The following is a 72089-nucleotide window of genomic DNA, read 5'->3' on the forward strand; positions in this document are numbered from 1 at the left end:
TGAATATTACATGACTTTTTAAAACTCATATTGAATACCACTAAACTTTTATGGAGTGTATAAAAGTCTAGATTGAATATCTCTAGACTTTTAAAGTCCACAAAAGTCATTATAAATTCCAATAAGTTGATAATTATCTATACAAAATATAAAAATGTGAACCAAGGTCAAAGTTTTTCAATTGTATATTTTTAACTTTGTCTTTGGTTTGTACATACTTTATAAATTTTGTGAGGATGTTTTTATAAAATAAATTATTATAATAAGGTCAACATTGACAAAGTGTGTGCATATTAGATAAGGATCGAGTTTTCAAAAAGAATGAAATACCAAAATATTTTGATTTTTATTTTCTTGTAGATAAAGTGAACATATTTTTTTCATAAATTTTTTTTCCACGAGAATCTTAATTAAATACTCATCCAGTTTCCTAAAATACGGAAACACCAAAATAGTTTTGTTTTTATGTGTTTGTAGATGGAATGAACAGATTTTTTCAACAAAAAAATCTTATGTATTTTAATTTGTTTAAGGACCTATTGAGCTATATATTATATCACATGTTCATAAATATATAAAAATATCAGATTTGTAAATGTTATTAAAAAAATATATTAATTAAATTACACATCGGTGTTGAATCAATTCAAGTGGAGTCAAGTTTTAATCCAAAATATAAACAACACACCAACACACACATATCATATATATAAAATTTTAAATTAAATAAAGTTAACTATTTTTCCTCATCATAAAAGCTACAATTAAACTATAACAATTATTTTATTATATGATACTACAATTAACGAATGAATATTTTTACAAGAGTTCGAGATGGATAAACCGGTTATGGCTCTCTGTAACTTAAAAATACATGTTTTGAAGGTAAATTTTTAAAATTTTTGTAAATAAATCTCTACAAAAAATAGGTATTAACATTACTCACTACTTCTTCTTATGACTAATAATAGAAAATGTTCAGCTCAAAATAACAGCGACGTTCACAAACCCGTCTTGCATATAAAAAAGAAACAACAAATATATGGTATGCATATCTTCATTTGTTTTTAACAAAACTATAAGATTGATATTATTTTTTTTAATTATTTAAGTCTATAATCAATCGACTACGGGCTAGGTAATAACTACGAAAACAAAGTCTAGAAGAATTATGGATGACACGTCTCACATCAAATTAAAGATCTTGAAAAAAAAATATCTTGATGAGAATTCTCAATCAGATAAATAATCTACGAAAGGTACACTATTATTAATTATTTCAATTTTTTAAATCATTTTACGAGCAAAAATTTGAAAATTTTATCATTGGAGCAAATATTTTATAAATATATTTATAGAACATGATATAGAAAATTACAAAATCCAGATTTAATTTGATTTAACGTATATTACTTATTAACAAATTACAAATATATAATGAATTATATTGCTTCAAGGCATACATATATACGATAAAAAAAAAAGTCAATCCATGACTAGAATTGTCAAAATGGGCTGGGCCCGTCGGGTTGGCCTGCCCCGCCATACAAAATTGGTGGGTTGGGTTGACAATTTTCCAACCCGCCTAAAAGATGGGCCGGCCCACCCCGCCCCGCATAATGGTGGGTTGTGGTAGGTTGCGGGTTGGCCCGCAAAAATCCGCCAATTTACATGTGAGCTCGCTGGGTTGGCCTGCCCCGCCACCTAAAATAGGCGGTTGGGTTGATGTTTTCCCAATCCGCCTAAAAGGTGGGCCAGCCAACCCCGCCCCGCCCCGCCCCGCCCCGTCTAATGGTGGGGTTGAGACGGGTTGTGGGCCGCCCAGCCCCGCTGGCCCGTTTTGACACCTCTATCCATGACACGAAGCATGTAGTAATTGCTCAAGATCAATCATCAAAATAATGCAACCCAAGCTGTAATAATTGGATGAGATTCGATATTAATATTGTGTCAAGGTAAAACTACATTTAAACATTATATTTATAAATTTACAGGAGTTATTGAAATGTCTTATCTTAAACTGTTAATGTAAATATAGAAAAAAAGATGATCACAAATGATGACACTGAAACTGCAACAGTTACATTGTTCGAAGAATTGTAAATGTTTTTATTGCTTGCAGTGTTGAATATTATATCGATGCGATCATAAGAATTGTTATTAAAGATGACGAGAATATTGATTCTTTCATAGAGAATAAAAAACAGATGATAAATGAAAAAATTGTGAAAGAGAGAAAAGTACAAAATATGAAAGAACAAAATATTTGACGCGGTAATTTAAATTAAATTTTAGATAGCATTATCTATATTACAATTTTTTTTTCATAAATTAATAGTCGCAAAATAAGTAATCAACACATAAGATAGAAAATTATAAAATCAATATTTACTTTAATTTTATTAATGTATCTTACTTATTAAAAAAATACATAATAAATCATATATGTTTCAAGACATATATACATGAGACAAAAAATAAGAGAAATTACGAAACATATCATAATTTGCTCAAGATTAATCAACAAAACAATAGAAAACCCGAGCTATAATAATTGTATAAGTTTCAATATCAATATATATTGTGTCAATTGTAAAACTATATTAAACACTATATTTATAAGTTTACATGAGTTATTGATAGCGTCTTATTCTAAACTGTTAATGTATATATATATATATATATATATATAATAATGATGATCGTAAATGATAAAAACATTGAAAATGCAAGAGTTACATTATTCGAAAATGTTGCTAATATTTTTATTATTTTCAATGTTGAAAATTATATTGATTTCATCACTAAGACATGTAATAATTTTTTCTTTGAAAGAGTATATATTATTATCAGTTATTAATCAAATCTATTTTATCTTAAGAACGACAATATTAATTCAATAAAGGGATCGGATGAAGATGGTTGAATAAATATTGTTCGCATTCATTTTATAATATATGTTGTACATATTATATTGCATTGCATTTTACTATTAACTAAAATACCATAAAAATCATTAATTAACTGCATTTTAATCTTTTCTCATCTCAACTCATTTATTTAACGATACTAGTATCTCTCCCGTGCGTTACGCGGGATGTTATTTTATATTACTAATTAAAATATAATGAGCTAAATGAATTATAGAGCGCACAATTATAGAATAGACAAATTCAGTAAACAACAAATGTTCTTTATTAAAAAACTTGTAAGTGCATTTCAAAAAAAAAAAAAAAAACTTGTAAGTGAACGAAAAATGACATACAATATAAGCTATCTATAAAAGACAAAAAACGTATAAAAAGTTATGTTTCATTGGTGACATTCACACTTTTCAAATCATGAAAACTATTAAATTCAAAAAAATTTACGAAAATAAAAAATATAATCGTATACTTACAAATAAAAATCAATAATAAAAAATTACATACCTCGACATCTTGAAATATACACTCAAACGTGTGAGCTCTCTTGTTTTCATATTAAGGTAGCTCATAATAACGAATTAATTATCACACGTATTTTGTATTTAAGTACTATTTATATCTGATTGTGTGTGTTTATCATTTATAATAAAATTTATTTTTATATAACAATAAAAATTAACTGATTGAAACTAAATGAATTTGAAATTGTGATTTTTAAAAAAGAAGCAAATATGTATAATAGGTAATTAACAAAAATTGTGATTGACATAATTAAATAGCTTCAACGGAAATTTATACATTATCACACATTATTATTATTATTATTATATATAACATTTATCTCTCTTTTGTTTTTGTTTTTTTTGTTTTTTAACACAAATAGTTTGAAAATAAATTCGAATTTGTTGTGTAAATCGATCAATTGTTATTATATATAAGTTTATTACTCTTTCTTTACTTTTGTAACACAAATAATTTTAGAAATTCGAACTGATGAATTTTTTAAACAAATCAAATCCGAGATTGTAATTTTTATGTGTCTATATATATCATTTATTACATTTTTTTTTGGATATATAAGATAAACTTTACAAAATCTTTACTGAAACGTATTTTCAGGAAAAAAATGATTAATTATTAAGTGCACTTTATTGATAAAATTAAATAAAATATCTTGTCGTAAAAACTAATATTAGATAAATATATTTATTATCAAATTCGAATTTGTGATTTGATTAAATTAAAATTAATGATATTGGTACATTGCTACATACATAAATACACACACATATATATAAGTATATATATAATGATGATTTTCAAATATATATTGACATTAAAAACTAATTATAATTAAACAAAGTGCTGACAAAGAAACAAATTTTGAACTAAAACTTGATATATTATTATATATGTAATATTAATTATATATATTTTATTAATATAAATTTAATCAAATAACCGATTGAGACAAAATTAACTACGGAATTGTAGTTTTTTCAAACGAAGCAAATCGATCACTGACATAAATTAACATTGACATAAATATTTTGAAAATAAATTCGAATTTGCGATTATTTTTTCAAATGAAGCAAATTGGTATATTGCAATATTATTATTATTTTTTAATTTATAAAATTTTCGAAGAAAAATAGCGTAAATTGATCTATTGTCATTATATATAGGGTCATTACTTTTTCTTTACTTCATTAACACAAATATATATTTTTAGGAAAGTTGAATTGTTCTTTTTGTAAACAAATCAAATCCGTAGATTGTAATGTTGTTATATATATATATATATATATATAGGAATGCTCAGCTGCCCAACCATGTTTTCTCACTTGATTCGCGACCACTAAAACTCGGTAGTGGGTTTTAGTGGTTTTTTTTTTTTTTTTTGCATCACTAAAACCCACTACCGGGTTTTAGTAGTCGCGGACCAAGTGGAAAAATATGATTGGACAGCTGAAAATTTCTCTATATATATATATGTATAGTTTTGATCTCACGCATCCTAAGGTGCGATCCACGTGCACTCGTGCCCAAAACAACTCCGATTACCTTGAAATTTTCACGGTAGGGTCATCTCAAAAATACGAATCCAACGATATAATTTATGTATCATTTATTATATCTTTTGGATATATAAGGTAAATTTAACCAAATTTTTACTGGAGCACATTTTCAGGAATTTGATCAATTATTTCATGCACTTTCCTAATAAAATAAAATAAAATGTATTGTGTCATAAAAATAGGGAAAACTGTAATTTTGGTCATGTATATTTGTCACTTTGCGATTTCAATCTTTTATGTTTTCATATTTCAGTTTTAGTCCTGTATGTTCTAATTTTTGGCAATTTTAGTCATTTTTTTTCGAAAATGCTTACGTGACACTATACATGTCAACTCCACATCAGCACTGCATTGATGCCACATCAGCGCCACATCGAAAAAAGACTAAAATTACCAAAAAAAAAACAAAGATAACGGACTAAAACAGAAATCAAAAAACATAGAGGACTGAAATCGCAAAGTGCTAAATATACATGATCAAAAAAGTAATTTTCCCTAAAAAATAATATTAGATAAATATATTTATTATCAAATTCAAATTTATGATATGAATAAATTTAAAACTGATGATAATGGTACATTGCTAAATATAAATATAAATATAAATATATATATATATATATATATATTATGTACGAAGAGTTTTATATAATATTTTCATATTTATATGGACTTTAAAAATTAATTCTAATTAAAAAAAGTGATGACAAAGAATCAAAATTTGAACTAAAAATTGATATGTTATTATATATATGTGAAATTAGATATTATCTATTTTTATAAGGATATATTTAATCAAATTATGAAAATCTTATTCAATAAGGTTTCAAAATTTGAAAAAAATTTAGTGTACAAATTACATGTATTATGTATATATAGTAAGTTAAAAAGTACATATGTTTAGTATACATTTAATCAAATTATGTAAATAGAAATTATTACACTTGTTAACCTAAGTTAACTCCACTTTTATATATAACATAGATTTATGGACAATAAAAGGTATTCCCGCGTCTATGTCACGTGAGTTTTATTAATATTATAAAAAGTTACAAACACAAAAAATTCTCTACCAAACATCGGTTTCTGTGTGTCAAAGAAACAACAAAAGACGTGGCTTCTTTTGATCCATCCCATATTATTCTGGAGCAACTCTCGACTTTTTTTGGAACTTGAGAGATCTCGTCCATGGCAGCGCCGTCACTTGCAACTGTGCTGAGAAATCTGTTCGTGGTCCTGGGATGTGGCATCACTGCGACTGTTGTTTACACAATTGCCACGGATGGCCTCCCTTTTCGCAAACAACTCCTCACACCGTCAGCAACTTCACTTCACTTTACTAATCTTCATCTTTTTTTTTTTTTTTTAAATGATTGCTGTTTGTTTACAGGTGGATGGCAGCGACCCTTGTTGATTTCTATATCAATATCCTAGTAATAGGGGTATAAGAAATTCCATTAATTCTGTTGCTGAATAGACTGTTTATGTTCAAATTTCATAACTTGGTTTTGCCTATATATGCCTCCCAATAAATTTTATTGGAAAAGGCTCCAAACTTCCTTTTTCAGAGCACCAGCTAGAAACTTGTGATGCCTCACATTTATGTTCCATATATATAACACTATCAGGCATGGATTATCTACAAGGAGTCAAATTGGATTCGTGCAATTATTTGGATAGTTTTTCTTGTATGTCTTGGAAGGTATGTTTGCTCTATATATATATCTGCCTGCCCACATAAGGTTTTCTTATTCCTGAGTTATTTTCCTTCCCGGCCCATCCATATATAATTCCTGTAGCTGTGTTTTCTCGCCAAATGACGTAGAGAGCTTGCATACCAGTGAATGGTAAAAATATCTGTTTTTGCCTTTGCAGCATTACTACATGTGGATACATTGTTTTGCAGTTCTTCAAGCTAACTCCACAAGAATCAATGCAAGATCCTATTTACTTTGTTTTGCTAAAAAAGTTAGTAACAAATATATATAAATCCTCTGTATTCTATTGTATCTTCTTTTCTTATTAATAATTCATGTTCACTGATTGTCCAATCAACTCATAGGGATGGAACAGAATCAAAGGGCAAACTTTCTGTTGTCGGAGCCAGGGTTCTTTTTACTGTTTTGGGTTGTCTTATGCTGGGAACATTGATTTACACTATTGCAATCGACGGATCTCCATTTCGCCAACAACTTTTTACTCCGTGAGATTTTATTGTCCGCACAAAATTAAATTTTCTTAATAAATTATATATCATTCATGCTTTTATTTCTTTTTTCCCCAATCCCTCTATCCCCTTTACCAATACTCGATTGATTTGTTTAAAAACTCAACATGTTCACAGGTGGTTTTCAGCAACACTGGTTGATTTCTATGTCACTGTTTTCGCTCTATTGGTATATCTCAATGCAAATTCTTCAATATTGCAGTTGTATTTTCTAACATCAGGTGCAACTACACGGAAGTCCTATTATATGTATCGTAGTTCTCAAATAGAAATTGTTTTTGTATTGTGACCTTGGTTTTGAATGTCGCGGCTACATTTTCTCAGATACCCGTGGCTACACATAGTATGTAACCGAGTATTATGCATCACCTGTTTTTGCCTTTCTTAAGAATTACCATTTGTATGATTGTGGCTCTTAGGAAGTCTCAATTCTTTGCTAATATTTCCGGTATTTAATAGTTTCACAAGGAAACAACACGAACATATATATGGTCGTTAGTCCAATCCCCGAGTTGAGATTGCAATTGAAATGCTAACTTTACTAAATAATATGATGTGCTTACGTTTCTTCTACATATTATTTGGTGTAAGTTGATAAATATATTTTTCCCGGAAAACATAGTGTTATGGTTGAGTTGAGCAATATCCATGTGTATGGTTTAATACCGTTATATTTATACATATGGATTATTTGTGCTCCTAGGTTTGGGTGGCATACAAAGAATCAAATTGGGGAAGTGCAGCAGTTTGGATCATTTTGTTTATTTGCCTTGGCAGGTGATTTGTGTTTGGATGCTGTTTAATTATATTGATCTACATAAATCTACCCTTTTATTCTACCTGACAGACTTGGACACGTTACATGATCTTGTATATATATGTTTTTTTTGGGTTCAGTGTGATGACGTGCGGGTACCTTGTGCTACAACTATTCCTCCTCTCCCCGCAAGATCCCGTATTTCTTATTGTTTTCAGTAGCAGCAACAGGTTAAGTGTTTGATGATATTCATCGCCGTGTGATTTATTCAACAGTGTAAGTAAACCTTAAGAAGCGAAATTTCTTTGGGTTGGTTGTGATAGGGCAGAAAATTGCTATGAAGGAAGTTTGCAAGCACAGTAGGTGAAACTGCAGAATATTATGGTATGCGATGACCGCACAAGAGCTGAATGGAGTCATAAATATGAAGATGCATGTTGAACATATAGTGAAAGTAATAAAAAAATGTATAAAATTATAATCGATTGGCAGCTTGAGAGTCTCTGTTTATTTTGCATTATTTCAATAATCTGTTCCTCTTTCTTGATATGTGAACTCTCGCCTCTGTTATCTGATTTTACGTTCCTGTTAATTTTTTTTTTCTTTTTTTTGAAGACATTCCTGTTAATTCTTGATACTCGCTGTTGGCTGCTATTAGTACGGATGCTTACATATATACTAAATTTTATTGTATAAAAATCTAAATATTATATTCAACTATGAAAATGTATTTTTTAGTCATTATTTTAAATTTTAGTTAAGAAATTATTTGATAATTAAAAATAATGTCATTACATTCTTGTTTCATTGGTACCAATTATTTGAATATAATAGATCTACCATTTCATTTTTATTTTTATTTTGTTTTAAAGTTGAATTCATTCCTATTTTATTCCATTCTAGTATACAAGTCATGACCTAAGTGTTTATATTTAAGAATACATATAGACCCCATGATGTATGATGTTTACCTTTAGATGCGTCTTAGGATAATATTAATAAAAAGACTTTATAGTAAATTAGGGGCACTCAAAATTATTTAGACCACTCTAATCAGGAAATATTCAATCCATGTAAAGCATGAATATGTATGACACGAAACTAGGTCATACAAAGTAGACCTTGGATTCTGTTGTCGTGCTGTTATCCAAATTGCAACGGGTAATTCGATCCCAGAGATGAGGTCAGTTTCATACAAAGTAGACCTTGCTTATTGTTGCAGTGTTGTAATCCAAATTGCAACATGTAATTCGATATGTGGGCCTCCCATGAAAATTCATTGTGGGTCAAATCTTGGCCTTTATCTCACTGCATGGTCGAAGCACCCAATTGCAACGAACAACGATGTCAAGGTGATGTGATACTGAAAATTATTGATATGATGTCATCATTGCTAACTTATCCAATCAATCCAATGTTACATCAACATTTCGATTAAAATTGAAAAAAAAATGTGAAATTTAGTGCACTAAAAATGTGGATTGATCAACAACTTACAAAAAATGAAAAATGTTCAAATTACAAAAGTAAACATATTATTTATTTTTATTTTTTTAAAAAAATTCAGTGCATGATAATATTGATTTATTTGTTCACCAACTTTACTTTATATATATACACACACAGTATTCGTCATTCGATGAGTTTTTTTTTTTTTTTTTGAGGTAAAGATAATTCATTAGATATCATGAGAAGATACATCCATAATCCAAGATGGAAATATACATTCAATCCACGAAATAGGATAGGGATGGGAAAGAGCAAATTGTGCAATGTTATGATTCACCATATTAGCATACCTTTACCAGAATGGTTCGAACTCCACCAAAATTTTGCACTACTCTGTTCCAGTTCATGACATAAAGAGCTCGGTATGACGGCATCTTGAAACAAGATATAGCGTAATTTGGGATGACTTATAACACCGATTTAATAAGTGTTTCTTTGCCTCCTGCTGAGAAAAAACGAGAGGCCTAGCCATTGATCTTTTTAAGAATCTGTTCCCTCAAGCTAGAGAATTGTATGCGTTTGCTTCGGATGTAAGTAAGGAAAAAAATTATGCGTTATTCCGATGCATGCATTATTTTGAGAATTATATGTGTCGAATTTTTAAATATGCATTGTTCCAAGAATAGGTATATGTTTATTTTAAAATTTATGCTTCAATGCTAGCTTCTCGAGCACTTTCGAATTTTATCCTAAAATTGGAAGTTGATTTTTATGTTTATTTTTGAACGAGGAAACTGATTTAAAACATTTGTTCGATTAAAATTTCGTAAGGAGTCTGTTTTAAATTTATAAATTTTAAAGATTAATTTTAAGAAATTTACAATGGATTATATGTTTTGTTTGAATCGTTTAATTTTGATTCTTGAAAATTTTAATTTATTGGAAATTATTTCAAATTTGAAAATTTATTTCTATGTCATTCGTGGTGCACAGATTTTAGAATGAAATTTTAATATTTTTATATGTATTATTTTTGAGATTAACGTGCAAACATGGTTCCAGTTCTTCCTTGGCTAAATTGCTAATAATTGTCTGCATTAGCTAAGCATATTCTCTCTGAGTTAGAGTATTTCGTTGATTAAATGAAAATTATATTAAAGTATTAAAATACTTTTTAATTAGTTCCAAATTTGTTTTCCTATTATAATATATGATAATTGTCTATGATTTTTCAATTATGTAGACTTTATTATACTAAAGTGAGATTGGGATTTCCACCCAAAGAATTTAATGTGCCAATTGATACTTGGTAGAGATGTCCTATGGGTTGCATGCAGTTCATGTAATGATTGTCCCCAAAATATAGTGCCAGGGGTATAATTCTCACTTTATTTGTCTTTCAATTGTTTTATTTTGACAATTCACTGATGTAATAGGATTTTTAATTAATCTGATTTCATATTGTTCGATCATGTTAGCTCGTCAACTGTTTCTTCCATTTACTGCTCAGATAATATGTATGCTTTTTATTGCATACCTCATCTGCCAAATGCTCTACGGAGTATAATCAGTGTGGTTACATTTGGTTTTTATGTAAATGATCTAATAGAATCTTTGATATCCAATTCTTCAGATCCTTGGCCATGTGATTTTCGGGCTGTTGAATGCTGGAAACATTATCCATTTAGTTTTCAGTTCAATGCTAATTCCAACTAATGGCTCATCATGCTATAGAATACTGTTTTTGTGTACTTGAGATGTTGCCTGCTTTCCTGATAATCTTTAATTCCCTCCCTTTAATTTATGATGAACTTTATAAACATTGTACCTTTTACATTTCCAATTTGGATGATCAATCAAGAACCAATATTACAATCTATCTCAATATGATGAAGTAAGAAATGAATTGAGTGAATTTATCTACTCCTATGTAGGTGCCTAACTGGTCATGTACGTTGTGATAATTTTTTGGGTTGTACTTGTAGATACTCGTGGATTATATTTTTGGGTCATATTTTGAATTTTTGAGTAATTGACACATGTTTATGAATAAGTTTGGATGAATGATTTATAACTTGTAGACCATATTTTGGATAAATTTTTTAGTTGTAGATCATATTTTGGATGAATGATTTTATGAATCTAATGTATTTTCAATTAGTTTGGATGAATGATTTTATAACTTGTAGACCATATTTTGGATAAATTTTTTAGTTGTAGATCATATTTTGGATGAGTGATTTTATAAATCTAATGTATTTTCAATTGTAGATATTAATGTAGCATTGTTCAATGCTGTATATTTGTTTAGTTTTGGTGAAGTGAAAAATATTTTTTTACTTCACTACTTAATGGGAAAAAAATGGAGTTAATTAATGTATTTCAAATACTTCAAAAATTAATATTAAATTAGTGTAGTGGTACCATCAACAATTACTTGGTTAAATTAAAATTGTGATGTAGTAAAACATCATCTATTAATTAAATTGTGATGTAAGTAAAACATCATCTATTAATTCTACACTACAAATAAATGATGTAGTAATAGTGTCATGCTCCGGCCCCAGACCCGCGTCTGCACAGAGGACCCCTATAGCAACTATTTCGTATTCATCATCGCTTTACGAAAATGATTAATTCAAGTTGTTATAGAAGTAATTAATTCAAGTTGTTATAGAAGTCCCATTGTAGCTCATTATAAACTCATTTTAAATATTTTATTTTTTACATGTGCGATATGGGTATCACAATCACCCCTCCTCCAGAAGTTCAAGACCGAGAATCAAGAGGTGGCTCCTATAGGCTCAAGAGGTGGCTCCTGTCATGTAGCATTTTGACCCGAAGGTTCAAGAAGCGATTCCCACGCACGTAGCACTTTAATTTGTTCCGCATAGCACATATTTATAATTTTTGGGGTTTATGTTGGTGGCAGTCTCTAATACCATTCTATCATGCCCCAATGTCCCCAGGCCCACATATGAACGACTGCACAATGTGTCCCTATAACACATATATATATATGTTGTATTCGTCCTCACTTTATGAAAATGATTATCCCAAGTTGCTGTAAAAGTCCATTGTAGCGCATTATAAACTCATTTTAAATCTTTTACTCCCTCCGTCCCAATTATATTATCCACATTTCCTTTTTGTTTGTTCCAAATATATAGTCATATACCATATTTAGTAATATTTTTTTTTACATTTCTTTACTAATATACCCCTATTAACTACACCTTAAAAATTGTGCAATCATTTTTTAATACAATGAATAGGGATAAAATAGAAAGTTTCTATAAAATTTGCTTTCCCAATACATTTTTCTTAATCTGTGTGAAAATCCAAAGAAGACAATATATATGGGATGGAGGGAGTATTTTTTTCATGTGGAATAGGGGTATCTCAAATACAACAAAAATACTATGCTATGTACTTCGACAATCAATGTAACTTGTGAAATCATAGACACACAATCATTTACTTCGTTGTATGACAAAACAAATGAATTAATTTTACTTCGGTTTGGTCCAATTTCAAACCAGTTTTGCCTCCTTAGATCGGCCAAAGAATTCGTTTTTTAATTATTAAATACGACTTCAGTTTTAATGCGAAGCAAGACAATATTCTTTTACTCCACGTGCATGCATGTGTCTACTTCAATAGTTATTTAATTATTATGTCATTTAATATCCAAAGTCTATCAAGGAAATTCTTATAGTGGTGTCACACTTTTCGCGGAGAGTTTCACGGGCTTGAGCCTCTTATGGACTTTTATAGAATTCAGGGTCTGCTTAAATTAAATATAAATAATAATACTTAAATAAGCTTGAGCCGCAAAAATATTTGAAGTGGACCTTTATGATTGGGCCCAGGCCCAGTAGAATTTTTAGATGTAACTCATCAATACTATACGAACGTTCACTGAAATTGTGGCATAATTTATATTCATTTTAAATTTCCCGTTCACTACTGCTAATATACTAGGTCTGCTACTATACTAGGTCATGCACATACCAGTGATGCATGTAGCTAGAGATATATGTAAACGAACCAAACTGATCGCGAGCTATTTGGAGCTTGGTTCGGTAAAAGCTCGTTTAAGATCATTCATTAATATTATGGAGCAGAGTCCAAGCTCAATTTTGAGAACAAAAATTTTGTCAAAACGAGCTAGAGCTTGATGATTTCCGGCTCGTGAGCTCGTAAACATGATTGTTTATGAAATCAGAGTTTGTTCAGGAGCTCATTTTCGACTTGTTTATCTGGTTAGAGTTTGGTTCGTCTACATATTCATGAATATGCTCGTCAATATGACTCGTGAGCTCGAGTTCAGCTCATTTGTTGAGTTGACAAATAAAAATATTAATACCATTGCATTTGAAAGGATTTGAACACAAGACTTTGTTGGAATGAAAGATGAATTCTTGGTCAGAATTGCAAGTTTGAATTTAACTTGTAGATTATTGTACTAAAAATCTCTTTAAAACTAGAGCCGTCAAAGCGGGTCGGGCCCGTTGGGCTAGCCCGCTCCGCCATGAAAACTTGATGGGTTGGGTTGGGGTTTTACCGGCCTGTTTGGAGGCGGACCTAAACAGGACACGGGTTGAGGCGGGGAGGGGCGGGCCGACCCACCGGTTTTTTAAAAAAATATATTTTTTATTTTTTTTGAATTATGGCATAAAAATACTTTTTTAAAAAAAAACATAAAAATTCTTATTTTTAAATAATGTGATTTTAAAATTTTAAAACTAGTATTTGTAATATTTTTAATATATTACATTATTAATTTTTTATGGTTAAATATATATTTATATTATTCATATTATTTGGAAATGCGGTTTTTTATCCAAAATATCATAGTTAACATCAAAATTTTATATGATTTGTTTGATTGTGACATTTATTATTTATTATTATTTAACATTGTTTATATATTTTATTCAATCTCAAATTTTAATTTATTTTTTTGAATTTTTTATATATATTTTTATTTTTTTTTAAAATTTGGCAGGTTGACACGCCTAGCCCGCAACCCGCGGCGGGTTGGGGTTTTCATGGCCCGTTTGAAGGCAGGCCTACACGGACCAACCAAACATGCCACGGGTCATGGCGAAGCGGGGCGGGGCAGGCCGACCCGTCTGACAGCTCTCTATTTAAAACCACTAAATATAATAACTTAGCAAAAATACACTAATTTATTCTTTTTTCCCCCAAAATTTACTCCACTTACCCATATTTATGTTGAGTAAGAGAGGGTCTGAATCTGCTTAAATATTTATGGGAAAGATTTTAACAATGTACAGGTGGAATTTGATTTTTTATTGGCAGTGCAAGCAGTCATTACCGATAAAGACCATCTTGGCTATGTTGGGATTTGTGTTGAGGAATTATCTCCTTTGTTGAAAGGACCAGTGATATCAAAGATTGTTTATGTCCGTAGAGAGGCCAATTCTTTATCGCATAGTATTGCACATTTTGCTCTTACTTCCCAGTCACCTTTTGTTTGGGTGAATGATAAATTTCTTTCTTGATTTGTTAGGCTTGTAACGAATGATTATTCTCAATAAATTTGCAGGCTTTTCCGTCAAAAAAAATTCTACAAATTATTATCTAAAATATTATTTAAAAACTAGCATAATCAATAAATAAAAGTCAACAAAAACGTGCCAACTTATTCATTTAAAATGATTGAACACATTAAAATAGTACGAATTTCCGCTACTAAAGACGATTACAAATTTGAATAAACTTGTATATATTGAAATATTCTTTCAAAAACTAGCATAATAAAATAATAAAATATTCTCCAAATTTATGTTGACATTGCCACATTAGCATATCAAGAAAAAGTGAATAATTATATACATAGAATAATAATATAACTAATTTATAGGTTTAGAATAATAAATTAAACCAGTAATTAATCAAATAAATTGTAAAACCAAATCTTAATTAACAAAGCAAAAAAAAAAAAAGATTATGATATGGTTTAATTAAAGTAATATTGATCTAAATCACTCCTGAAGTACTAGATAACAATGTCATTGAATAACTGAAATGCATATCACGATTTACAACATATATAGAATGTTAGGATATCAAATATATGAGTTTTAGTATTTGACAAAAAAATATTTCAGACATCAACTTTCAACTTGATATATAAACAATTAGAAGCAGATTAAGAAGTAGAAGCAGAAGTAGAAGAGAGAGCAGATCTGAAGAAGTAAGAAGAATAACAGAAGCAGAAGAGCAGATCAACAGATGCTCTAGACTCCATAAACCAGTTAAAACTATTAACCAAAGGTCTCTAGTACACTGATTAGTACTCTCAGATCTACGCAGCCAAAGTGTACTTTCTTACAGTGAACTAAAATACAAGAAAACAACTAGTTACCAACAAATGTATTTGAATCAAAGATGAACATTATCTTGTACTTATAAATAGAGATCATAGCCAACAGAAGAACTGTCCGGCTCCCAAGAACTCACAATCACTAGCTTACAACTTATCAAAGAACTACTGAACACTTTCAGTTGTTCATATCCTTACAAGAAGAGTTCAAATGCTTACATAGAAGATCTTACAGAAGCCGAAGAACACCAGCACACGCATCAAGTCTATCAGATCTTTTAGGATCATATCGTGCTAAGTTTGAGTTGTACAAATATTTTATTTTTAATAGTTGAGGTACTGCAAACCTCTGTAACCTGATTTCAGCAAAGGGCTGAAACAGAGTAACTACGAGTCTCAGCAGTAGGCAGTGGGGTAAGTCTTGACTGAGGTGGGTCGTTGTATCAAAGTCTTCCAGTGATACCTTCTGGAAACAGAAGAAAGAGTTGACGTAGGAGCAGTTGTGTCTCCGAACATCCAAAAACAAATTGTTGTGTTGATTATGTAGCGTCCAGAATTTTGTTAGGTGATTTCTCATGCATAACTAGGAATAATAATTAAATTAAAATTTAGAAAATGGGTTAAATGACTTTATGTGGATTACTTGAACTTATTTGCATGATTTAAATATTATTTATATCATTTAACCCGCATTTATGTTATTTATGAGATTTTTAGAAATAAAGTTTTTTGATCGCGTAGTCGGGACCGTGAACGGACGAGATATATGGATTTTATTGTAAATATTTTTGAGATAATTTTAAGAGCCTTAAAATATTATTTTAAGGTATTATTTTCATAAAATAATAGTTTATATATATATAGATATATATGAAATCAATTTCATAAAAATAAGTTATTTAAAAGACTTTTAAGGAGTTTTAAAAATTATATAAATATAAATAACGAAAATTTATGAAAATATATTTAACTTTTAAGAGTTATATATTTTTCTGTATTAAATATGATATGTTATCTTCCTAAAATTCTAACTCAATATATTTTTTAAAAAACAAATAATATTCTAGCCTATTATCTTCAATCTTTCTTCACGTAGCCGCCATCTCCTTCTCCTTCATCACGTTATTCAGCAGAAAACACACTTTCACACACAAGTTTTTGAAGATTTAATCCAGGGATTTGAAGCCGTTCGTCCCGTTGATCGTCCTACGCGTCGTGATCTTGTTTTTCGTCGAAAAATAAATTAAGGCACGTTTGAATTCTCTCCTTGGCCACCATCTAAGTCCTATATTCTGATATGAGCATGAATTATATGATTTAGCATGTTATATTCGTTTTTAAGTGGAGCTATGCGTGTATGTGTATGCAGTTTTTCTTTTAAAGCCATGAACATTGACGTTTCTGTTTTTTTTCTTCTTCTCATGTGATCGGCCATGACTGCTGCTACTGGTTAGGGGTTGTACCAGGGTCCCTATAGGTCTAGAGTTCATGTTGGTTCGGTCACTAGAGGCTAAGAGGATAAAGGCCGAAACCTTCTACTTTTGTTTGCTTCACAAGTCGGTAGTTTTCGGGATTTCCGAAAGTGGTTCGCTAGGCCTGTGTAGGGATCGGTTTTAGTCGAGGCTTGGCTCGTTGGAACCGCCCAGACGTGGGCTACATCTGGGCGGTGTAGCTCCGACTGGTGGGTGGCCGGAGCTAGCCGGCAGCAGGCCATAAAGGGCTGCTGCTGCACTGCCGAGACAAGCATAAAATTTGTGCAGGTCATGCTTGGTTTCGGGAAATTGGGTTTCTTTCTTTCTTTTTTTAAATTTCGGGTTATGGGTTTTTAGGTGGGTCGGGCTTGGGTCTTGGGTCCGGGTCGGGTGTAAAATAATTTTGGGTCAAGTCAGTTGGGTCCGGGTCCGGGTTGTGTTAGTCGGGTTCGGGTGTTTTAATTTTTAATTTAATTAATATTTTAAGTGAGATTATGGGCCTATTTTGGGTTAATTAATTATTTGGCTTCATGGGTTTAATAAATTGGGCTTAAATAATTATTTAAGTTAGTCCAATAATTTTTATGGGCCTAGAGCCCGTAGAATTTATTGGGCCAGCTTTTAGGATATTGGGCCAGTCTAGGTGATAAATGGTCTTGGGCTTGGTAATTGGACCAAATATGTCTTATTGGGCTTAAATAAATTATTTGGATTTAAATTTAAGTTAATGAGCTTAAGTTGAGTTATTGGGCCAATTTAGAAGTTTATGGGCCTAAGTCTTAGAAGTCAGCAGCCTGAACCAATCCATGAAAATTATGCATGGCCCGTAAATATATATTTAATTATTGCATGAATATTTTAAGTATGAAAAAGTATTGTTTTTACATTTATTATTAAATAATTAAATATATATTTACGGGCAATATTTTATGAAAATAAGATCATGAAAAATTTTATGTATGTGCATGATGCTATATGTATATGTGTGATGCTGGGCAATGAAAAATATTTTAAGGGAGTTGAAGTGGGTGTGTGACAACCTACGGGATTGGAGATGGGATGCCTATGCCCGGAGACCTTTCTATATGACACGGGACTGTGGGTCGGGATGGTGTGGCCCGATTGCCTTTCCATACGATTATGATTATTTTGCCTACGGATCCGGGGTCAGCCTGGTGAAGGGGCCAAGAGGTGGGGATCAATCAACATGACACGTCACACAACATGGATATAACCTTCGGAATTTTTAAATGACGATATGCCCTTATTATGATGCATGATGATTACGTACGAGTATGTATGTTATGTTATGTGATGATTATGATACATGTATTAATAAGACATGCATGGATATATATGTATTATTTATTATGTATCTTGCATGTATTATATGGTGCATCACTTTTATTCATGTTGTTATTATGAGATATAGCGTGCTGAGCCTCTAGGCTCACTAGACTTAAATGGTGCAGGTGAGCAGGTAGACACTGATGTAAAGCATTTTGCCCCGACTGAAGGTGAGGACGTATTAGATCCCGACAGTTGGCTAGCCCGTGACCATCACTCTAGTCATGTTTTCAGTGAATTGAATATTATTATGTTTTCCTCACATGTTTTATGATTTAATTATGGGTTTATGGATTTTAGGTGAGAATTTTTATTGAGAGGTTGATGATGATTTTATTGCATGGGTTATATTTATTTTATTTGCATGAAAATTCTTTTTATGGTTTTTTTTAGTTGGAATATTTTTATGGAAAATTGTTTATGTTTATAATTATTTTAGAAAGTAATTATTTAATATATATATTTACGCGTTTCAAATATATATATATATATATATATTATATTAAGTATTAGTTATTTATTTATTCATTTATGGATGCATAGTTTTTAAATATATTTTATATTAAATATTTATTTATTTATTTGTAAAAAAAAAAATTTAGTAGTGGTAGGATCCAGTTGTTTTATTTGGTATCAGAGCGCGGTCCTTAGAGGGTACTAGCCTACTGCGTGGAGCTCAGAAGTCGCACTACCAGTCTGTAAGTTTTAATGTTTTAATTATGTTTATTTATGGGACTTAGGATTTTTGATATATTGGTTTAAAGTATGAAAAATTTTAAGTATACTTAGTTATGCATTGCGATCACGTGAGAGATTTATGAAAAATGCAGTATGGATCCCCGAAGGAATCCTCAGGAAACCAACCTCAATAATGGCGATGAGACGAACCAGAATCCACCTCCGCCACCTCCACTTACTCCATTCGAGCAGGCCAGTGTGAACATGTGGGCCGGGATTACGAGACTGCTCGAGAACCAGGCTGCTCAGCCGAGGAAGTCTCATGAGGAGGATGTAGCGGAGAGATTCAAGAAGCAGGAGCCCAAGGAGTTCAGGGGAACTACCGATCCACTTATTGCTGAGGAGTGGGTCCGATCTTTAGAGACAATCTTTGCCTATATAGGAGTCACTGATGCTGACAGGGTTCGATGTGCTATCTACATGCTTAAGGAGGATGCAACTCTTTGGTGGGAAGGAGCTGTAATCGGAGTGAACTTGACGACCCTGACTTGGGCGAATTTCAGGACTATGTTCTTCGAGAAGTACTACACTGCGGAGGAATGAGGCAAATTGATCAGGGAGTTTATGAGTCTCAGTCAGGGAGACAAGTCTGTTGCGGAATATGTGAAGCAGTTCGAGAGAGGATGTCATTTCGCGCCCCTGATTGCGAATGACGAGCAGGAGAGGCTGAGGCACTTTACCGATGGGCTTAGACCGGATATCAAGCACGACGTTTTCATGGCTGATGTGGCAAATTATAGTGCAGCAGTGAAAAGAGCTTTGAGGTCCGAGCAAGGGACGAAGGAGATGCAAGCAGCTTATCAGCAGAAGAGGCAGTTTCAGCAGCCTTTACATGGACAGTCTTTGCAGCCGGCGAAGAAGCAGTTTACTGGGCCGGTTAAGGGCCCAAATCCTCCCAGACCACAGCAAAGGCAGCAGGGCCCACAGAGGCCGCAGCAAAAAGGGGCTGCCGCCCCAAATCCTGGAGGTATTCCCTTATGCAAGACTTGTCAGAAGCCTCATTCGGGGCAGTGCATGGCTGGTTCAGGTGTCTGTTACAAGTGTAAGCTATCGGGGCACGTTGAGATGAACTGCCCTAATGCGAGGAACATCCCGGGGCGTGTATATGTCATGCAGGCAGAGGAGGCTGACCCAGACACATATTTGATCATGGGTAATCCTAACTTTTGTATTTAAGATTCGATAGTTCGCATGATTATTTGGATAGCGTGGAAATTTCGTATTTATGTGATATTTTGAGTGAATTGCTCTTGCATGTGTAGTATAAAGGAAATGACTAGGAATTTGGGTAATAGTATAATTAAGGGAATTGTTATGAATTATGGGTTCAATTAAATTATTCTTAATTTGTATGTGCGTTGGGACATTTTCTGAGTGGAGGGAAGATCCTCGTTAGAGGTAATGCTACGTATGCGTTGCTAGACTCAGGAGCTACGCATTCGTTTATCTCTCAAGAATTTTTTAGGCGGGTAGGCATCATACCTGAGGATGCTGTTACAGGCTATGATGTTACCTTGCCATCTGGCGAGATTCTTACTACCTCTACTGTACTTAATGGTGTTGAGTTGGAGCTTCAGGGGAATCTGATTAGAGCCGATCTAGTGGTTTTATCGATGTCAGGATTTGATCTCATTCTTGGCATGGATTGGTTATCAGTTAATGGATCTTCGATAGATTTTCGGAGGCGATCAGTTTCAGTGGATCCGCCAGGTGGAGATTCTTTCATATTCCTTGCAGCTCAAAGCAGTGGTGCTTCGCATGTCATATTTTATGTGCGTGCAAAGAATTTATTGCGCAAGGGTTGCCAGGGCTTCCTTGCAAGTTTAGTAGTTGCAGCGGATGGAGCCGTCTTCTATATCTATTGCAGATGTTGAGATCGTTCGTGAGTTTCCGGATGTCTTTCCGGACGATGTAGTAGGAGTCCCACCAGTCAGAGAGGTGAAGTTCAACATTGAGCTGATGTTGGGTATTGTGCCTATCTCTAAGGCGCCGTATCGTCTTGCTCCCACTGAGATGAAAGAGTTGCGGGATCAGATACAAGAGCTTTTGGAGAAGGGCTTTATCCGCCCTAGTGTGTCACCTTGGGGTGCGCCGGTCTTATTTGTGAAGAAGAAGGACGGCAGCATGAGGTTATGTATTGACTATCGAGAGCTGAATAGAGTCACCGTGAAGAATAAGTATCCACTGCCGAGGATAGAGGATTTATTTGATCAGTTGCAGGGAGCTTCAGTGTTTTCTAAGATCGATTTGCGATCTGGTTATCATTAGCTTCGAGTCAGAGAAGAGGATGTGTCCAAGACTGCTTTTCGGACACGTTATGGGCATTACGAGTTTATGGTGATGCCATTTGGCCTGACTAATGCTCCAGCGGTTTTCATGGATCTCATGAACCGTGTCTTTAGGCCATATCTTGATCAGTTCGTCATTGTCTTCATTGACGATATTATGATATATTCGAGGAGCTTGGAGGAGCATAGACATCATTTGCAGACAGCTTTGCAGACTTTGAGAGAGCAGAAATTGTTTGCGAAATTCAGCAAGTGCGAGTTTTGGCTCGAACAGGTGGCATTCTTGGGCCACATTGTTTCTAAGGAGGGCATAGCAGTGGATCCATCAAAAGTCAAGGCTGTCCAGAATTGGGGAATTCCGAAGAATGCCTCTGAGATACGCAGCTTCTTGGGTTTAGCCGGTTATTATCGGAAGTTCATCAAGGGTTTTTCTTCTATAGCAGTACCTTTGACATCATTGACCAAGAAGAATTCCAAGTATGTTTGGAGCCAAGAGTGTCAGAGGAGCTTTGATCAGCTTAAGGAGGCACTTACTTCTGCACCAGTGTTGGCAATGCCAATGGATCATGAGGAGTTTGTGGTGTATACAGATGCGTCTAAGATGGGCTTAGGCGCTGTTCTTATGCAGAATGGTAAGGTGATTGCTTATGCATCGAGACAGTTGAAGACTCATGAGAAGAACTATCCGACGCATGACTTAGAGCTTGCAGCTGTTGTGTGACGCCTAGAATCCAATCTACTAAATCGCATGAATTAATTTAATAAATATTGGGATTATTAGTTTTAAGTTTAATTGATTTAAATTATTTATGTGAATTATGTGTTAATAAATATTTTTAATATTTATTCAAATGATTTTATTTTACTAACTATTTAATTAATATTTTTAATTGTTTACGTTTATCTGTCCAAATGATTTTATTGCGCAATTTAAATTGCTTTAAATATTTTAAAGCTTTAAGCTTGCATATTTAAATAATTTTAATTGTTTAGTTTATTCATTTAAATGATTTTAACTGTTTATCTTATTTATTTAAAATACTTTTGATTGCCCAACTTATTTATTTTAAATAACTTAAGTTTAGCGGTTAGTTATTTTAAATTATTTTAATTGTCTAGCGTATTTATTTTAAATGCTTTTAACTATCCAAGTCGTTTTAAATGTTTTTATACCGCTTTTGTATTTATTTAAATTAATTTTAAACGTTCGTCTGGTTGTTTAAATTATTTTAATCGCTCTGCTATTATTTAAAATACTCCATTTATTGCCGTGACATCAAAATATTTAAAGTATTGATTTTAATTCCTAAGATAGTGCCTAAAATTCTTTTTAATAATTATGATTTTAATTGCTTAATTTTCCTTTAAAGTTTAAGTGCTCAAATATTTTAAGTTCTTTATTATTGAAATTTTTGAGACAGTGACTCCCGGTTTCGGCGCTTGGCGATGGTGGATTTAGGCGGTAAAATTCCAAGAATTTCTATCTTTAAAAGTTTAATAGGGAGGTAAGAGAAAAATTTAGGAGGGAATTCAAAGGTTAACAATTTCCGGGTATCAGAAATCATTTTCCTTAGTATTGCAATATTGGGTTTATCCTTTGATTTTTTTTCAAAAATTAGAATTTTCATAAACCCGGATTAGTAAAAACCCAATTTAATACTTTTGATTAGGGGTTTTTAAACTTAGGAATTTTATTAGTGTAAGTAGTAGGAAAAGTTGTACGACAAAGTTGTACTATAAGTTGTACTTTCAAAGCGCACACACACACATCTACTTTTAATTACTTACACCTATGCATACACACATATGTACACACTACACACTCAATATTTTAAACCTAAAACAAAACATAACACAAACCCTAGCCCCTTTTTCTCCGAGTAGCCGCCCACCCCTCCCATTTCCTCTCCAAAACCCTTCGGCTCCTCCTCCCTCAATCCCTAGCTGCCGCTGCCGCCCTCCACCGCCGCTGTCATCGCCGGAAGAACTCCAAGGGAGGTGTATCTTGCCCTTAGTTTGAAGTCCAGCCCTTCTCCTCCTTCATTTTCGTTTTTTGGTTGGGTAAAAATCAAGAAGGCAAGTATAAACAATTCTCTGGGCATTCTAGCAAGCTATTTATGTTCCTTTGTTTAAATTCGAAATGCCTTGTATTTTGGAGTTGTAGGGTTCGAATTTTGCATTATTTTCAGTAGGGTTCCTTGTGATTTTCGAAATTTGAAGTTGCTTTAGACTTTATAGAGTTACATGATGATTTATGATGGAAGGCATGTAGGGTCTTGGTTACAATTGTTATTTTTCGAAAATTCAGAGGTACATGCTATTTTAATTTTGAATTTTGCATCATGTGAGGGCTGTTTTGAGGTGTATAATTGTAATTTATTGTTTGACAATTGGTCTTGATCGATTACTCATGAATTGGAGGCTTTTTGATGCATAATCATGATATTTTTGAATTGTGGTGTTGAAGTGTGGTGAAGGGCTGCCTATGTGTTTGTTTTAAGTCCCAAAAGAGGTCATTAGGTTGGTTTTGAGTAGGTTGGTGGTTTGGAAGCAAGGTAAGGTAAGAGAATAAGTCTTGGGGGTGTTCTCTCAAGGTAGAGGTGTGTAGGGTGAAATTTGTCTTGGGCAGAGAAGTCTGAGGCAGGGGAGGTTTTGGCCGAGGTCTGGGCAGGGTTATGGCTAGTCCTTGGTAAATTTCAGGATGTTGTGGTCGCGTCGATATAAAATGAGCTCGTTTCGGATAAGATTTCAATAAGATATGGATTTTTGAAGTTTAGGTGTCGGTGCAGAATTTTGTGAGAAAAAGTGGGCTGTCCGGATTGGATTTGTGTTCAGGTTGCATAGGCTGTCAAATGAGGATACAATCTGGTTCTAAGGGTTGTTTGTAGTGTATGGAGAGTGTCGGTTCGAGCGGGGTCGAATTCGGTTAAGGTAAGATTGAGTTATGGGCTTTTCGGTTTGATTGCTCGGGTTATGCCTTGTTTGTAAGAATTGGACTTAAAGTTTGGGTAGAGCACTTAAGGGCAGCCACTCACTCACCTAATATTCTCATTTTGAGTTGGGTTTTCATTCCCTAAAGTTTCATATTCGTGTGCGTGAGTTCTCGTCTTCGAGTTGAGTAAAGTTAAAGCAAGTTGAAGTATTTCTTTTGCATCTCAAGAAAGGTTAAAGTTCCAAGTCAAGAAAGAAAAGTATTGAATGAAAGTGAATTGATTTGTGACTTAGACGTGTAGGGAGGGGTCGGGAGAAATCTTGGTTTTCCTACCACCCAGACGTGTAAGGAGGGGCCGGGAGAAATCTTGGTTTCCTTACCAATCAGACGTGTAAGGAGGGGCCGGGAGAAATCTTGGTTTCCTTAACAAATCAGACGTGTAAGGAGTGGCTGGGAGAAATCTCGGTTTCCTTACCACAGAGGGGCAATGAGGGGTTGAGAGAAATCTTGACTTTCTTGCCGGCATAGTGCACTGCAGCCATGATCGATCAAAATATTAAAGAAAGTGTCACAATCAATGAACTAAGTTATCAGAAAAGAAAGTAAAGTTTAAGGAAAGTTTATGAAAGTATCGTGTTTCAGTTTCAAGTTCAGTTTCATATTAAGTTAGGAAAGATCAAAAGTCTCATAGCGTGAGTTGACATGAGTTTATTATTTACAGGTTGTCTCATTCTCTTGAATCATGCATATTTTCAGTTTAAGTTGCAAGGTATATTATGTACAGTACTTTGAGTATTACTGCAGGTATTTTCAAACCCTTGTTATTAAACTTTTTATACTTTCTGAGTCATTAGACTCACTATGCTTGTTTGATTGTCAGGTGAGGAGGAGTATCTAGGGATCGAGGGGCAGGATCCTCGGGGTTGAGGTCGCCGGTGGTGCAAGGCCCTATGACCGTTGCTACTTTTATGTTTCCGCATAAGTCTCTGTTTTGAAATAAAGAATGTTATTTTGAGTACTTTCAGCATTAGCCAGGATGTGTTTTTCCCTGTGCTTGAATTTTTATGATTATCGAAGTTTATGATTATCGCAAATTTGGATTTTTATCGGACGTTTATTTCTTTATGTTAGAATTGCTTTGTGGGTCAGGGTGGTTTTGTTTACTCTCAAACAAGTCATGACAAATTTTTTATAAATCCGTAATTTCTTTATTATTTAATTAATTTAGAGGTTAGGGTCGTTTCATGTTGTGTTTGCGCTCAAGATATGGAGACATTACTTGTACGATGAGAAGTGCCAGATTTTCACTGATCACAAGAGTCTCAAGTACTTCTTCACCCAGAAGGAGTTGAATATGAGACAACGCTGATGGTTGGAATTAGTTAAGGATTACGACTGTGACATTAGCTACCACCCGAGTAAAGCTAATGTAGTGGTCGATGCTTTGAGTCGGAAGACTTCAGTGTTGTCTTGTGTTTCAATTCAGCAACCTCTACAGGCCGAGATTCAGAGGTTTGACTTAGAGATCTACCCCAGTGGACGTGCACCGAGATTATCCGCTCTTGTAGTACAACCGACTCTACAGGATCGGATTCGAGAGGGACAGACCACTGATGAGCAGTTGCAGCGCATGAGGCGCAAGGATGAATTGAAGGGTAGTCTTCTTTATTCAGTGGATGATGACATTGTTCGATACAGAGGACGTATGTGGGTGCCGAGTATTGATCAATTGAGAAAAGATATCATGTCAGAGGCACATGCATCTCCGTATTCCATCCATCCAGGGGGTACGAAGATGTACCGAGATTTGAGGACCTTGTATTGGTGGCCGGGTATGAAGAGAGATATTGGTCGGTTTGTTTCCGAATGCTTGAATTGTCAGCAATTCAAGGCAGAGCATCAGCGACCAGCGGGGTTGTTACGACCACTTCCCATTCCGGAGTGGAAATGGGAGAACATCTCTATGGATTTTGTAGTTGGGCTACCGAGGAGTACTAGAGGATCGACATCGATTTGGGTGATTGTCGATCGACTCACCAAATCTTCACATTTTCTGCCGGTGAGGACTACTTTTACTATGACTCAGTTTGCAAAACTTTACATTAAAGAGATAGTCAGACTTCACGGTATTCCAGTGTCCATCGTGTCGGACCGAGATCCAAGGTTCACTTCTGCATTTTGGAAGAGTCTGCATACAGCTTTGGGGACTAAGTTATTGTTCAGTACTGCTTTTCATCCTCAGACAGATAGTCAGTCGGAGAGAGTAATTCAGACACTTAAGGATTTGTTGAGGGCATGTGTGATTGATTTCCAGGGCTCGTGGGAGTCGAGATTGCCTTTAGTGGAGTTTACTTATAACAACAGTTTTCAGGCGTCTATAGGTATGGCTCCATACAAAGCTCTTTACGGGAGGCGGTGTAGATCTCCTGTGCATTGGGAAGAGGTTGGAGAGAGGGTCTTGCTAGGACCCGAGATTGTGCAGCAGACAGCGGATATTGTAGCTCAGATCCGAGAGCGGATAAGGACCGCACAGAGTCATCAGAAGAATTATGCTGATCGACGACGAAGAGACTTCGAGTTTGCCGTGGGAGATCATGTATTCTTGAAGGTCTCGCCTATGAAAGGCGTGATGCGTTTTGGTAGGAGAGGCAAGCTCAACCCGAGTTATATCGGTCCGTTCGAGATTTTGGAGAGGATTGACACGTTGGCTTATCATTTGGCACTACCACCGAGCCTTGCGAAAGTTCACAACATGTTCCATGTATCTATGCTTCGGAGGTATGTTTCTAATCCGTCGCATGTTTTGGATTTTGAGCCTCTACAATTGTCACCAGAGCTAGCATTCGAGGAGAGACCCATTCGGATCTTGGCTCGTGAGGAAAGGAGGCTTAGGACGTGGTCTATTCCGATGGTCAAGGTCCAGTGGCTGAATCATTCCGAGGAGGAAGCTACTTGAGAGACTAAAGCCGACATGAGGACTCGTTATCCGGAGTTATTTGGTACGTAATCTAATTTCGAGGACAAAATTCAAATTAAGGGGGGGAGAGTTGTAGCGCCCAGAATTTTCTTAGGTGATTTCTCATGCATAACTAGGAATAATAATTAAATTAAAATTTAGAAAATGGGTTAAATGACTTTATGTGGATTACTTGAATTTATTTGCATGATTTAAATATTATTTATAGCATTTAACCCGCATTTATGTTATTTATGAGATTTTTAGAAATAAAGTTTTTCGATCACGTAGTCGGGACCGTGGACGGACGAGATATATGGATTTTATTGTAAATATTTTTGAGATAATTTTAAGAGCCTTAAAATATTATTTTAAGGTATTATTTTCATAAAATAATAGTTTATATATATATAGATATATATGAAATCAATTTTCACAAAAATAAGCTATTTAAAAGACTTTTAAGGAGTTTTAAAAATTATATAAATATATATTACGAAAATTTATGAAAATATATTTAACTTTTAAGAGTTATATATTTTTCTGTATTAAATATGATATGTTATCTTCCCAAAATTCTAACTCAATATATTTTTAAAAAACAAATAATATTCTAGCCTATTATCTTCAATCTTTCTTCACGTATAATACCTAGCCGCCATCTCCTTCTCCTTCATCACGTTATTCAGCAAAAAACACACTTTCACACACAAGTTTTTGAAGATTTAATCCAAGGATTTGAAACCGTTCGTCCCGTTGATCGTCCTACGCGTCGTGATCTTGTTTTTCGTCGAAAAATAAATTAAGGCACGTTTGAATTCTCTCCTTGGCCACCATCTAAGTCCTATATTCTGATATGAGCATGAATTATATGATTTAGCATGTTATATTCATTTTTAAGTGGAGCTATGCGTGTATGTGTATGCAGTTTTTCTTTTAAAGCCATGAACATTGACGTTTCTGTTTTTTTTATTCTTCTCATGTGATCGGCCATGGCTGCTGATACTGGTTAGGGGTTGTACCAGGGTCCCTATAGTCTAGAGTTCATGTTGGTTCGGTCGCTAGAGGCTAAGAGGATGAAGGCCGAAACCTTCTACTTTTGTTTGCTTCACAAGTCGGCAGTTTTCGGGATTTCCGAAAGTGGTTCGCTAGGCCTGTGTAGAGATCGGTTTTAGTCGAGGCTTGGCTCGTTGGAACCGCCCAGACGTGGGCTACGTCTGGGAAGTGGAGCTCCGGCCGGTGGGTGGCCTGAGCTATCTGGTAGCAGGCCATAAAGGGCTGCTGCTGCATGGCCGAGACAAGCATAAAATTTGTGCAGGTCATGCTTGGTTTCGGGAAATTGGGTTTCTTTCTTTTTTTTTTTTAAATTTCGGGTTATGGGTTTTTAGGTGGGTCGGGATTGGGTCATGGGTTCGGGTCGGGTCTAAAATAATTTCGGGTCAAGTCAGTTGGGTCCGGGTCCGGGTTGTGTTAGTCGGGTTCGGGTGATGGGCCTATTTTGGGTTAATTAATTATTTGGCTTCATGGATTTAATAAATTGGGCTTAAATAATTATTTAAGTTAGTCCAATAATTTTTATGGACCTAGAGCCCTAGAATTTATTGGGCCAGTTTTTAGGATATTGGGCCATTCTATGTGATAAATGGGCTTGGGCTTGGTTATTGGACCAAATATGTCTTATTGGGCTTAAATAAATTATTTGGGCTTAAATTTAAGTTAATGGGCTTAAGTTGAGTTATTGGGTTAGTTTAGAAGTTTATGGGCCTAAGTCTTAGAAGTCAGCAGCCTGAACCAATCCATGAAAATTATGCATGGTCCGTAAATATATATTTAATTATTGCATGAATATTTTAAGTATGAAAAAGTATTGTTTTTACAATTATTATTAAATAATTAAATATATATTTACGGGCAATATTTTATGAAAATAAGATCATGAAAAATTTTATGTATGTGCATGATGCTATATGTATATGTGTGATGCTGGGCAATGAAAAATATTTTAAGGGAGTTGAAGTGGGTGTGTGACAACCTACGGGATTGGAGATGGGATGCCTAGGCCCGGAGACCTTTCCATATGACACGGGACTGTGGGTCGGGATGCTGGGGCCCGATTGCCTTTCCATACGATTATGATTATTTTGCCTACGGATCCGGGGTCAGCCTGGTGAAGGGGCCAAGAGGTGGGGATCCTACCGCCACGTACGCTGATTTTAGATTGATCAATCAACATGACACGTCACACAACATGGATATAACCTTCAGAATTTTTAAATGACGATATGCCCTTATTATGATGCATGATGATTACGTACGAGTATGTATGTTATGTTATGTGATGATTATGATACATGTATTAATAAGACATGCATGGATATATATGTATTATTTATTATGTATCTTGCATGTATTAAATGATGCATCACTTTTATTCATGTTGTTATTATGAGATAGAGCGTGCTGAGCCTCTAGGCTCACTAGACTTAAATGGTGTAGGTGAACAGGTAGACACTGATGTAGAGCATTTTGCCCCAACTGGCGGTGAGGACGTATGAGATCCCGACAATTGGCTAGCCCGTGACCATCGCTCTAGTCATGTTTTCAGTGAATTGAATATTATTATGTTTTTCGCACATGTTTTATGATTTAATTATGGGTTTATGGATTTTAGGTGAGAATTTTTATTGAGAGGTTGATGATGATTTTATTGCATGGGTTATACTTATTTTATTTGCATGCAAATTCTTTTTATGGTTTTTTTTAGTTGAAATATTTTTATAGAAAATTGTTTATGTTTATAATTATTTTAGAAAGTAATTATTTAATATATATATTTACGCGTTTTAAATATATATATATATATATATATATTATATTAAGTATTAGTTATTTATTTATTCATTTATGGATGCATAGTTTTTAAATATATTTTATATTAAATATTTATTTATTTATTTGTAAAAAAAAAAAATTAGTAGTAGTAGGATCCAGTTGTTTCAGATTATTTTCTGCTGAACACACATACACAACCAGTAGAGCCAGCTGATGCAAGTTCAATCTTCCAGTTGACCTTTATTGACCTTTTTCCGCACAACCGTATATTTGTTGGTTGACTCTCGAAGATCAAAGAGAAAAGAGATTCAACGACTTACACTACTGAACCCACTAGTAGTAGTCAGCTACTGCCTCATGCAACAAGTTCTAGAACAGTAGCAGCTGATCACTACTCGTTCTACCCCAACACAGTTGCTTTTCGATCCTGACATAGAACATATATTACTCTTTCAAAGCAGCCGTACGCAAAATGAAGAATAGATACATAGTATAAGTTGTGTGAAGTACACATCAATCAATTACTCATGAATGCGAAAAATTAAATAAGAACATATGATGATTAACAAAACATAGACATCGAGATTGAAGATAATAAAAAAATATAGATGCTCCAATAACATACAACCAACAAGAGATTACAAAAAAATTTAAGAGTTGTAAAAATTTTTAAAATAAAAATAAGGATTTGAATTATATAATTGCATTTGTTGACAATATTAGTTATATTTATCATACTACCGTTCTGTTTTAAAATATTCAAGATCATAATTATCATCTTTGATTCAAATGGATAACTATTTGACTACAACTAAAACATTCTCATGTGCGAAATACGTGTTATATACTAGTGAATAATAAAAGAGAGTACGTAAGAAATGATTATCTTACTATATTATTGTAGTATAAATAATCTAATTAACTAACTTTTAGTAAAACTTAATTTGAAATTATTATTATATCTTAATTTAATTTTCAATCAAATCAAAATTATTAAGCAAATTAGTCATTTTATATAGTTTTCTCTTTTTTAGCCATTAGATGTTTTATTATTTACCAAAACGAGACTCGATTTGAGCCTTTTGATAATTTTTTATTTACGAAAATGTCACCTATTTTGTAAAATTTATATATTTATTGCGTTTTGTGATTATTTATTTAAGAAAACTATATATATATATATATATATATTTATATATATATATATATATATATATTTTGTATTTGTTAAATTTTACAATTAATTTTTTTTTTCTTTAAAAAAAAAAAAACAGCACTGTGCCAGCACGCGTGCAATTCAAACAGCGTTGCACAATGAATGAAACTTGGTGTATCATGATCATATAGATGGAGTACATGAATTTGCTTCCAATACTAACACAGATCATGAATTTAGACTTCATAAACCGGCATAATCGAAAGGGTGATATGGAGAGAAAAATTCAGGAAAAAACCATTTCTTCCTCTTAGGATTGGTTCCTATATCCATAGATATTTCGTCGTTACAATGTATCGGCAGCAGCACACCAGCACACTCCCTTCTGTAGTTGCGGCCACCGTAACGTCGCCCGTTTTTTTCCCATTTCTTCACATTCTCCTCCATTTTTTGAATAGACGGCAACCTGAATTTGCCGTCAAGAAAATGCGCAATCCATTTGCTTCGCATCTCGAACGAAAATATAGTGGCCGGGCTCTCTATGTATCCCACTATTGCTAACTGTGGAATTCTTGGATGAATGCATTGCCTGTGTATTTATACATGCAGTAGTCAAGATTTGATAAGAGAAAAAAGGACATGACGACAAAATTCGTCACTTGTTTTGGTCTTAATTTTGTCATTATTAATTCTGTCTTTAATTTTTCTAATTAATTAATTAATATATATGTTGGCCTTTTTTCAGTCTTAATTTTTGATAGTGAAACTGGACATATATTAATTGCAGGCATGATATTGATTAATGTAGGTGATATGTTCGATGCTACGTAAATGACTAAAAGTGAAAATTTTCCTAAGCGAGTAATGTATATATATATATATATATATATATATATTAATTACCTGTAGAAGGGAGCTTGGGTTCCCCTAATGCATTTCCTGAAATCAATGGAGCTGAAAATATTTGAGAGCTTCTCATCTCCTTTGTATCCTGTTCCCAGAATAACGATATCCGTCTCCAGAGGATCGGACTCGTTTTGATCTAGGATGAACCCCTTTTCACAGAAGCATAAAGTAGGTGATTTCTTTAAAACAAGACTTCCTTCATTTACCCTGTCGTAGAAGCTTTCAGGCAAGATGGTGAACATACAGGAATATATCTGTGAGAGGAAGGTGTGATCTGGGACCATGTCGTATTTCTTCAGTGGATATGTCCACTTGAGGTACCATTCAACCACTATGGAGAATATCTGACGCTGATCGATCGAATTAAACCAATATAATTAATTAATTATGCATGATCTTAGACTAATTATATTTTTGTGTCAGATATATTTATATATAAATGTATGTATGAGTAGTAGTACTGTTGGCAATGACATTAATTAGATCTCCTCATAATTAATATCGTAAGTTATTTAGTATTGATAGTCTATGTTACACCGGGAGTGTTTCTCCCCCTATTTCAATACCATTAGATCACCTATATTTTTATGGAAATTAACATATGTGTTGATGATCCAATGGTTGATATTTGATCACACCATGAGAGGAGAAGTACTCTAGGTGTAGCATAGAATAATCCGATCGATTAGTACCACTCGAATATAATATATATACATACATATATAATTAAATTAATTTACCAGAGGTGAAAGGACAAGTGCTAGAAAGCAGATGACGACTCCTTCATCAGGCTTATGGATCATAAGCTCAGAAAATCGGGTCAGAAATCTGAAGATGAATCTAACCAACATCTCAGTACCTGGCCAGTACACCCTCCTGAAAACTAATGTGCACGGATGGGTCGCTCCTGAAAAAATTAAGTATATATATATATTTGAGTGGTGCGCGCGCGGATAAATTAAAATTGAAGAGAAGTATATATATATATAATATAATCCAATTAATGCAGTATGTACTACCATTCGTTTTAGCAATTTGTGTTGCAATATCCAATGATGATTTCCTGGAACCAACAACAGTAACTCTCTTGCCTTCCACCAATTTTGCTGCTTGTATTTTGTCCATTGCTGCATAATCCATTGAATGCAAAACTGGTCCATTAAAATTACCCGCCGCACCTTCGCTTATTGGAATGTCCGGGATGTTCGGAAGACCACTAAACAGTCCAACGCAAAGTATCACAAAATCCACTTGATACACCTTAAATAATTCATTAATCATCATCAGAAACATGCACGTATATATTAATAATATTCAAAAATCAAGAAATTTATAAAAGATACGTACCTTATATGGATCCATAGGATGCATGACATCCTCCACCGTGACATTCCATTTTCCTTTAGGCGAAAATGCCTCGCCGGTTCCACCCCACATACTCCAACAACACATCTTCTCATCAGCAAATGATAAATAGTCAATGCTGATAACTTTAGAGTTGAATTTTATTTGTGGGAAAATATTAAAATGAAGGGCATAAGATTGAAGGTAATGCAACACTTGGGTGTAATCGGGGAACATTTCGGATACGGAGTTGGGCCATGGGAAATCGGAAAACTGAAAGTGATCTTTGGGACATTGTAGTTTAGTTGATTCCACTGTTCTGGACCATACTCCTCCGATACAGTCTCCTGCTTCCAACACTATGGGATTGAAGCCTTTTTCCAGGGTGTGTTTACAGGCAAGCAGCCCACTTATTCCAGCACCAATAATGGCTATCTGTTGCTCTTTCATTTCTCTTGGGAATGTTATTGAAGAATCCATTATAATTTTCTACTGCAAAAAAAACACAACATGCACTTGGATCCATTTCAGTACTGTATATATATACATATGATATTTATTAGTTAATTATATATAGTGTATTATGTAGCTAGCTAGGTATAATTGGAATTTTATACATAGCTTGCATGGACAAAAATAATATTACGGGTTGACGGACCAACAAGTTGATATATATATATATTTATGACGATATATATATAATATTCTAATAATATCGTAAAATATAAAATATTTAAAATTAAGCACTTGTTGACTGATCATCACGTAGGACAAATAATGTTAATGTCGATGTGGATAACCATGAAGACTTGGAATTAATATTAATTGAAAAACAATTGCATGACACGCAGCTTGACTCTTTGAAATATCGGAGAAATTTTTTTATTTTTTTTATATTGAATCACTCCTAATTAAATTAGAGGGACTGGGAAAGGAAAAGAACAAAATTAATGAGTATGTATTAATCGAGAAATTGTTACATATATATATATATATTTAATATATATATGCATGCATGGTGATGACTATGTTAGCTAGCAAATTAACCAACATAAGCTAGCTAGCTCTCAAGTTGCGATGAGTAATATGGTTTAGATAATTGAAAAGCAGTTGGGGGATCGATCGATGGTACGTATAATTAATGTGTGTGTTTAAATCATCTCCCAAATTGATATTTAGTTGGGGAAGAAATTGTTGAATTAAATGTGCATGCGACTGTGGGTCATCGGAGTCACGTGAACATATGAGTTTTTGACTTTTATTTTAATTTTAATAGCAAGGTCAATGGGTCAATCAGTCATGTTTGGAATCCAAGGTCAGACCTTAACTACAAATTGAAATTATAAATTACTTACATTTATGGATGTATATGTCTTACGTACCAACTAGTGGTATTTAGTCAAGGTGATCCAATGCAATTCCTTTAATTTGTACGTAATTAAGACCGTCGACGATTTGCCTACTCAAAGTCAAAATAAATAATAAATACAAAATTAAAGACATTCATCCAATATTGAAACTACAATTTTTTTTTTTTTTTTTTACAAACTTATGTGAGTTTTCTTTACTTTATACTAGTTTCAATTTATTAATAAATTTAAATATTTTCTGACAAATTATAATTAATATTCGATTTAATATGAATAAATTATTTTCACGTCATTTATTTTTTTGGTTGTTTTGTTTTGTTTTGGAATTAATCCATGAATAGTTTCAAGTGATCATTTAATCGATCACCATTTAGTTTTGATTTACTTATGTTATGCGTACTTGTGCATAAGCGAGTATTTGAATTTTGAAACCTTGGTGTTGTAGATATTTCCGACTCTTAAATAATTTAATTTGAATGCATAGTTTCTAGTTTTTAATTTTTTTATGCTACAATAAACATAAATAAAATATAATATAATAAATATATCAGTACTATCCTCTTGCAATTAAATGCTAAAATATTATGATTCTGGTATCCGTTGAGCACGTATTTATAAAACATTTATATAAAAATATTTTTTTTAAAAAAAAATTTAGAAAGTTGCTTTAATAATTACACATTTTCCTGTAAAAAAAAATAAGTACATATTAGTCAATGTTCTATAAAACATTTTAAAATTAAAAACTAATATATTTTTTGCTTGCATTATCACATTCAATTTTAAAAACAAACTTCAAAACAGGAAAAAAAAACACACACACACACATCACTTAAGTTCTTTGAAAACTATGCTTGAAAAACATTAGTTTTTAATATTAAAACTCTTTTTACAAAAATTTTGTTCAAACACATGCTTTATGATTTTTTCACTCATAAAATATCAGAAAACATTTTTAAAATACTTCTCCAAATAAAACCTATACATATTTTGAAGTTTTTAAATGATCGATAATTTTGGAAAATATAGTTTCGCCCTTCAAAAATAAAAGTCTAAATCTCATGTCGACTTATGTAGTATTTGAGAGAGTTTCTAGAAAATACTATTCAAATTTTCTTTAACATCAAACAAATTCAATATTTTGTTAAAGAAAAACTGAAAAATGCTTCATAAAAAGCTATCTCAAATACTTCTTTAAGGTGCAAGGGCACCGGGAGGGTCAAATTTTTATAATGAAAAGACCCAAATTTCGGTCCGGCAACTCACAAATTAACGTACGGAAAAATTCATGGGAATTTCCGAGAAGGCAAGTCTGCATGCATGATCCAATCGTGCAATTACTTGGATAGGATATAGTGATGGTTAATGACATCCTAACCCCACAGGTAGTCCAAATAATGAATCTAGTGATACATATCTCAACACGTGTATAATTAATGTCAATGACAACCATTGAACCTTTAGATCAACCGTTAGGGTAATAGGCTTAAAATAAGTTGAACTCTACCAACGTCTTACACATTCTACCAACGTCTTACACATTTTACTTACGCAAACTTTTTTTTATTTAAAAAAGAAAACCAAATGAATCAGGACAACTACTGCAACAATTTCAAAACAAAAAGTGTTCTGCTTTACACACTAAGCAAAAACTTTCCTCCATTTATTTTGAGAAGCAAAAAAGCGGCAACAAATACCAAAAGAATTTCACCGAAAGTAACCGTAAAGCTCCAAGAAGCATATGCAAAAGTTCCAAGGGTTTGTAGTGTCTGTTGTGGTATCAGTAAGAACGAGACGAAAGAATCTGAAAGGAAGAAGGGCGTTTGAACCAACTATAGGCCATGATGCAAACTGGCCAGGCTTGCATATGGTTACATCGTTCTCATGGACTCTCAAGTTCGTCCAATTGTTTCCATCCGTAGAACCCTGCATGGCAGATCATGAGCCATCATAATACAATGATGTCATTCCACATAACCAGAAGAATCAAGCATAGAGATACATACCTGGAAACTCCAATTCCTAATGAAAGCTCTTGACCCATCCTGTCTCACTGTGTAATAGTTGCATATAAGCTGCATTCCATAATTATTCGTTAGTTAAATTCTTTTTGTAAGGTGAAAGTCAATGGTAACCGAACTCACCTGGTGACTATGGCCAACATCGATCGTCCACCATGAAGTATTTCTCCCACCCTCCATCCGAGGCCCAGCAAAAGATGTTCCCTGTTATTCTTCCCGTTAAAAGTTTTACTGATGTAAAGTCATCTGGCTAGTGACATAAACTTCATACCTGGTAAGTCCTGGAGACTAAAACTTTTGGATCGGTGAATCTGGAAAGAGGACTGCTTGCCATAATACTTACTTTCTGAAACACGCGTATCTTAGGCCATTTATTCCATCTTTGCATATAGTGGAGAGAAAACGACAGTTTTAAGGTTTACCTTCGATAGAACAGGATTTACCCACTGATGTTCCCCGTATGAAGTACCTGCATAGTACAACACCCCATTACCATCTCCATTGCATATGTATTGGAGTTCCTTGAAACTTGATCTCCTATGCTGGAATCTAACACTGCAAATTCAACAGCATCAGTACAGAAAATTACACCTGAATTTACAGTGTCATTGAAGAGTAATTAAAAACAAGGAGGGAAAGCAGGCGATGGAGTGCCCAGGAAATAGGTGTCCCCAGTTTTGGTATTCAAAACATTATAAGAATATCCTCAAGTTATGATATGGACATGAAGAAATCCATCACGCTCAAAATATATTATTTCCTTGGGATAAAACGTTCAGAATTCAAAATTTTGTTGTATGATATTGCATGCACATGAGCAGGTCTTATTAAGCATCACGTAGCAGAGTTTAAATACTTGCTTGAGGTCTTTTTCATTGCCAGAAGCTCCAATTTCCAGAAAAGAAGAGGCTTCTTTCACCTGTTGAAATAGAGGTTAAAAAAGGAAAATTCCATATATAGCAAAAGGAATTTCTGGGAAAAAGATTACTTTTGACATACCAAGTTGTTGACAGTAGGTAAGCACCTACAAAGGTTACTTTTCTCCAACTGCAATATCATTAACATTTCAACATTATCTCGACATTCAGTTGGACCAGTTTAGAACCAGCTGATTTAGGATATACCTTTTTAAGGACCGAAAAAGACAACAAAGGGAACCGCACATAGCTTAAAAAGTCTTCCACTGATTCGAGCCTATCACCCAAAATAAGTTCTGGTGTGGAATTCAACATAATTTCATCTACTCTGTCCCATCCAAACAACTCTTCTGCTTTCACAAACCAAAGTAATATTGCGTTCAGAACTCGTTCTTCAGAAGTTACCGTCAAATCTGGATGCTGTGAAGACAAGTTTTGCATAAGATGGACTGAATTCAACATGTACACATCTATGCATGCTTAGGACTAAGGTGGCTTTGGCCCAAAACCAGCCTTAACCCATCATATTCTGACAACTCTTGAAGATATAGGATAAAAAAAAAAAAAATTGGCAAGACAAAATTGAGTATTATCTTTTGACAAATTAGGAGTGACAGATTTTATACACTGACAGTATGCTGGTTTTTACTGGATCTAGGAAATGTAACGAAACCACATTTAAACAGACGCAAAATAATGGATAGAATAATTAACTTCTGATCCAGAAAAACAAAAACTTGAAAAAAACAACCACCTCACCTGAAGAATACTGCCAAATGTTGCTTTGTCCAACATAACAAAATCGATGCTAGCAGTGGTGCAATAATCAAAATTCATTGAGAATTTCCGCTCGCAAGTCTCCTTGATAAGTTTGCATGAAGGAATGGATGAGATTACTTGTAAAATTTGGCACACTGAGTCCTGCAACAAAGTACAGAAGTTAGACCCCCAAAAGAAAACCTGAATACTGTTCCAAATTGTCTTCTTCCTCGTCCATTAAACTTGGCATAATAGAAAAACTTGTTGTATGACCTTCAGCCAATATGAGTACTCCATGCCTGCATATAATGCATAGATGAGAAGTATCAATATTTTAATCATTTCTTGTCATAAATTCTCTGTTGGTGCTCATAACCTGATACTGCACCAGTTCCTTGTTCTTTTAATTCTATTAGTCCCAAATAATCGATTTCTAAACGACAAATGACAGATACTGCACCGTCCTTGTTCTGTTAATTCTATTAGTCCCAAATAATGATTTCTAAACGACAAATGACAACGTTAATACAAGAGAGAACGATACAAGATGACAACTAGGATTCTACCTCAGACAGGTGTTCTAAAAGTCTCTTGCAGCACTCCTGGTGAAGAAGAGAAACACCAAACTGATCTGCCAACAATAGAAGCTGCAGGAGCAATGTGTCGATGTCCATGCTGTCCTCCATGTAAACAACTCCAGTATACATGAACTCAAACATGATTTTGAATGCTTCGAAGTACACATCTTTCAAATGAACTTCCGACGAAACACTTTCGGTCATTCCATTTGTAAACATCTGCATGTTCGATTCATCCATACCAATCATGCTCTCTTATCAGAGACATAACATAATTAAAACATGGGATCAAACTGCAGGCTTTGAAATGTTTCTTCATGAAACCCATTTAGTATGCATTGCATTAGGGAAAAGTGTATTTCAAAGTCCCATACCTTCGTAAAAGGGACACTCCACAAACCGAGGATTATTCTATGTGACCGTGCAACTTTGTCATGGCCTTCAATGTGGATATCCACATCAGTGTATTCACCAGACAATCTAAAATGATTAAGCCTCTTAACATCAATTGGCAATTTGTTCAGAAAAACGGTGCCACAATTCCATCGAGAGCTGGGGTATGATATCTCTATGCTTCTGCCGGAGTCAAAAAGTTTCTTGTTGAGTTTGAAACGTTCCATCATTTCTTCGCACTGCCTTGCCAACATAACCACTTCAAACTGTAAGCTCAGAGATTTAAGAGAATTGAGATGCGACTCCTGAATCTATATAACAAAATAAGTATATAAGCTATCAGACAACAGAGAGCAACTTTCTGAAACAAGTTCCGAAAATGTATTAATGAATAAAAACTGTCAAAAGGAAAAAATTCCTTTTTTTTTTGTACAATTTGGCTTAAAGAAATTTAATCTTTTTCACTACCGCCTAGTACACAGACTCCATGAAAACTCACGAATTCAATGGACAAATAGAGGTTAAAAACATATTAATAAGGACTTCGTGGATTAAAATTTCATGAGGCCAACAGTTGAAGTTCTCCATATACTATTTAACTTCAACAGAGAAATGGTTTTAAGAATAAAATATTAAATAATCACGTAAAGGAGGAAAATGCATGCATTCGCTTGTAGATGATAAATTTAATGGTTCTTCTCTGCAGTGACATAAAAGCACAATAACCGTGACAAAATCCAATTGTGGATAATGCGGTGGACAAAGTTTTCATCACAACTCAGAGTTGTCAGCGTTCCCTTCTTTACTACAGCTGAGAAAATATATTACTTTTTCAAACTCGGAGAAAAATATTACTTCAAAATCAAATCGATTGTAAATTTTACACAAGTCATAATCAATGAACATTATCATGTAGATCTCATCTTACACAGGTGTGGCCGGTGTAAATATATTCAAGAAGTGCATGAAGAATGGGATAGCTAAAATCTGGGAGGTGAATGCAACTTTCCCCTGACAAATTCGAACCGAAGTTCCCTGAGGCAGCCAATATAACCTTATGCGCTGGGACGGCTCTCTCATCTGCCCCAACAATAATGATCAGATCCGACAGCTCCCAGTTTTCAAGAAAAGTTTGAAGACCCCAATTTTCATATCCTCCAAAATCATCTTGCAACTCTTCATCAGTATCATCCATGCCATCGTATTCACAGCAATCCACATGTTTCCATAAGGATATATGGTTTTGCATCAATGGCAAAACGTTAAAATTCCGATACCCAACATGCCTGTCCCAACTGCTAAGTCCTACATACTGAACACTTCGATTTGGGTTTGAGTCGAGCCACTGAAAAACGAGATTCTGGAAAGGGTACCTCCCTTTGCCAATGCTAATCAGCCCATCATATATGCTGATCCAGTAGCTCTGGAATGTAGAAGAACAGCAAAGATCAACCCCAACAACATCCACGACTGTTTTCCCATTGACCTCAATGTTTAACCTCTTATTTCTGTGACTACCAATTATTACAGTATAATGTGGACTGTTATCCCTTTTGTAATGGTAGTGCTGACTGCCCGCGTTTTCTCGGAAGACAATAGTAACATCATTGTGTGCAAAGGCATCAAAAGCTACACATCCTCTCCCGGCTTCCCTAAACCTTAAATCATCATGCCAAGCACACTCAAATGGTGCCACAGTTAGGAACTTCTTTTGCTTCTTCTCCATTATATGTCCTCCTTGAGAAAAGAAAAAAAGAAATCTTCTTTTCCGACACGTAAACTGAAAATCAACCGCATTTGAAATAAGGCATCAATATTATGGGTTTTAATATATGACTTGTTCCACAAATAGAAAAAGATATAATCAAGTTCAAGAATCAGGGAAACATGACCATAACTATGCAATGACTAATAATGGAAAAGAAAGGAGTTTCCAACAATCGCCAAAGATATCAGAAACCGATACTAAAATTTCACTGGTGATTTAGGTGGGAGGCAAGGCACAGGGATAGGGAGAAAAGAACATTCTGATCTACTTAACGTTTGTGAGGCAGCCACAATCCAAGTTAAGGATCTACCAGATAAAAAGGAACTAAAGGCCCACAAGTGTCTTAAAATATCAATTCATACAGCTTGCTACTATCATACACTGAATTCTTATCCTATCCTCAAATTATCCGTACGGGAAGTCATTAATGAGAAGAACAAGAAATCCACCTAAAAACAAAAAAACAAACAAAAAAAAAACGAAAGTAATCAAAACACCAGACTCTGAAGAAATGAACAATATCAAAGTAGAAAAGCTTGCAACTTGCAAAATCCCGAGAATCCCAGTTCATACTCACGAAGACATATTTATCGAGCTTTTGAAAATTATAAAAAAAAGTAACATGATATAAGATCAAAAAAAATAACAAGTACGCTGCCACCGGATGAATCTTTTTTTCTTTTTAAAATCGGCCTAAAGGTCAAACAAACAACAGTTTACAAGGAAAGTTCAGAGGGAAGATAAGCGGCAGCCATAACTCAAAAGGCCAAGGGAAATTGGACTTAACATTTACCTTTTCAATTAGTATTGGATAGAAACTAAAACAAAATCTCGTGGAGAAGTAACTTATATATATAGCAATTAAAAGGTAAAGGATTTTGATCGCTACGGATAAATATCAAACAAACCAACACTCATACTACACTTTCACTTTCAACGAATTGGAATTGAAGATATTTGAAAAGAAACATATTGTCAAAAGTAGAGATCAGCTTAGAAATTGCTAGAAACAATATAACTGACAGGAAAAATTCTCACGACCACATATTAATATCAATATCAATATCAAACCATCCTACACCACATTCTTATCCATCCACCAATTAATATCTTCCAGTACGTGAATAAAATCAATCACAAGAAACAAAAGGGAGCTCGCATGCTTTACCAAAGACAATATACCGTAGTGGGCACAGGGAAAAAGACAAAATTCTAAGATTTTGAAGCTCAAAACACCTCGGAATTCATATCTATCCACAAGACTTCATCCCCTATTTATGAGACGAGAGATTTCCCATTTGTACAAGATTGAGGTCAATCTTAATCTTCTTTTTCTTTTTATTTTTCTTTTTCCTTTTTCTCCTTCCCTGTGTTTATGACATGACAATATGGGCTCGTTAAGTGTTAACACGTCATTGTATATACGAGTCATTTTATCTATTTTATATTATATTATATTTATATTTATATTATATATTATATTTATTTATTTTATTTTTATTTTTATTTTATATAAACTAGTAATCGAAAACATATGTTGCGTGCTTAAGGAATACGTTTTTTTTAAAATAAAAATAAAAACAAAAAAAGAATAATTTTGAAAATGTTTTTTGTAAATAAATAAAATTAATTTTGTAAACGTGGCATTTTCATAAATAAATAATTATCAATTGAAAAAATAAAATGACATTTTGTTAATTGAATATATATTAAAGGGTAAAATGAAGAGGAGTTGATTATAGCAACATACCGATCACTCAACTTTAATAAAGGATAATTTTATAATAGATATGCAAGTTGAATTGTGAATTTACAAACATGTCCTTATTTATTTAATGATTTTAGTTAATAACTTCATTAATCGAGGAACTTTGTTTATTTAATTATTTTAGTTAATAACTTCATTAATTGATGTCTTTAATTAATACTTTTTATGAATTTAACTATCGTGAATTTACAAACATGCCATTTATTTAATGGTTTTAGTTAATAACTCCATTAATTGATGCACTTGTTTATTTAATGTATGAGATAATCATTATAATTATCTTTAATAAAGATAATTTTTATAATAAATATGAATTCACAAAAATTCTTGTGAGAAGATCTTAAAATAAGTGAACATATATGATTTATAGTTAGGATATATTTTTATCTATTATATTTTGTTCTATTTAGATTTATAAATACTCATAAACATGATGTTATTGAAACTATTTTCGGCATTATATATCTAAATCTCGTGATTATATTTTCTATTATCAGTCACCCACGTGCATCGAACGTGATAATTCCTAGTACGTACACACACACACACACACACACACACACATATATATATATAATCACACATAGTTTAATGTGTAGGATTTTCACGAACAACTACTAAAATACACTAGTGGGTTTTAGTGATTTATTTTTTAAAAAAGGATTAAAATATAGTGAATTGATATTAGTTAGCCATTAAATTCATAATTCGATCAGTGCATGATCTTGATGCCTGAATATTCTTGAAAATTATTACTGTTCTGAATGCTGCATTTAAGATTTCTGCTAAATTGATTTTAAAAACTGGGAGGATAATTTTCTCCAGCTTAGTGAATGACGACCATATCGCTCATCCACTCACCCTCTCAGATAAGAGCGAAGAAGAGGTCGAAGAGTACGAACAAACTCAATTCAGGGGTTGGTGAACATGCTTCATATTCCTATTTTTCTAGTTTATTTTTGTCCGTGTGTTTGTTAGACTTTTAATTTTTCTGTTATCATGCATTATGTGTTTGCATGTCTTATATGATTTGATCCGTATAGCATGTCATGATTGCATGTTGCATACTTATATAAGCATATTGATCCAGTATCTTTTGAGATATCCTGTAGTAGGATGGTCACCCTACAAGTTGTGGATGGTTGGATACATAAATATTGTGTCAGGTACCGTTATGGTTGGACACTTGTACTAGTATCAGATCATCATTATCCACTGGGTATAGGAGCTACCTCCTGATGCGACGGCGCAGCGTGCTATATACATTGGGATCGGTCTACGAGCTTGTTTCTTGGCCTGAGTATCTTGGTACCCAGTTCACTTGCATACATGCACATATAATACTGTATACTCATCGTACTGAGCGTCTTATGCTCACGTCTAGTTATTTTTTCTGTTTTCTGGACAACACATTCGATGGGGCAGTTGCAGGTAGTTCTCCTGAGGATTGGGAGGTTAGGTGGTGACCAAGACAGGATTGTAGGGTTGACCACTAGGTTATAATTTTCTGGTATTGGTTTATTTAAAGTTCCATATTTTACTCTGATTTAATTTATTATTGATTAATTGCATGCTTAAGCTTCTGATTATTAGATGATCACGATTTGGATCACTACATTTATGGTATCAGAGCATGCAATGAGATTCTTTGGGACATAGTATTGATTTTGGGTTACCCTTTGTAGGATTACAAGTTGGATTAAATGACGATAGCAGTAACAAGAGTTGGAATAGCAAGATATATAGGCTTTTCCAAGATCGTCATTGCCAAGGTTGGCATCAGAGTTTCGTATTATGTGGATCCCAGCAGGATGGAGTTGGAAGAGAAGATCCAGTCATCAACTCCAGGCACTTCTCAGGGTTGAATAGAATGTGTGACATGTAGTCATCCATTCTGCTTCGACCAAGGAAGCCACCCCGGAATATTCTCCACTAGTAGTTGGAGAGATTGTCAGGAAGACCTTGTCTCATCTACCAGATGATAAACCCAACAATATTGGAAAGAGGTAGATTCGTAAGATCTTTTAGATCTTTCAAGGAAGAGGTCGGCTGACATGTCGATGCTTTCGGGAAACTTCAAGATTATTAGACGGAATGAAAGAATTCCACAAGAATTTAAATAATGTATTAAGTTTTGTGTAAACAGTATTTTAGTTGTAATCAGATGTATTTAAATATTTCAGTTATTTGATGTACTTAGTTATTGTTGTATTGTACATCTTTCAGTGTAATCTTTTGATTAAGTTATGTATTACATGGGATTGTAATAAAGATTGTATAGAACCTGAATTAGTGGTTCAAGCTTTGTAATCTTTGGGAATATCTTGATTGTATGACAGTAATTGGTTGATTAGTTATTCGATTACATTGTATAATTGGGATTGAATTATGCATGTTTTCAGATTAATAGCTCTAGATGTCTTTTCTAGAATATTCTAGTTATAATATTTACCAGGGATGATGTGTATCATCAGGGGGACAAAGATGAATTATACTAAGTGATGTGGACTGTGTGGATAGATGACTAGACGAAAAAGAGAGTGTGGCCCTATGTTTGTATTACTCTGGAAGTCTCTCATGCTTCAAAGGGTGTCTGGAAGCTTTCCTTGCTTCAGATGGTTATTCAGGGGGAGACTACCTCAGTCTGGTATTTTGCAACAGTCACAGTAAGGGTATATCGATATTGAGAGTATCTCGTGAAGATTTAGTTGATACTAAGATTTAGTATCCAAGAAAATTTGTTATCATCTTCAGAGATATATATATCGAGAATTTCTGTTGTCAGAACTGAAACGACTCAATCTAATAAAATGCTAGAATTTTTTTTTTCACATGTAAAAATACTTAAAAATAAATAATACTAAGAATACATATATGCCCATACATATATGTATAAATACTTAAAATAACATTTAATAAACTTGACAATTTACATAACTGAGTAACAAATAAAATAAAAATCTTGTAACATACAATACTCCAAATAAAATCTCAAACCATCATACAACTCGCCAAGCATACATAATAAAAATAATATTTTGAAATCATCATAAAAAGTAAATGCGGAAGACTTGTTTAAAATAACTGATAAAATCTCATGACATAAAAACAATGATAGCATCGATCACGGGTGCCGTCTGCGTGTGAACTCATAGGCCCTCACCGCCGGTCGGAGCTATCGTGTCATCAACATACTCACCTGCACCATATAAGCGTAGTGAGCCTAGAGGCCCAACATGTTTTATCTCATAATAACAAGGTTTAAAATCATGCAAACACATAATCATACTAATACATATACGTACATGAACATGCATGCATGATAAAAATATCATGGTTATCTGACTGAACATAATCATAACTGAACATACCGAGCTTACTGAACATAGTTGAGCATATTATTTTCTAAACGGTCTATGGTTATATCCGTGAGTGTGACTAAATCTGTGCCGACTGATCAGTTTCTTAAACCAACGTCCGTGGCGGTGACAAGTCACCTCTATGTCGGTAGTAAACCACCTCTGAACTGTGCTGTCACACCACTTCAACTCCCATCATAAAAATATTTTATTGCTCAACTCTTAATCATGATCATATATAACTGAATATTTCATGTATGCATGCACTGAAAAGATGTCTGTAATATATATTTAATTAATTTTCATAATAAAAATACTTATACTTAAAAATAATTTTCATGCATAAAATAAATTAAATATATATTTCGGACTTAGTAAATTTTCATGGGTTGATCCAGACTGCTGATCATTCATTCTAAGCTCATAAAATTTTAATGTTGCCCATTACTTAATTAAAAGCCCATAATATAATTTAATACTTAACTAAAAGCCCTTAATCACAATTGGGTCTAAATAATAAAAAAAAACATTTAAGCTCATCAACTTAAACTAAGCCTAAAAATTATATTTTAGCCCAAATAAATTACTTAAACTTAACTGGGCCTAAATAAAAATATTTAAGCCCATTAACTTAATTAAGCCCAATAAATTACTAGACTGACCCAAAAATCCACGGACTGGCCCAAAAATTCTCATGGGCTCCCAAGCCCATAAAAATCATCGGGCTAATTCAAATAAATTATTTTAGGCTCAAATAAAATTATTTGGAAGCCCAAATAATTTTCTAATTAATTTTTTTAAAAGCCCAAACACACTTAAACTAATAATTACTAAAAAATTTTAAATACCCGAGCCCGACTCACCTAACCCAGACCCAGACCAAACTAACTTGACCCATGACCCAACGGACCCGACCCAGACCCCCAAACCCTGACCCAGCCTGTCCCCAAACCCAAACCCGTTCACCCCCCCTCCCTCAAGCTGCTGCCGTGAGCAGCAGTTACTTCTAGCGATCTTCTGGCCAACTCCGGCCACCACTGGCCGGAGTATTACCACACACATCTAACCTACTCCTACGCGGTTCTAACAAGACAAGAATCAGCCAAAATGGTGGTCCGAGGAAGGAGAACAAAGCCTTGGAACAGGCTGTTCCCCCAGCTCGCGCCCAGCCCTGAGCGGCTGCCGGAAATCCGATCATTCTCCCTACGCCGACCATATTGTTTTGTGAAACCACTTCTCAATCCTAGCCAGCATCTAGGGGGTTCTAACCCTTCAAACCTCACTCCAAACTATGGCCTGAGGAGGGAGAACGAAGCCTTCTTCCTTAGAACCACAAATCTGCGCGCCATGAACATTAGAAGATGACAGGTTCGTTTCCAGCCTATATCAGCCTCAAACCCCGACCTATCTTGACCCTAGGGACCCTGATACACTCCTTTAATGTTACTCCAGAAGCCTAGGTCCTCACCATGTCAGAAAACGTGAGATTCATGTAAAGAAACATGCAAAATCTTAGGCATATATGCAAGAACTTCATAAAACTTTGTGATGTAACATGCTAGATCAAAAGTTTCTGATGCGTAAAAATTTATGTAGCTTATATGGTGTTAAAGAAGAGAATTTGACATGCCTTTGATTTTATTTGAAGCTTTAACGCGTATACGGACTCCGGGACGACGGATCTACGAAAAATAACTAAAAATCTTGAAGTTTCGGCTAAGGGGCTGAGTTTTCTTCTGATAAGCAATGAAGAAGATGAATAATGAGTTGGGGGAGATGGGGTTTCGGCTGATGGAGGGAGGCGTGGGGTCTTGGGTAGGTTAAGGTGGGGTTTAGGATAATTATTAGTAAAATAATTATTAACTAATTAATATATATAATATATCATAAACAAATAAATTTTAAACTTTTAAAATACATGCTAAAATACTTTATAATCATAAAATCCCGAAATATAATTTTTGAAAATTTTTAAAAGTTGATAAAAGTCATTAAAATGACTTATTTTTGCTAAAAATGAGTTTTTTAAAATATATAAATAAAATATCATAAATTTCGGGGAATTAAAATCTTGAAATAATATTTTATGGCTACTAAAATCCCTTAAAATAATTTGGATGAAAAACCAATAGCTCGTCCGTCCTCGGTCCCGTCTACGCGATCACATAAATGATTTACTCAAAAATCTACAAATTCTATAATTGCGGGTTAAATGCTAAAATAAACTTTAAATCATGCACATAATTCACATAAAATCACATAAAATCATTTAACCCAAATTTCTAAATTTTAAATAATTAAATTTTCCTAATTATGCAGGCGAATTTACGTATTAAAAATTTCGGGTGTTACAAGAACAGTCTTAGAAGGGATTTTCCTTGACAGGTAATCATTCTGAGGAGAAAAGTTTTGGCCTTTGATTTGGGATTTGGGATTTATATTCAAGTGTTTTATTTAAATTGGTATTCAACAGGATTGTTTGTCAGTTGCTTGCAGACTCGGGATTAGAGTCGTGCTTCTTTAATTATAAGGGTCTTTCTAGACCAATGATGGGTCTTTGGTCCGGATATGAATGTTGCTCAGTAATGATAAGACATCATTAGAGACTCAGGGATGAATTATACCAGGGTGCTTGTAGTAACCCAGATTCCATTTTAAGATAATAATATGTTAAACATGATTAAGGGTTGGTAATTAATCAATTTCGGAGTGTTATTGGACTTCGAAAGAGATTATGGGCTTTTGAATTTGGGCCGGATCGGAAGCTCCGAACCCAGATCGGAAGCTCCGATCCTAGCCACTTCGAAACCTCATCGGAAGCACCGAGATCGGAAGCTCCGATCCTGGAACGAACGTTCCGATCTCCAGCTGCCAGCAATGTTCGATGACTCAGCCGCGAGTTTTGACAAGTGTTGAAAGTAGAGCAGATCGGAAGCTCCGATCGCCCGATCGGAAGTTCCGATCCCGACGTGTCACACATGCACGCAGTGAGCTGGATCGGAAGCTCCGATCCTGAAATCGGAAGTTCCGATCCTGGCCGGGAATTTTGCCTATAAATAGGGCTTCTCAGATTCATTTCTAAATACGAATTCCCGAGTTTCCTTCTTCAGTCATATAGTGTGAGTTATACACTTGAGGGCCCTATCGGTTATAATAGAGGTTCTGGAATAACCAAGATGTGGTTATAGTCATCCGGGACTAGCGACTCCAAAGGGTTAACTACGGACGAAGGTATGGTCCGGGAATCTATTTAAGTTTTGGGAGTACTTATTAGCTTAGTTAAGGCTTATAGAATTTATGTAGTGATACAGTGAACTTTTAAATATAGGTTTGGAACCTAGGATCTTACTATACTTGAACTAGCCTAGAGGTACGTACACATTGACTGAGATTACCAGCGAGTATACATGTTTATATGTTGCATTTATTTGGCATTATTATATGGCATGATATATGATTTACCGCTTTCTATATTCATATGTCATGTGCATATACACGTTGAGCCTATACCTTGTTATACCTGACTATAGAGCCGCTCAGCTCTATACTCGATAGTCTGTCACTGAGAGTACCACGACGGCGGGGGCATTTATGTCTGTCTACTCTGGTGTACTAGACGAGTGTGGTTGCACCCAGAGGTTGATCCGTGCGGTGGCAGCACTCATGTGGCACCGGTTCTGAGCATGACTTTTCAGATGACCCTGTACCAGTCATCATGTTGCATGCATTATATACATATGTTTACTCATGTCTATATACTGGGCGTTAGCGCTCACGTCCTAGTTGTTATCTTGGACACCCTATTCCATGGGGCAGGTCGCAGGATGGACGGAGCTGGTAGTTCAAGGCAGGACTAGAGAGCAGGAGCCTTGAGGATTTTATTATACAGCAGGATTCGATATAGCTGCATAATGTTTACTGTTTAAGGTTTCGATTTGGTTGTATCACTACAGATTTAAGCCTGGATTATGCTACTAAGCTGATATGTAATTTATGGATTATGTTTTCGCACGTTTTTACTCTGTTAAGTATTTTTCTGTATTAAGTTTAATGCATGCTATTAGTTTCCAGTTAGTAGGTGATTCCATGCAGGGTCACTACATTTTTGGTATCAGAGCATGCTTAGATTTTGGGATTAGTACTTGGGATTTAGTTTAGTCTTGAGTAATTCTTGCGCATTTGGGATTTTAATGTGCAATTCTTTTCAGGATATGGCTGACGAGAGTCACGGTAGTGTTGGCCAGGGAGGTGGTCATCATCATCGTCATCATGAGGGTAGACGTCGCTACTCTATCAATAAGTTCATGCAAGTAGGACCGAAACCCTTGGTGGGAGGCGAGAATCCTGAACAGGCGAGGAGTTGGATGTCTAAACTCGAGAGTACTTTTCGTGCTTTCGATTGTACTGAGGATCAGAAATTGGAAGTTCTAGAATTTGTTCTAGAGGATCGAGCACGTTTTTGGTGGGATGCCAAAGCTGCTCAGGCACGTACTGAGAGAGGACAGGTGACTTGGGGGGATTTCTGTCGGGAGTTCCAGAAATTGTATTTTCCTCCAGCTATTCGCCAAGCAAGATCTATGGAGTTGCTTACTCTGAGGCAAGGATCAATGACTATTGATCAATATCAACAACGATTTCTTGATCTGCTACCTTTCAGTCCTCATATCAATGAGAGTGATGCATCGAAGTATGATATCTTTCTACAAGGTTTGAACCAAGATATCTACTCTCAGGTTGTCGTCTGTGATGACCCGATATCTTTTGAGACTTTGGTGAACCGTTGCCGTCTTGTGGAGACTAGCAACAGGCGGGCACAATTGATGATGCCAGCACAGCCTAGTGGATCTTTTGAGCCTCGAGCTCAATCTGTTGTGCAATCTGAACCTACGTCTTCTTCTACTCCTACTACTTCATTTGGATCTCGTGGTTTACGAGGTATGTTCCGTTTTGGGAAGAAGAAGAAGAAGGAGGAGTTTTGTAGTCATTGTGGAGGGAAGCATCCTGCAGCTTCATGTCGGAGAGCTACTGGTGCTTGTTATATTTGCGGTCAGCAGGGACATCTGCGGAGAGATTGTCCTCAGCGCATGGGTTCTGCTAGTGGATCGGGATCACAGGTTGGATCTCAGAATTCTATTGTTCCACGTCAGCAGCCAGCACCACAGAGTTCTTCTGGTTATCGTCCCCAGACTCAAGGGCAGGTGTTTGCTCTGTCTCAGGAGCAGGCTACAGAGGGAAGCGATCGCATGTTGGCAGGTACCTTTCTGTTATGTGGTATTCCTGCACTTGTATTAATTGATACTGGAGCATCGCATTCCTTTATTTCTAGTCGCTTTGTTAAGAGACATAGATTACCTTATGTATCATTAGATATGGATTTAGTTGTATCTACTCCGTTGGAGCAAGAGATAGTAACTAAGCGTCTAGTGATGGGTTGCTTTCTGGAGTTTGAGGGTAATGTGTTAGCAGCTAATTTGATGATATTAGCGATGACAGATTTTGACTGTATCTTGGAAATAGATATGCTGACTTTGTATCACGCTACTGTGGATTGTTATCAGCGTTTGGTACAGTTTCATTCGGTTGAGGGTGATAGCTGGTATTTTTATGGTGAGGGTGCGCGACCTCTGATGCCACTTGTTTTGGCTCTGAAGGCATGTCATGTCTTGGAGTCAGGTGGGGAGGGCTACCTCATCTATGCAGTTGATATGTCCACGAGTAGTACGGGTATTGATCAGTTACCGGTTGTCAGCGAGTTTCCTGATGTATTCCCTGATGAGATTCCTGGTTTTCCTCCGGTGCGAGAGGTTGAATTTGGTATTGATTTAGTACCAGGAACTACGCCTATATCCCGAGAACCTTATCGTCTGGCACCTTCAGAGATAAGGGAATTGAAACAGCAGTTACAGGATCTGCTTGATAAGGGATATATTTGTCCGAGTGTTTCTCCGTGGGGAGCACCTATTTTATTTGTCAAGAAGAAAGATGGATCGATGCAATTATGTATTGATTACAGGCAGTTGAATCGTGTCACCATCAAGAATAAGTATCCTTTGCCGCGGATTGATGATCTGTTCGATCAACTACAGGGTACTTCTGTTTACTCGAAGATAGATCTGAGATCTGGTTACCATCAGATGCGGGTACGAGACTCAGATATATCTACGACTGCTTTCAGGACCAGATACGGGCATTATGAATTTTTGGTGATGCCATTCGGTTTAACGAATGCACCGGCAGTCTTTATGAATCTGAAGAATCAGATATTTCGAGAGTATCTGGATAGATTTGTCATCGTCTTCATTGATGATATTCTTGTCTATTCTCATGACAAGGATGAGCATGCACAACATCTAAGGATTATTTTACAGACGTTGCGAGATAAGCAGCTGTATGCGAAATTGAGCAAGTGTGAATTCTGGCTTGATCGGGTAGTGTTTCTCGGTCATGTGATTTCTAATGAAGGGATATCTGTTGATCCTAGTAAGATAGAGGCAGTGCTGAACTGGTCTCATCCGACGACGGTTGCTGAGATTCGTAGTTTCTTGGGTCTAGCTGGATATTACCGTCGGTTCATCGAGAATTTTTCACAGTTGGCCAGACCTTTGACTCAGCTTACTCGGAAATATGTTTCCTTCATATGGTCCTCGGAATGTGAGGAGTCATTTCACGAGCTGCGTAGACGTCTTACTACTGCACCTGTGCTAGCTCTACCTTCTGGATCAGGAGGTTATGTTGTCTATACTGATGCCTCTGGTCAGGGATTAGGATGTGTTCTGACACAGCATGAACATGTTATTTCCTATGCTTCTCGATAGTTGAAGACGCATGAGAGTAATTATCCAGTACATGATCTCGAGTTAGCCGCCATTGTATTTGCGCTCAAGATTTGGAGGCATTATCTTTATGGCGAGAAATTTGAGATATTCATGGATCACAAGAGTTTGAAGTATTTATTCACTCAGGCAGAGTTGAATATGCGACAGAGACGCTGGATGGATCTTCTGAAGGATTATGATTGTGAAATCAAATATCATCCAGGTTCTGTTAATCTTACTGCTGATGCCTTAAGTCGGCAGGTGAGACTTTCTGCACTTCAGACTAGTGAAGTATCTCATATGATTCAAGAGTGCTGTTCATTGAGTTTTACACTTAAGCACAAGAAAGGGAGGAATTAGATTCGTTTGTATACTATTTTATTTGAGCCAGCATTGTATTCTCGGATCAGAGATGCTCAGATATCTGATGTTAAGACTCAGCGTTTGGCACGTCTGGCCAATGGAGTTAATACATCTGGATTTCATTTTCAGGCAGATGGTTTATTGTGCTTATCTAATCGAGTGGTTGTACCTAATGATGCGGAGCTCAGGAATAATATTCTTTCTCAAGCTCACATGAGTCGATTATCAGTTCATCCTGGTAGCATGAAAATGTATAAGGACTTGCGAACTAGATTCTGGTGGAAAGGGATGAAGAGGAGTGTGTATCAATTTGTTTCGAGATGTTTGGTTTGTCAACAGGTCAAGGCTGAACATCAACGACCAGGTGGATTACTGCAAAATCTTGAGATTCCCGAATGGAAGTGGGAGCACGTGACTATGGACTTTGTTACCCACTTGCCTATGAAGTCACGTCAGAGTGATGCTATCTGGGTTGTCGTTGACCGTTTGACGAAATCAGCACACTTTATTCCTTAAAACCGGGAGTATTCTTATGATCGCATGACACGCTTATATGTCCAGGAGATAGTGCGATTACATGGGATTCCAGTGAGCATAGTCAGTGATAGAGACCCGCGATTTACCTCACGTTTTTGGGGTAGTTTTCAGGAGGCATTGGGTACCACTCTGAGTTTGAGCACTGCATATCATCCGGAGACTGACGAGCAGTCAGAGCGGATGATTCGTACGCTGGAGGATATTCTACGTTCTTCTGTCATGGATTTTGGCTTATCTTGGCAGGATCAGTTACCTTTGATCGAATTTGCCTACAATAACAGTTATCATCGTAGTATTGATATGGCACCTTTCGAGGCATTGTACGGTCAACGGTGTCGTACTCCGTTATTCTGGGATGAAGTCGGGGAACGACAAATCGAGGGTCCTGAATTGGTGCAGCAGATTGTAGACAAGGTAGATTTGATCAAACATAGGATCAAAGTTGCTCAAGATAGACAAGCCAGTTATGCTAATATTCGCCGCAGGCCACTTCAGTTTGAGCCTGGTGAATATGTGTTCCTTTGAGTATCACCTTTCAGGAAGATGATGAGATTCGGCGTGAAAGAAAAGTTGTCTCCTCGTTTCATTGGGCCTTTCCAGATACTGGAGAAGATCGGAGATGTTGCATATCGTTTGGCTTTACCGCCAAATATTTCCAGTATACATAATGTTTTTCATGTGTCGTTACTTCGACAGTATATAGCTGATGAATCTCATGTGATTCAGTCTACTGATATTCAGCTAGAGCCAGATCTGTCTTTTGTTGAACGACCAATCCGTATCCTAGACAGGAAGAAGAAAGTTCTTCGGAACAAGACTATACCACTGGTGATGGTACAGTGGCAGCGCCGAGGAGTTGAAGAAGCAACTTGGAAAACTGAGAGTCGTATGCAAGAGGAATATCCTGAGTTATTTGCTTTGTACTTTTGATTTACCATGTAAGATGTAATTACAGTTGTTGTAATAAAACATGATTTGATGTTTCATATTGTTATCTTGATTTTGTCTTTAGATGTTATTTCTCGGACGAAATATCTAAAGGTGGGGAGAATGTAGTAACTCAGATTCCATTTTAAGATAATAATATGTTAAACATGATTAAGGATTGGTAATTAATCAATTTCGGAGTGTTATTGGACTTCGAAAGAGATTATGGGCTTTTGACTTTGGGCCGGATCGGAAGCTCCGATCCTAGCCACTTCGGAATCTCATCGGAAGCACCGAGATCGGAAGCTCCGATCCTGGAACGGACGTTCCGATCTCCAGCTGCCAGCAATGTTCGATGACTCAGCCGCGAGTTTTGACAAGTGTTGAACGTAGAGCAGATCGGAAGCTCCGATCGCCCGATCAAAAGTTCCGATCCCGACGTGTCACACATGCACGCAGTGAGCTGGATCGGAAGCTCCGATCCTGAAATCGGAAGTTCGGATCCTGGCCGGGAATTTTGCCTATAAATAGGGCTTCTCAGATTCATTTCTAAATACGAATTCCCGAGTTTCCTTCTTCAGTCATATAGTGCGAGTTATACACTTGAGGGCCCTATCGGTTATAATAGAGGTTCTGGAATAACCAAGGTGTGGTTATAGTCATCCGGGACTAGCGACTCCAAAGGGCTAACTACGGACGAAGGTATGGTCCGGGAATCTATTTAAGTTTTGGGAGTACTTATTAGCTTAGTTAAGACTTATAGAATTTATGTAGTGATACAGTGAACTTTTGAATATAGGTTTGGAACCTAGGATCTTACTATACTTGAACTAGCCTAGAGGTACGTACACATTGACTGAGATTGCCAGCGAGTATATATGTTTATATGTTGCATTTATTTGGCATTATTATATGGCATGATATATGATTTACCTCTTTCTATATTCATATGTCATGTGCATATACACGTTGAGCCTATACCTTGTTATACCTGACTATAGAGCTGTAAGAGTGGGTGCCCAGTGAGCCAACTGTGTGGCTATGGGCTTTGATGACTCTTTGTATAAACAATCTTTTGTTTAATATTATTTACACTTTTATGGCAATGACTTTATATTACTTCATATTGTTATATTGTGATATACTATTGTTGTTTTGATAAAGACCTTGAATATACTATAGTGTATGTAAGATGTGGTAGAACATGGAGATGTCTATCATGAAATACATCTTATAGTCACTGTATATTCTAAAAACCGTTCCTAGTCGATTGAGCCGTCCGATAATAAGGATAAGGATCGCTCGAGTTTGAGACTAGCATTTGCGATGCGGAGTACCACGTTTCATTGGTAGGGAACATGGAGATGTTCGAAGCATGCAAATGGATATTCATAGGATGAATAATCGAACTACCCTATCCGGACTTTCCAAGTGGTTATCACTTATCGAGTGGATAAAGTCCGCGGTTTTGGTTGTACACCATTAGTCCTTACGACTTGAAACATCATGGAGACTCTATATGCTAGTGCTGTGCTTTGACTCGTTTACCGACTCTATGGGGGTCATCAGGTGTCGAGATTGGGTACAGTTACGACACATATAGGAGTCAATGCATTGTTGTCAAGGATTCACCACATACTTGCGAGTGTGGATATCCTATGCGATCTGAGGAGATATTAGTGTGACAAATCTCTGGCCAGAGTACTTGATGTGATTTAAGAAATGGTTTCTTAGTAGCACATGCGATGTCACTAATTTGATCTTCAAGATGTATTGCATAGTTATCGAATCTTGAGCGACTCTCGATATACCAATGGTTGTTGATTCGATCGGGAATATGGATGAAGGGACCGTACTGTACGCTAACCAAAATCTACTGGTTCTTGTAGGCACTATCAGTGATACCTAGGGAATCATGGGGCGATGTTGCTAGGCGCTTTACCATGATTCGTTGGGCAAGTCGGAAAGTGTTGTTCCGAGTCACAAGGAGTTGTGAGCCCACGGCTAGCTGTATCCCTGAACCATTGAGGGTCACACAGTGTAATGGAGTTTTAATCCCCGTTGAGATAGTTAAATTTAAAGAGTTAAATTTAATGAACTAAGGAGTTGGACTTCTTAAATAAGAGTAAGGGAGTAGGATTTCCTAAAATGACATAGGGATGGACATTTTAGGAAACCACTGAATTCGGATTCAGGAAAATTTATTTTGACTTTAAAATGTGCAGAAATGGTTTCTGTGCACATTGGTGAAATCGGTTCATCAATCGGAGTCACGATGAATTTTATATTAATTTCTGAATGTGCGGGCTTTGCTTGTCGGGCCCTAACTTATGACTAATGGGCCCTAAGGTGTTAGTGGCCTGCATTATAAATAAGTTATTTCAGTACAGAAATTACACACAACAGGTCATTATTTTGAGAGACAAAATTTTCGAACCCTAGCTCTCTCTCTAATATTTTCGGCCGCCCCCCTTTTTCTCTGTCCGAGAAATTTCGGTCTGTGATTTTGAATCGCAGTCAGGAATAACGAATCAGATTCGTTTAATCTCTTCGCAGAAAACTTCTGATAGATTTTCTAGTGCAATCTATCAGAGGGATTTAAAACCCCATTCGTGGACCTGATTGAAGGAGTTCATCAGTTCCTGGGAGATACAAGAAGCGCAGAGAAATCTGTGTGGTGTCCATTAATCTCGCTTCGAGATTGGAGGTAAAATTTAATTAATTGTTATTTGAATTTTACACACACAATAATTTAATCGTTGAATGGTTGATACCCACACCATGGAATTGTTCCATGATAAAATTTTTAAACTTCCGCTGCACCGGGTATCAATCGTGATTGATCTGACCGCCAGTTTTTTCCAACAGTGGTATCAGAGCCAGGTTGCTCAGATCAAACGATTAAATTAATCGATTGTACAAAATTTTTGAATCTCGGTTTTTGGAAAACAAAATAAATATTTTTAAATAAAAAAAATTTTTTTCCGGGGCAAAACCCGGGCAGCGATTGGATCGCTGCCCGGTGGGGCAGCAATTGGATCGCTGCCCGGTGGGGCAGCAATTGTTGCTGCCCCGGGCGGCGCCGTGCGCCGCCCAAAGGGGGCGCACGGCGCCGCCCAGGACGGCGACCGTCGCCGCCCAGGGCGGTGCACGGCGCCGCCCAGGGCAGCGCTGTGCGCTGCCCAGCGCAGCGCTGGGCGCTGCCCAGGGCGGCGCACAGCGCCGCCCAGGGGCGGCGTTCGGCGCCGCCCAGCGCAGCGCTGGGCGCTGCCCAGGGCGGCGCACGGCGCCGCCCAGGGGCGGCGCTAGGCGCCGCCAGGGCAGCAATTGTTGCTGCCCTAAGGGGGCAGCCGGGCTGCCCCGGCCCGCGCCCCGGGTGCGGGCCGGCCCGGGAGTGTCCCGGGCGGCCCGCGGGAAAAATTATATTTTTATTAAAAATTAATTTTAATATGTTAAAATTTTATTTTTGGTCCGGTCAAAAATTGTTTTTGATTGGTTCACGAGATTTCGGATCGAATTGTTCGAGTCCGTAAATTTTAAAATTGATTTTGGATAAATTTGAATTTTTGGAAAATTTTAATGTTTTATCCGTAAATTGAATTTTGAAATCAATTATTTTGGTACAATTGATGATAAGATATGATCTTATGATATATTGAGTAAAATATGATTTTATTTGTAAAATTGGATTTTATAGATAAAATATGATTTTATTTGATATAGAGATAAAATATGATTTTATATGTGAAATGAGATTTTATATATAAAATATGATTTTATCTTGTTTAAATTTGAATTGCCACTGCATGTTATCCAATAAATTAATTTTGAATTAAATGTTATTGGATAAGGATGATCGATTGCCATGACCAATTTTGTAGGTGTATGTTAGGAATTTACATTTTGTTTTTATTGTTGTTGGTATTATTAATGGGCCTGGTTTATGGCCCGATATGAATGTCATATGTAATAAAAGTGGGCTTGGTTTATAGCCCGTTCCCACCCCTAAAAATGTATCCCTACTTGTCATTGTTATTTATTGTAAATACATTAGATTTAGTGGGAGATCAAGATTTGAAGACGGTGGGCCCAACAGACAATAAAGACTGAAGAAATGTAAATTGGAAGCACATGTAATAGGATTGCATTGCATACTGCATATTACCTAGGATTGGACTAAGACCCGTGATTGGCAACCACGGGTCAATTAGAAATGGAATCGATCATCCTATATAATATTTGATATTATGATTGTATGCATGTTTAGACATAAATTGCGTGAATCCGGCAAGCATGCAATAAAATGAATATGATGAGACAAATATTTTTATAATTAAAAATCCCTCATTTTAAATATGATTTAAAATTTATATCAAGATAAATAAAGGAAATTTAAATTTGTTTAAATGTTTCCACCTTCCATCAACGGTCAATGTATGTGACGCTACCCGCGGATACGGTCCGGCTCATATTATTGGGGGGGCCCGTCCGTCGGAAAGCTGTACATTGGATCGACAAATGTTGTAAGTTGGGTGGAACTCCCATGGGATCGGCTCCTCAAAACCCACATTTTCGAAAATGGCTTTCCAAAAATCATAACAAATCCGAATGACGCTCTATTTCAAAACTGACAGAAAATAAACGATCAGAACTCCGTCGATAACAACATACTCGAATCTCAAACGATTCTAACAACATCCAAAAACTAGAATGTATCTGATCGTGGAAAAACTTACGATATAACGGAGCTCTCGCTGCAGTGATCGATAATCTGCCTTCAGAAATAAATTCCAACGGCCGGATCGAGTTCGGACTGAATTCAGAAAGCTTGGAGGCTCAAAGAGTCGTCTTCAATGGAGGGAGGCGATGCAATGGAGGTGATGGAGAAGATAATGGGTCCAAAAGCCTTATAAATATCTGTTAAAACCGATAATTGTGTTTTAGTCCCTGAAAAATCCAAATTTTGCAAAAAGAACCCGATCAAAATCAAGTCGGCTCTTGAACTCTACAATCTCCGATTAAATCCAATAAACTCATTTAAGATAAAAACGGGGCGTTACAATTCTCCCCCACTAAGAAGAGATTTCGTCCTCGAAATCAACGAGAACCACAACTCATAAGAAAGAATAAAGAACTAAAAACAGTAAGAAGGACTTACGTCATCCGAATAACTCGGGAAATCGCCGTCTCACGTCAGATTCTGTCTCCCAAGTCGCTTCCTCGACGCCGTGACGGCTCCATTGCACTTTCACCAATGGAATCAACTTGGTTCTAAACTGTTTCTCTTTTCGATCAAGGATCTGAATCGGTCGTTCAAAGTAGCTCAGAGTCTCATCTAACTTGGCTTCGTCAGGCTGAAGGATATGAGAAGGATCTGGATGATACTTTCGCAGCATAGAGACGTGAAAAACGTCGTGAATACCAGATAAAGACGGAGGAAGTGAAAGTCTGTAGACAAGATCGCCTAACATCTCGAGAATCTCATACGGACCGATGAATCTCGGAGATAACTTCCCTCTCTTACCGAATCTGACAGTGCCTCTAAATGGAGAAATCTTAAGGAATACACGGTCTCCCTGCTCGAAAATCAGAGGTCTACGTCTGACATTCGCATATTTTGCCTGTCTATCTTGAGCTGACTTCATTCTGGTCTAAATGATCTTAACTTGCTCTGCCATATCTCTAAGCATATCCGGTCCCAAATCTGGTGACTCGGAGAAATCATCCTAAAACAATGAAGATCGGCATTTTTTTACCGTACAATGCCTCAAAAGGCGCCATACCGATACTCGCTTGGAAGCTGTGTTGTAAGAAAACTCGACAAGAGGCAAAGAATCCTGCCAACTAGTGCCAAAGTCTAGCACTACTGCTCGAAGCATATCCTCTAACGTCTGGATAGTCCGCTCTGACTGTCCATCGGTCTGAGGATGATAAGCTATACTCAGATGCAATCAAGTACCAAGTGCCTCCTGCAAACTATGCCAGAAGTGCGAAGTGAATCTAGGGTCTCTGTCTGAAACGATCGACTTCGGCAACCCATGCAATCTCACAACATTGCTAACATACAACTCAGCCATCTGATCATGACGATACATCATCCTGTACGGAATAAAACATGCAGACTTCGTCAATCGATCGATCACTACCCAAATAGCATCGCATCCCCGAACAGATCGTGGTAGCTTCGTGACGAAATCCATAGAAATATGATCCCATTTCCATTCAGGAACAGATAGACTGTGCAATAGACCACCCGGTCACTTTCGTTCTGCTTTCACTTGCTGACAGTTCAAACACCGAGATACAAACCTCGCAACATCACTCTTCATTCTCTTCCACCAGAACTGGTTCTTCAGATCGTTGTACATTTTACTACCTCCAGGATGAACACTGAACCGACTGCAATGAGCCTCTCGGAGAATACGCTGTCTCAACTCCGAAATATCAGGCACAACGATACGGTTATTTACAAACAAAACATCATCTCTAACCTGGAATTCAGACTGATGCCCAGATCTGACTTTCTCTACTGACACCTGAATGCCCGGCTCAGACTTCTGTGCTTCTCTGATCGCAACAAACAACTCCGGCTCGGCTTGAATAGCAAACACTCTGATAGTCTTCTTATCTGTTTCAAACTCTAAACCAGAAGTGCAACAATCGTCGATCAACTGAGAAACACCGATAGTAGAAAGAGATAAAGAACAAAGCTTTCGGTTCAAGGCATCTGCAACTACATTCGACTTCTCTGGATAATACTTGATTTCACAGTCGAAATCCTTCAACAGATCTAACCATCTTCTCTGTCTCATATTCTTGTGAAAACAAGTACTTAAGACTCTTATGATCAGAAAAGATCTCGAAAGACTCACCATAAAGATAGTGACGCCAGATCTTCATAGCAAAAACGATCGCAGCTAGCTCCAGATCATGCACCGTATAACGAGTCTCATGCGGTTTCAGCTGCCTTGATGCATACGCTATCACATGCTTATGCTGCATAAGAACACAACCCAAGCCTCGGTTAGAAGCATCACAATAGACTGTGAAACCTCCAGTACCCTTCGGAATAGAAAGAATCGGAGCACTGGTCAGTCTCCTCTTCAGATCAACAAAACTAGCCTCATAATCTGAAGTCCAGACAAAAGGCACATTCTTCTGAGTCAGCTGGGTAATAGGCTTGGAAATAGACGAGAAACCCTCGATGAATCGGCGATAATAACCAGCTAAACCCATGAAGCTTCGGTTCTCAGGTACTAATGTCGGTCTAGGCCAATTCATAACTGCTTCAATCTTGTTGGGATCGACAAAAATCCCATCTCCAGAAATGATGTGACCGAGGAAGACAACTCGATCCAACCAGAATTCACTCTTAGACAACTTGGCAAACAACTGCTCAACTCGCAAAATCTGCAGTACGGTCCTCAAGTGCTCTGCATGGTCAGTACGGTTCTTCGATTAGATAAGAATATCATCGATAAAGATAATGACGAACTCATCTAAATAACGCTGAAAGATACGGTTCATCAAACCCATAAAAACCGCGGGAGCATTAGTCAAACCGAATGGCATGACTATAAAATCAAAATGACCATACCTTGTTCTGAATGCGGTCTTAGGAACATCTTCCTCTCGCACTCTCAGCTGGTGATAACCTGACCTCAGATCAATTTTAGAATAGACAAAAGAACCCTGCAGCTGATCAAAAAGGTCATCTATTCTGGGTAAAGGATACCTGTTCTTAACTGTAGCCTGATTCAGTTGACGGTAGTCAATACAGAGCCGCATAGAACCATCCTTCTTTCGAACAAACAGAACAAGAGCGTCCCAAGGAGATACACTAGGTCTGATGTATCCCTTGGCAATCAAATCCTCAAGCTGTTCCTTCAACTTTCTCAGTTCAATAGGTGCCATATGATAAGGAGCTTTGGAAATAGGTTAAGTACCTGGCACAAAATCGATGCTGAATTCGATCTCTCGAATAGGCGGTAATCCAGGAACATCTTCCGGAAACACATCCACAAAATCTCTAACCACTGGTATATCAACCAATTCGGGGCTAGATTTCAGTACATTAATTGCATAGACCAAAAATCCTTCTGCACCTCTCTATAACAAACGAGTCATAGATAACACTGAAATCAAAGGAATTCTAGATCGAGAACCCTTACCAAAGAATTTCCACTCGTCTGCCATTTCAGGTCTAAACCTGACAACTTTCAGAAAACAATCGACTGTTGCCCTGTACTTGGTTAAAACATTGATACCGACAATACAATCAAAATCTGACAGCCCAAGTACAATACAGTCGAACTCTAAAATATTACCCTCAAAACACAGTTCACAGTTCCTGACTAATCTGACAGAAACAATTCCTCCACCCAAAGGTGAAGTAACAGCTACTACAGTAGGCAACAACTCAGTAGGCAAAGCATGCAATAACACAAATTTCTCAGAGATAAAGGAATGGGAAGCACCTGTATCTATCAAGACATGAATAGAATAACCGAAAATCAAACAGTTACCTGCTATAACATTGTCAGGTGCTGCCTGAGCCTGATCCTCTGTCAGAGCAAAGACTCGTGCCTGCTGTCTCGGAGGCTGGTTCGCACTAGAGTTACCTCCCTGTCTGTTCTGCTGCTGAGGCTGGAAAGAGTGAACTGCAGAAGACTGCCTCTCAGGCTGAGCTGCAGGTCGAGATGAACTCCCACTTTGAGCTCGATCTCTGTTACGCTGAGGGCACACCTTAGAGAAGTGTCTCGGTTGCTGACAGGTATTACAGTTCCCAAAGACTCCCACACACTGATCTGGTTAGTGTCTACCTCCACACTTGCTGCAATACAAGGAAGATGATCCGGAACTCTGTCCAGAACCAAACTGCTTGGAACCACTGGAACTAGAAGAACTGTTTCCCTCTTGCTTTATACTGATCCTTTCTATTTCCCCCACTACTTCCACCTTCATATCTCTGCTGCTGGTTCTGATGCTGAGGTGGCGGATTCTGATACTGAGATGGTTGATTCTGATACTGCCTCTGCTGCTGAGGTGCTACCTGATTACCTCTTTGCCTCCACAAGCCTGCTTCTGCTCCCTTTGCGTGATTCATGGCATCCGCAAAGTTGTTAGGCCTGTTGGTATTTACCAACGTGAAGACGTCGGGGTTCAAACCATTGATGAACTGATCGGCCTTTGCTTCCTCATCTCCGGCAATTAACGGTGCAAAACGCAACAAACTATCAAACTTAGCCACGTATTCTTCAATGTTCAGATTCCCTTGCCTTAGATTGGAAAACTCTGCTCCCTTATCTTTGCGATACGAGATAGGGAAAAACCGCTTATAAAACTCAGATTTAAAAAGAGTCCAAGTAACTTCCGTACCTCTACTCTCCATTTATTTCTTCGTCATGATCCACCAGCTCTTAGCAACCCCACGAAGCTGATGAATGACTAACCTGATTCGGCGGTCATCAGGGTAGTCAATGTAATCGAACAACTGATCAATATCATCCAACCAACTCTCGCAGTCAACTGGATTTTTTGAACCCATCAACAACGGCGGATTGAACGACTGAAACCTCTTCAGCAAGGTTTCCATAGGCGTCGCTGCAGCATCCATCTCAACCGTTTCAGTACTAGCTTGCTCAGTTGTAGGAATAACTGGCGGTGTGTTTCTGTTTATCACTCGATGAGGACCCATCTGATAATCAAAGGTTATGACACAAGATATCTCAATTTCTACAATCGGTGCCCTTACAACCGCTTGGAATACCGGGTACCAGTCGATAACAGAAGCAGTTATATCTCAAGTAGTTCATGCTTTATAAATTAAATCACAGAATCATGTAATTCAATTAATTCTCAAATAATAAAGCATGCTCGCATGGTATTAAATAAATAATCAATAACTCATACACATGCGAGGAGCCAATACATGCAGACTCGAACTACCCCGCTCACTCTAGTTCAACCAAGAATCTTAACGCTCTGATACCACTTAATGTGAGACCTCGGTCCTAAACAACTAATCTCGGGATTAAACAACAATAAGGCAATCAAGATCCAAGATTAAAAGCAATAAAAGAATTTTTTTTTTTTGAATTGAACAGTGCTCCGCTCGATCGGTAAGATCCTACCGATCGAGCGAGCCAAAAATTACTCGTTCTCTGCCCGAGTAAAACCAGCGCCGCTCGATCGGTAAGATCTTACCGATCGAGCGGTCAACTAAATGCAGAAACAGAGAAAGGCGTAAATTGCCATCGCTCGTTCGGTAACATCTAGCCGATTGAGCGGTGACAGAATTAGAGAAAAAGAACAGCAGAAAACTAGCTGAACTCAACTCCAAACAATCAATTCAAATCCATGCATTGCAATCATACTTTCTCCAATTAATACATAGAGTTCCAGGGCTACTCAACCGCTCAAAGTTATGGAATATGCAATGACAATGTTTAAACAAAAGCTCGCATAATCAATACAACATAACAACGAAGTTCGATATCTAAACATGTTCCAATATCACTAGGTAGACATGCTGACACGACTTCTAAACCGAGTCTCACTACTAGCTCTCCCTCTTGTTGCTATCCAGGCCTACGCTGGCTTGATCCTGCCCCACCTGTTGCCAAGTACACATACAAAACAAAGCAACAGCCGGATAACCGGTGAGAATGACATTCCCAGTAAAAGCAACATAAAAGTAATATATAAACAACATGCTATCAAGGCAACACATAATCGATATCAACGTAATGAAATGCATGTCTTTAAAACGGGATATCAATTCTGATAAACGAGGGATTGCTGCTGTGCTTTTGGGATCCCGAGGATGAGATCACGTAATGACTCACCGACTCTCCCAATCGAGGTGGTGCCACGTATCCCACTTACCTAGATTTTGAGAAACTATAATGAGTATGCTAGCACCAGGCGAGATGACTACGACCTAGGCCACTCAATCATAGTTCCCAAACGTTTAAACAAAAAGGGCGGTTCTGCCCGCTGAAATCAAAGTTGGCTCAAGATGAATGCATAACAAAATATAAACATAAGCCACATAATAACAAATCAATCAATTGACAAAATATGAGTTCCACATGCTAGAACAAGTATTGATGCAAGTATGTGATTTGAAAGGGAAACTCGAGAACCAACTGTCCCGAGTATGCTATCCCGCTAACGATGACTGCTTTTACCTTTCAATGCAGTAGTTCCAACTCTGGATAAGCTACAACCAAAAGATTGTATCAAACACTAAACAATCTAAACAACAACTGCGGTTCAAGGTAAATCTCTTTACCATTCTTCGTCCAAATCTCGACGACCAATGCTGTTAACTCCGGGCTTGACAACTCTAAACGAAACTGTTCAGATACAAAAGATGATCAACAACATCGAACAACTCAAAGCCCAAAGTACAACAACTCAAATTGTTCGAAATCTCAAAACTCAAACCGACGGCATAACGGCTATAAACTGAACAAATCGGAAACGCAGACAGCAGTTCAATACCGAAATCAATACGAATCAAAGCTAAAACTACCATGACAAGGCAAGTCCAACAAATCTCAAAACCCACATTTTAGAAAATGGCTTTCCAAAAATCATAACAAATCCAAACGACGCTCTATTTCAAAACGACAGATAATAAACGATCAGAACTCCATCGATAACAACATACTCGAATCTCAAACGATTCTAACAACATCCAAAAACTAGAATGTATCTGATCGTGGAAAAACTTACGATATAACGGAGCTCTCGCTGCAGTGATCGATAATCTGCCTTCAGAAATAAATTCCAACGGCCGGATCGAGTTCTGACTGAATTCAGAAAGCTTGGAGGCTCAAAGAATCGTCTTCAATGGAGGGAGGCGATGCAATGGAGGTGATGGAGAAGAGAATGGGTCCAAAAGCCTTATAAATATCTGTTAAAATCGATAATTGCATTTTAGTCCCTGAAAAATCCAAATTTTGCAAAAAGGACCCTGATCAAAATCAAGTCGGCTCTTGAACTCTGCAATCTCCGATTAACTCCAATAAACTCATTTAAGATAAAAATGGGACGTTACAGAATGTCTGCGGAAAAGACAAGATAACGGGATTAATTTGAAATAAAAAGACTTGTTGCCCGTCGAGTATAAACACCCATCATTGTAACATTTCAAAGATCCGGCTCATCAAGATTCTCTTGTACACATTCTACAGCTATCAGAGGTACATTCAGTTTACCCACATCTGTTGAGTAATAGAGAACGTAATTCAAGATCATATTCGTAAAGCCAAAGAACACAAGCACACATCTGTGTATTGAAGATCAATCAAGTTCTAAGTGTTGAGTTGTAATCAGAGTTGTATTTAGTGAATCAGTTGAGGTGATGTAAACTTCGTTGTATCAAGAAGCAGTCGTGAACTGTGTTCTTGTAGAGTTTCTAGGAGTTCTGGAATAGGCAGTATGTGTAAGTCCTAGTCTTGAAGTGGGCTGTTGCAAGTCGATTGTAATAGTTAAAGTCTTCTAGAGTGAATCTTTCCAAGCTGGAAGAAGACGTAATGTAGGAGTATTTGAAATCTCCGAACATCCATAAACAACCATTGTGAAATCTTACTTTCAGTTCATTACCTTCACACACACAGTCCATCTTTACAAGTTCAATCTGTTAGTTTTCATTATTCCGCACAACAAACTTGTTTGCAAATTAACGTCGACACACGAGAAAAAAATGATTCAGTTGACCAACCTCAACTGAACCACTTTAAGGAGTTTTCAAGGGTCAACTGCTATAGTGCTTTTGGGGACATCAGTCTACCTAGCAGTCGCACATAACCCAACACAGCAAACAACGATCTTATCAAGTGGTATCAGATAAAGGTTTCTTCTCGTTTCTGAACTTATCAACATGGACGCTTTCGAAGTCATGGCCAAAAGCTTCTGGTTCACGGCTGTTGAAAACTGCACTGCCAAAACTGCGGAAACTTTTTCTACAGCTAAAAGCTTTTGGGACATCAGTTTACCTAGCAGTCGCACATAACCCAACACAACAAACACCGATCCTATCATAATAGAACACAATTTTAAATAAATTTACTTGATTATATTTGTACTGAAACTTTGTATATTTTATGTTAGGATCAAACACTTATCACTAAGCCATAAGTTATAGTTGTTAGCCAAGGCACGAATTTATTTCTATACTTGTGGCAGCACAAATTGGTTGGGTTGTTATGCCCATGAGTCTATGGAAGGGCGTGCTTTACTACTTGTGATGTCTCATATCCCTTTCGACTCAGTCTTATCTTTTTTCTACTGTCAGCCCTGTATCCAGCAGAGACAATATTACCCTTTAAGATCTAGTGTTCTTCTTTCATATCCCACCTAGCCAACCGATCAAACAATGCAACGTCAACATCTTGATGCACTAGAGCTTCCCAGGGGTCACCTATCCAAGTGCTACTCTCATCCTTGCATGCTTAACCCATCATTTTATATATGTTTGATTATTTCAATTATAAGGATGAAATTTTATATATTAGATCTAAAATTTATTATGCATCTTAACATCGATAAATTCTCTAAAATTTATTGATTTATATTTTAGCTCCCCCGACCGTATAATCTTGATTTCCCCCCTAACTGTATGAATTCATTTGCTTGAATTTATCGTTCCTCCTTTTGTAAAAACTCATAATACCTCAAATATGAAAAGTGAATATTAATTGAAAGAGATTATAATCCTTATATATTGCAATAACGTGTTCATCTCTCATAATACTGATACAAATAGCTTAAAAATAATATGTTGACGAACTTATTGTCAAGAATCCAAAAACATAGATCAAATATCAACTTTGACACTCAATTTTCAATTACTACAATATCAAAATATCTCAACAACCTACAATTTGTGGACAAAATAGTAATACCACAATTTTAAAATCAAGACATTATTCTTTCATTTACACGAGGAATTCATAATTGAAAATAGATAATATTAGATAATATTTGATAATATTAGATATATAGATATTTAATATAAAACACAGATATCAGTAAATGAATTTTCAAGTTGTATATTTAATTTAATTAATTAATTAATTCGGTAAAGGTCTATATAACATATTGCATATAAGAAGGAATTGTAGTATTATTCAATTCCATGAATGGGTTATATAATTTAATTTTAATTATTTTTTCACTTATTTATAGTTATATATCATTAATAATTTTTCGCTTGAAATATATTTTTAACATGTAAGATAAGTCTCCATTTTTTTCTGAGCCTATTTTATTTATTTATATTTAAAATATGCATATAAAAAAAATCATAGTTCAAAGATAAATTATTACTCAATAGATTGTTACATGATTAAATAAATTATTGGGGATTTTTAATATGTAAGATAAGATCATTTTTTTAAAAAAAAACATATAAGATAAGATATCATTTTTTTGGCCAACCCAAGCACAACACATAAAATATAAAAAGAAGCCCATAAAAAACATATAGGAAGTTTCGCAATTCAAACTCATATTTATTATATATAAATAAATGGATAATATATTATTATAATATACGAAAAAAATATGATTAGTTTTTAAAAATACAATAAATATAGTATTTAATATGAAAAAGAATGGGTTGTAAGTTTTGAAAATTAACCAACATTTAATGAGGGTAATGTTGAAAATCAGTTAGATAAAATGGTTAGTTGGAGCAGTGTTTTTATAACCGGACTGGTGATCGAACCGGTCTACCTAAAAAAAACGGTCCAACCGGTCGGACCGTTTTAACCGGACGGTCCAACCGAAAAACCGTTTATATAATATAATATAATATAATAAATAATATATTTTAAATTTTAAAAACTCAAAAATATATTTAAATAGACAAAATATATATATTTGTCATAGTTTGAAAGCTAAATAAAGATGTAAATATATTCAAATATCAATTATAGTTATAAATTATTTAAATAATAAAATATTTAATTTTAAAAAAAACCAATAACTATTAAAATGATTTTTTTTAATGAAGTAAAAATTTCAAATAATAATGTATATACATAAAAAAAATTAAATTTAAAGTTTTAAAAATAAAAATTTAAATTTTCAAAAAATAAAAAAAAAATCGAAAAACCGGTTGAACCGGTTGAACCGGTTTTCCGATTATTGACCGGTCCAACCGGTTCTTGCCCGGTTTTGACCGGTTCTGACCGGTTGGACAGGTTTTCCGGTTCTTAGGGGAGAACCGGACCGGACCGGCGACCGGTTTCCGGTCAAACCGGCCGGTTCGGTCTGATTTTAATAACACTGAGTTGAAGTATGATTAACAAAATATGGAGTGCAAATAACACTCCCCTTAGTGATATTAGATTAGAAAAATCAATATTCTTAACCATATTATTTTTTGAAATAAATATTATGCTATTAATCAACTTTTTATTCTTCAATTATATTGATGCATAAGTAAAAAGGAAAATTTTATTGGTGTCTTATGCAGTGGGTTGTTCTCGACAACGTTAGATAAACACCAAATGCAATAAAAAAATATTTCATGACAACAAACATATCACGATAAATAGTAAAAGACATCAACACAATTTTTTTTATTTTTTTATAGGTTTTATTAAGAAATATATATAAATCAAATTACGAAAACCAAACCACATGATATATGTGATAGTTTTATATAATATATAATATAATTTAAACATATAATTTTTGACTGATGAGTGATGACCACATGTAAAATAAATAAATTATAAAAATTATAAACTCTTAAAAAATATAAGTTTTATTAAACATATAATTTTAACGACTAGAAGAATAAAGAGATTAGAAGATTATAATCTAAAAAAAAAGAAGAGACAAATCACAATGATATTTTACCATATTGAAGTAATTTATAAATGTAAATCACCAAAAAAATGTTGGTTTGAAAAAACTTTTATTTAAACATATAATTCTAGTCAATGTCACAAACAAATTTGATAGAAAACGTATTGTAATTGTAGGTTAAAATAAAGAGTTAGTGTTGTCCGCGGTGTCACAACATCAACGACAACACAGTGCAGCGGAAAATAAACAAAAATAAATAGCATAAGAAATTAATTTTGCACGAGTATAAAAACTCGTGCGGGTGCCTTAGGGCTAAATATCACTAGTAAACGTAAGATCAGTCTTACCAAAATAATCCTATTGATTTTACAAAAAGTCATTAAATCCTAAATTTTTCAACAAGTTGAGAAATCAAACTTGCATCCTAAATAATCAGAATATAAAACAAATCAAATGCAACTCCCGTAGCCTAAATTTGAAGAGACAGAAAAGATCTTCGATCAACACAGTTCCCACAGTGTTGTCTCTGATGTCTTCAACACAAACGGCAGCACGGGGACAAGCAACAACGACGGCTGCAAAACTTCTTCAGAATCTTCGAATTCTTCTATGTAGTTTTCTCTGAAAGCTCTTTTGAATTCTCCTCTGAAGTGTGCAATTGTTTGTGCGCAGAATTCTTTACTTATAGATGAGAGTCCAAGCAGAGAAATGATTCTTGTAGAGTCCTACATAAATAAGGAAATAAGACTTTGTTAGGAATAAGACTCTTTTAAATATAATAATTGATAATATCTTGATAATATATGATAATCAATGATACACAATAATTTCTTATCAAGATAATACTATTTTATCTCAATATTTTTGATAATAGCACATAAATATTTACCATATCATATCAATTCATATCTTGATAATA

General features: G+C 35.6%; 4 protein-coding genes and 1 long non-coding RNA gene across 13 annotated transcripts; 3 read left to right on the forward strand and 2 right to left on the reverse strand.

Moving 5' to 3' along the window:
* The first annotated feature begins 6094 nt into the window (after positions 1–6094).
* LOC140866804 (uncharacterized) lies at positions 6095–8592 on the forward strand. 4 transcript variants are annotated; one of them, XM_073271855.1, is made up of 9 exons: positions 6095–6321; positions 6396–6447; positions 6634–6707; positions 6881–6973; positions 7068–7208; positions 7350–7453; positions 7936–8009; positions 8130–8219; positions 8313–8592. In XM_073271855.1, exons 1-8 carry the CDS (start codon positions 6194–6196, stop codon positions 8208–8210), a joined length of 747 nt encoding a protein of 248 aa, XP_073127956.1. In that variant the 5' UTR covers positions 6095–6193; the 3' UTR covers positions 8211–8219; positions 8313–8592. The 4 variants fall into 4 exon arrangements, with proteins under 4 accessions (XP_073127956.1, XP_073127957.1, XP_073127958.1 ...); XM_073271856.1 differs by having other exon boundaries at positions 8318–8592; XM_073271857.1 differs by having other exon boundaries at positions 7350–7401.
* Positions 8593–19914: 11322 nt separating this feature from the next.
* On the forward strand, positions 19915–22425 carry LOC140861970 (uncharacterized). The gene is made up of 5 exons (XM_073264969.1): positions 19915–20503; positions 20824–21099; positions 21218–21444; positions 21913–22275; positions 22420–22425. Exons 1-5 carry the CDS (start codon positions 19915–19917, stop codon positions 22423–22425), a joined length of 1461 nt encoding a protein of 486 aa, XP_073121070.1.
* A 1062-nt stretch (positions 22426–23487) lies between these two features.
* On the forward strand, positions 23488–25674 carry LOC140866617 (uncharacterized). The gene is made up of 3 exons (XR_012144940.1): positions 23488–23714; positions 25292–25374; positions 25451–25674. It is a non-coding gene; the product is annotated as an uncharacterized lncRNA (long non-coding RNA).
* A 6003-nt stretch (positions 25675–31677) lies between these two features.
* Positions 31678–34387, reverse strand: LOC140866602 (probable flavin-containing monooxygenase 1). Its single transcript, XM_073271629.1, has 5 exons — positions 33768–34387; positions 33440–33680; positions 33161–33327; positions 32418–32770; positions 31678–32103 (listed from the first exon to the last, which is right to left on the reverse strand). Exons 1-5 carry the CDS (start codon positions 34242–34244, stop codon positions 31758–31760), a joined length of 1584 nt encoding a protein of 527 aa, XP_073127730.1. The 5' UTR covers positions 34245–34387; the 3' UTR covers positions 31678–31757.
* A 2219-nt stretch (positions 34388–36606) lies between these two features.
* LOC140863057 (BTB/POZ domain-containing protein At2g30600) lies at positions 36607–42947 on the reverse strand. 6 transcript variants are annotated; one of them, XM_073266187.1, is made up of 13 exons: positions 42807–42947; positions 40731–41582; positions 39784–40041; positions 39398–39628; positions 38832–38993; positions 38280–38492; positions 38155–38202; positions 38016–38074; positions 37578–37710; positions 37427–37501; positions 37279–37359; positions 37141–37209; positions 36607–37060 (listed from the first exon to the last, which is right to left on the reverse strand). In XM_073266187.1, exons 1-13 carry the CDS (start codon positions 42816–42818, stop codon positions 36842–36844), a joined length of 2412 nt encoding a protein of 803 aa, XP_073122288.1. In that variant the 5' UTR covers positions 42819–42947; the 3' UTR covers positions 36607–36841. The 6 variants fall into 6 exon arrangements, 5 of the variants coding, with proteins under 5 accessions (XP_073122288.1, XP_073122284.1, XP_073122285.1 ...); XM_073266183.1 differs by having other exon boundaries at positions 39784–40113; XM_073266184.1 differs by having other exon boundaries at positions 39784–40113; positions 42739–42874.
* Positions 42948–72089: the final 29142 nt, after the last annotated feature.

This window comes from Henckelia pumila, chromosome 4, assembly GCF_033568475.1.
Source record: "Henckelia pumila isolate YLH828 chromosome 4, ASM3356847v2, whole genome shotgun sequence".
NCBI classification, from domain to species: domain Eukaryota; kingdom Viridiplantae; phylum Streptophyta; class Magnoliopsida; order Lamiales; family Gesneriaceae; genus Henckelia; species Henckelia pumila.

Coding starts and splice junctions, on each gene's coding strand:
- LOC140866804 (XM_073271855.1), top strand. CDS start 6,194: ATGGCAGCGCCGTCACTTGCAACTGTGCTGAGAAATCTGTTCGTGGTC. Junction 6,448..6,633: donor TCAATATCCTAGTAATAGGG/GTATAAGAAATT, acceptor TAACACTATCAG/GCATGGATTATCTACAAGGA. Junction 8,010..8,129: donor TTGTTTATTTGCCTTGGCAG/GTGATTTGTGTT, acceptor TTTTGGGTTCAG/TGTGATGACGTGCGGGTACC.
- LOC140861970 (XM_073264969.1), top strand. CDS start 19,915: ATGAGTCTCAGTCAGGGAGACAAGTCTGTTGCGGAATATGTGAAGCAG. Junction 20,504..20,823: donor AGACACATATTTGATCATGG/GTAATCCTAACT, acceptor TTAGGCGGGTAG/GCATCATACCTGAGGATGCT. Junction 21,445..21,912: donor TGTCACCTTGGGGTGCGCCG/GTCTTATTTGTG, acceptor TGGCTCGAACAG/GTGGCATTCTTGGGCCACAT.
- LOC140866602 (XM_073271629.1), bottom strand. CDS start 34,244: ATGGATTCTTCAATAACATTCCCAAGAGAAATGAAAGAGCAACAGATA. Junction 33,681..33,767: donor ATCCTATGGATCCATATAAG/GTACGTATCTTT, acceptor GAATTATTTAAG/GTGTATCAAGTGGATTTTGT. Junction 33,328..33,439: donor ACAAATTGCTAAAACGAATG/GTAGTACATACT, acceptor TAATTTTTTCAG/GAGCGACCCATCCGTGCACA.
- LOC140863057 (XM_073266183.1), bottom strand. Junction 38,994..39,397: donor TTTTAGAACACCTGTCTGAG/GTAGAATCCTAG, acceptor ACTTTGTTGCAG/GACTCAGTGTGCCAAATTTT. Junction 38,203..38,279: donor CTTTTTCGGTCCTTAAAAAG/GTATATCCTAAA, acceptor ATGATATTGCAG/TTGGAGAAAAGTAACCTTTG.